Below are 72,089 nucleotides of genomic sequence, written 5' to 3'. Positions count from 1 at the left end.
TATCACACAAATGTGCTGGCAAAATTTTAAATAATGACATAAATGTCTCATCTTCAGGGTTTGAAATTCTTCTAAATGGCTCGTCATCAAAGAGTTGATTTTTAAATGAACTCAAACGCTCTGTGGTTTAATAAATTCATGGTACATTTTTGCACATAGTTCAACTTAGGTAAAAGGATATTTACTTTGAAAGTAATGCTTTTCAAACCACTATTCGCAATATTTTCCACCTGTTAGAAATATGTTGGTTTCAGCAGTTGCCAGAGAGCGCAGATAACAGGCGACACCGCGCTTAGGTAGCTATCATGACGTATGAATCCCGTATGTACGTACGTGTAAAATATTAAAAGATCATACATTATGGCATAAAAGACAAGACATCTGAGGATACTGCAAGAGCATCGGAATTTCGTGAACCATATTAAAATGTGCACATTTAAAGTGCGTACCTAAAGGACACATTCGTATGTCCAGATTCCCAATGAAGTAGACCTCGACCTGATAGTAAGCTTTTCAGTGTTGTTTTCTGGATGTAAATTTTTTTGGAGCACCAGTACTGTATTATATCATGTTTGGTTCTTTATTATTGCATAAAGGTTGAAATAAAATAAAATCTGAAACTAATGACATATTTCAGCCTTCCATAATTATGTGAATGTGTTTTAATTCACTTGATAGCTCCCGGCCACAGATATCCATTTTGTTTTCATTTGACGTGCGAGTAAGCGAAGGGGAAATAGCAAAATCACTAAATGTAAACACAGTATTACTCAGACTGCTCTGTGCATCAGCCCCGGATCTACAACATTTGCGAAGCGGGTCAATACTAAAAAAAATCGAATTTTCAAAATATGCTCATCTTGTTGCGCACATCTTTCTGAAAAGTCTGAAACATAAAACATATGTATTCGAGGAAATGTAAGACATATTATTTGGTCTTAAGTATGCCAAAGTGCTGTGCTACGCCTCTTCATAAAGCATTTTTCTACCACACGTCCAAACTATATTCAGAAGAGTGCAAATTGAAATGTCCTGTGGTGCCTCTCCTGCTCCCAGTCGGCCGGTTTGACAGCCTGCCTCTCTTTAAGAAAATCTCGCAATTAATAGCGGATGGGATTACCTGTAATCGAGAGAACAACAACTCTTCAGAAAATCTGAACCCTTTATTGCCTATTAGTTAATAACTTGCTATTACACATTTCTTCAAACCTTAGCTCCTAGCATTTTTACTCTCTAATCTTGCTACAGCTTTACACGGTGTGCTTTCCTTTCTGCGAAAGAATCTATTACCTCATCAAAGTTCGTCAAACGATTTGCTACATGAAAAATCGAAATATTGTTACCTAATACTGAAAAAGCTGTTAATACAAATAATACCCACGACTGGTGTGGTTTCTCGATCTGATTACGTTTATTTTTTCACTGTCTGCCAGATAAAACAAAATAGGCCTTTCTAATATGGCAGCAATTTTGTATAACACCAAATAAACGAGACTGTTTTGGCACAAATGGCCAGTTTTATAACACAACAGAATATAATTCACAAAGTACCAATATCAAATGCCTATTAGGCCTACTACAAGCAAAAAGTTTTATGTTAGGAAATAGTTTCACATTTCATTCACACGCACCAGCTTCTCAAGCATGAGATCGAAAGGAGTATTGCGAAATTTTTATATAAATTTGGAATCGTCTTATTCTTCCATAATTTTTGTGATGCCCCGTTTCTTCTCCTTCCTCGTTCTAACAAACAATCTTGTCATCACCAATTCTGTAGCCATTGGTGCCGCTGTCAAAATTTGTTCACCGATCAACTTCACTAACACTGCCAGAATCACGGGTTTCGTTATCCCGCAATTATTTTCTGGTTAGGCGTTATTACGTGTTCGAACAACGTTTTCCGCGTTACTTCCAGAATAGAACTTATCGGCTGCTAGCCGGGGACTGTACTACTGGTCCTTACTAGTGTAGCGATCTGGCCAAAAATTTTCTGGCAAAATTTCGTTTTCTTGGATACACCGAGAAGATAATAAGTAATCTTTCTCACCTGTTATTCCTGTCAGTCGTTTATTTCCATTCTGGTAGTCTGAATCTATGGATTTTGGTAGTAATTATAACAATGCTGATCATTCCTAAACTCAATCAACCACATAATAAGACAGCGATTGCCATTCATCCGTTCGGCTTTACTCCTTCAGCTCGTATAGCCCCATCCCCTTTTGTCTGCGAAAGTTTATTTCTAGATGCGACGAGGATTCTTCTGACAGAGACATCACATACACAATGCTTGCATTCAGAAGTCGACTTATGATTCATTCAGAAATCAACTTAAAATGTATTCAAAAATGTTCAAAAACCAACAGGGAAGCGTTTCAAAATCATATGAATAATCGATAGACAAATGTGCGCTGGATGCTAGGCGCTTTGTGAAACAAGATTTTTTCCTCAAGAATATGAATCTGGCGTCCCCTTTCCCCGGTAGCATCTAGCTGCTTGCTGCAACTTCTTGCACAACAAACAGCAACATTCTTGTAGCCAGAAGTGCGAGAATCTGCTACTCAAACATGACTCAACTGCGCATGCGCACGAGCCCGCTCGTAACTCTAAAACGAATCCAATGTTAACAGTTGGGACTTCACGCTCATTGGAGGCACTTTGTTGTTATGAAGCAGTGAATAGTCTTCCTAAAGCCTTTGACACATTTTCAATTGGCAGACGCGTGCATGAACACTAGCACTGTGTGTAGTTATTGGATATGGCGCATTTCCTATGCAATTTAAGTTATTTTCGTTTTTTTTTCTCTCGTTTATGTTTTATTGTTGAAGTATTATTCTGCAGTAGCGGGATACAGTAATATCCTTTGTTAGAGATTCGGTTCTTACGAGTCAAAATTACAAAAATTTAACTGTAAACTAAAACAATGAAAGTCCTGGTTTTCTCCCGGATGAAAAAATTCCCGGGTTTTTCCCGGTTGTCCCAGGTCGTATACACCCTGATTATGTATGGGTGGCGATCGATGTAAGTCTAACCTCAAAATCCTTCAGACAGTCCTGCCAGAAATTCCAAGCTCAACACGCTGTCTACGCGCTGACCTCTGGGGGCTTCTTCCCACAGCAATTCTTACACGTTCCACATTCTTGGGAGTACACACTGTCTTCACTCTGCCGCCTCTTTTCCTTGTTGTTTCACAGACGTTTTCAAGCAAGTTTTTATTGAATTAACTGAAGACACCAGACTATTACGATTAATTTAAAAATTCGCCCAGAAATGACGCTGAACAGCTACATAGCTACTGCTTTGGTAGAATGCTTTCACTGCAAACGACCACTGTTGCTTAGTCCACTGCTCTGTGGCTACTGAAATGTTTTGTGTTGCGGAACAGAGTGGCGACCGTGGTTACTCGCCCCCCACTACTTCCAACACTTCTGCACACTAATAATAAATGCAGGTTTGACTGCCGCACCCTATAACTCCCTGAGCATCACCTGATTTACTTCGACTACATTCCATTATCCTCATTTTGCTTTTCTTGATGTTCGTCTTATATCCTCCTTACAAGACACTGTCAATTCTGTTCAGCTGCTGTCTCTGACAGAATTACAATATCATCAGGAAACATCAAAGTTTTTATTTCTTCTCCGTGGATTTTAATTCCTATTCCAAAATTTTCTTTTGTTTCCTTTTCTGCTTGCTCAATATACAGATTGAATAAGATAGAGGATAGGCTACAACCCTGTCTCACTCCATTGTCAACCACTGCTTCCCTTTCATGCACCTCGACTCTTATGACCACCATCTTGTTTCTGTACAAATTGTAAATAGCCTTTCGCTCCCTGTATTTTACACCTGCCATCTTTGGAATTTGAAAAGGAGTATTCCAGTTGACATTGTCAAAAGCTTTTACTTAGTCTACAAATTCCAGATGCGTAGTATTGCCTTTCCCAATCCTATCTTCTAAGACAAATCGTAGGGTCAGTATTGCCTCGCATGTTACAACATTTCTATGGAATCCAAGCTGATGTTCCACAAGGTCAGCTTCTATCAGTTTTTCCTTTTATTTGTAAAGAATCGTGTTAGTATTTTGCAACCATGACTTATTAAACTGACAGTTTGGTAATTTTCGCACCTGTCAACACCTGCATTCTTTGAGATTATTATATTCTTCTTCAAGTCTGAATGTATGTCACCTGTCTCATACATCTTGCTCACCAGATGGGAGAGTTTTGTAATGGCTGGCTCTCCCAAAGCTATCAGTAACTCTAATGGAATGTTGTCTACTCCCAGGGCCTTGTTTCGACTTGGGTCTTTCAGTGCTCTGTCAAATTCTTCACACAGTATCACATTTCCCATTTCATCTTCATCCACGTCCTCTTTCATTTCCATAACTTTGGCCTCACGTAAATCGCCCTTGTATAGACCCTCCATGTACTCCTGCCACCTTTCCTTCTTTGCTTATGACTGGTTTCCCATCTGAGCATTTGATATTCATACAGGTGGTTCTCTTTTCTCCAAAGGTCTCTTTAATTTTCCTGTAGGCGGCATTATCTTACTCCTAGTGATATATGCTTCTACATCCTTACATTTCTCCACTAGCCATCCCTGCTTAGCCATTTTGCACTTCCTGTCGATCTCATTTTTGAGATGTTTGTATTCCTTTTCACCAGCTTCATTTACTACATTTTTTATATTTTCTCCTTTCATCAATTAAATTCCATATCTCTCCTGTTACCCAAGGATTTCTACTGCCTTCATCTTTTTACCGACTTGATCCTATGCTGCCTTCACTATTTCATCCCTCAAAGCTTCCCATTCTTCTTCTACTGTATTTCTTTCCCCCATTCCTGTCAATTGTTCCCTTATGCTCTCCCTGAAACCCTGTACAACCTCTGGTTCTTTCAGTTTATCCAGGTCCCATCTCCTTAAATTCCTACCTTTTTGCAGTTTCTTCAGTTTTAGTCTACAGTTCATAACTAACAAATTGCGATTAGAATCCACATCTGCCCCTGGAAATGTCTTACAATTTGAATCCTGGTTCCTAAATCTCTGTCTTACCAATATATAATCTATCTAGAACCTTTCAGTGTCTCCAGGCCACTTCCATGTATAGAACCTCTGTCATGATTCTTACACCAGGTGTTAGCTATGATTAAGTTATGCTCTGTGCAAAATACTACCAGGTGGTTTCCTCTATCCATACCCCTGCCCATATTGACCTACTACTTTTCCCTCCCTTCCTTTTCCTACTATCAAATTCCAGCCCTCCATGACTATTAAATTTTCCTCTTCCTTAACTACGTGAATAATTTCTTTTATCAGCGTCATACATTTCTTATTTTCTTCATCATCTACACAGCTAGTGGTCATATAAACTTGTACTGCCGTGGTAGATGTGGGCTTCATGTCTATGTTGGCTAGAATAATCCATTCACTATGCTGTTCATCGTAGCTTATCCATGTACCTATTTTTTATCATTGTTAAACTTAGTCCTGCATTACCCCTATTTGATTTTGTATTTATAACCCTGTATTCACATGACCAGAAATCTTGATCCTCCTGCCACCGAACTTCACTAATACCCACATATCTCACTTTAACCTATCCATTTCCCTTTTTAAATTTTTTAACCAACCTGCCTGATTACAGGATCTGACATTACACGCAGCAATCCGTAGATCACCAGTTTTATTTTGCTGATGACATCCTCCTGAGCAGTTCCCTCCTGGACATTCGAATGGGAGACTATCTTACCTTAGGAATATTTTACCCAAGAGGACGCCATCATCATTTAACTAACTACAGCTAAAAAATCCATCAGGAAGGCTAGGAGAGTATTTTTGCTAGAACAAGCAGATAAGCAGTTGTCTGCATCAGTTAGCAAAATGAGTCCTGGACATCATTTAGTTCCAGTATGATACCAATTTGGTTTTACAAAGAGTACTCTATAGACAGCCCCTCACTTGCATTTATTGCAAATCTCTTGTCCAGCACAAAGTCTCACACTGCTGGAAGAAAGCACAGGTGATTCCTGTATATAACAAGGCTAAAAGAACGGACCCACAAAATTACAGACCAATATTCTTAAGATTGGTTTGCTGCAGAATTCTTGAACATATTCTCAGTTCTAATATAACAAATTTCCTTGAGATGGAAAAACTGCTGTTCACGAACCAGCAAAGTTTTAGAAAGCGTCATTCAGAAGAAAAATGTTCAAATGCATGTAAAGTCTATGGGACTTAACTCTGCTGAGGTCATCAGTCCCTAGTCTTACACACTATTAACCTAAGTTTCACTTCCGCTAAGGACAACACACACACACACAAACACACAAACACACAAACACACAAACGCGCGCGCGCACTGAGGAGGGACGGAGGGAGGGAGGGAGGGAGGGAGAGGCCGCGCAACCCTCGACATCATTGCGCCTTAGACTGCGCGGCCATTCCGCGTGGCTGTGAAGAAAAGAGGCAGACCCATGATTCGGGATACAAACACATCACAAAAGACAAGGGGCCAAGGAATTACCTTTAAAGGGCTACTGTGACATCTGTTGTGCAATGCGTGCGAATACATTCACCCAGTTTACATGCGTTTCCAAAACCGGATTTCGTAAGCCGATGTCCCAGTTCCGCTTTTGGTTCGTCAGGTAAACACTTTTATAAAGCCGTTTTCCAGTTGCACAATCGATTTTTGTGCCAATGTAAACAGCTCGGAGAGTCTAGTTATTTTTACGTCTTTGCGTGTCCACTGAATGGCAGCTGTCAGTCCATATCCGGCTGCTAGCAGGCCATGTTGCAACAGTGTACTGTTAGTTGGTAACTGGCAACTGGCAGGCGGCGTGGCAATAGTTTAGCCACAGCTGACAACTTCAACTACTACTTGGTCACTATATCGTGGCAGTCAGCCTCGACTGTAAACAAATTAGGAAAACACACAAATGGACACACTTATTTCTATATAAGACGACAAAGCATTTCACAGAACATAAGACTTTTTTCATCAAAGGAAACAATTCTGGCAGAGGTGGTTTACCTTTTACAAGGTGGCACGTGAAAAGTCCTCATTTGTTTACACTCGCTGCCAGTTGCCACAATATATTGTCAGAGTAATAGCAAGTAATTGTAATTGAAGTATAGGCAGGCCATATTAACTGAAAGGACGGAATATATTATAAAGAAAAGAAATTAGCTTTAGAGATCATTTTAATTTTCGCGACAAAAATATCAATGCCAACAGAATTCAGTTAATAATTATTTTGTAAATGATAGAAACAAAATTCCTACAGAGTTAGAGTTCAGGTATGTTCACTGAACATCTACGAAGAAAAACGCTTTCTTCTTTACTATAGATGAGCCTGTAGGAATAATAATGGAGTCCTAATGTGATGGTTGAGGGTGCTTTTGCTGAAAATTTTGAAAAGTTGGGTTCAATTCTTGACAACTGGAGACGGATGTCTGTTTCTGCATCTAGACAGCTTCAGTACTTAGTTCTTTGGGCAGCATAGATCGATAATCCAGTTTCACACATGTATGTTGTGGCAAACGGAAGAAGTACCCGTTTTGCCTTTTCAACAAGCGGGTAGTATTTCTTGTTATCCAAACGGATCCAAAAGTGTGAGTAACCGTCAGCGTCAAAACTTGATTTCAAGGTAGGGTCTGTGGCAATTTCTATCAACAACTCATATTCATTTGATGATAGAATGTTTGGCTTTTTGGATACAGTGAATGGGTTGACCACCCATTCGTATTTCTGCAGTTTCTCATCTTCAGCTTTTGGGAAATAATGCTCCAACGATGACATCAAGCTTCGGAGATATTCCAAGATTTGATGAAGCAAACTCTTCCCCAGCGCCAATGTTTCGTTTTTCAAAAACTCCTCGAGAAAAGGAAAACACTCGACCTCCCCATCCTCAAAAATCTCTGCCCAAAAATTGATTTTCCTCTTGAATGCTCGAACTTTGTCGATAGCAGTGACCTTTGTTTCACTTTGCCCTTGGAGTTAAATATTAATTTTGTTCATTTTGGAGAAAATACCTGACAAATAGGCAAGTTTACACTGCCAATTTTCGTCATTAATAAGGTCTAATTTGGTGTTATGCTCCAAAAAGAAAGCTAAGACGTCCAATCTTAATTCGTACAACCAAGAGAGTGCATTCCTATGTAAGAGCCACCTCACTTCTGAGTGGAGAAGCAGGGAATGATGAAGGCTTCCCATATCTTCACACACTACTGTTAAAAGTCTTGACTTCTACAGCCTTGATGTAGTTAATGATTTGAATGGATCCGTCTAAAACTTTCTTGAACAAAACAGGCATTTGTTTCGTAGCTAAAGCGTATCTGTGGAGAGATTGCTCCGACTGTAGTACCCGTCATAGCTTTTGCACCATCTGTGCACACATCTATGCAATTAGACCATGAAACTTCGTTAGTCCTTAAAAAATCAACCAATTGACGGAATATTTCAGCACCTGTTGTGTTGGCAGGTAGTGGTCTGCACAATAAGAGGTCCTCCTCAAAACATCCAGAATATTCATAACGGAAAAAAGCCAATAAAATAGCTAATCCTGCAACATCAGTGGAGTCATCTGCAGAGAAAATGAATTGTGTTGGATGCGAGAAACTAGAGTGTCTTTCACATCATTTGAAATGTCAACAATGCATCTCATTTGTTTGATAATCGCACCGAAGATACAAACTTTACTGCCTTTTCATCTAGCATGCAATAAGCAATATCATTAACAAACGGCTTTATGAGATTTTCTGCAATGGTATGAGCTTTGCCTGTTTTTGCCACTCGATAACTAACCAAGAAAGAAGCTTTTAATGAATTTTCATTGATTATTTTTGCACGAGTTTTCATGTAGTGCTGAGAAGCAGCTAGTTCAGCACACTTCCTTTTGAAAAAAAATCGATGTCTTTAGCCTGGAAATCTGGGTGAGTACCTTCAAAATGATGGCGCAATTAAACTGGAACCATTGAACTGTTTGGAAGGACTCGCGCACAAATTACACACTGAGCTTTACCCTCCTTTGTCTCCATAAAGCCCATTTCTAAATAGCTTTTGTTATACTTACGCTTCTTGGTTATTCCACTTCCACAGGATATTGCAGCGTTTTCACATAATAAATCTGGCTGTGGAGCTTCTTGTATTTGTTCTCCCTCATCATTCAACTGGAAACTTCCCTTGTTGTGAAGGCGATGGAGAAACTGCACTCTTCTTAAATGATCCTAACTCCAGCCACCGATCCATGTTAGTAGTAATAAACAGGTCAAAAATCGACTTATGAAATACGTAGTGCACTGACAAAGCAAGTTTAACGTTTAATGATGCCTGGGGCCGCATACATGCCAGCAAGCGCTGTGATTGGTCGACAAAGCTCGCTCCGCGCATGCGTAAAAGGTTTCAGCGCATCTAGCGCCATGAGCCGGCGCACAAACAACCCCCGTATTCTTGCGAAACAGTCAGAGAAGCTGCATTCTCCGGCACTAAACTGTATGGATTCTCAATTAGCACCGCAAAGGCTGCTTGGAAATACGACCTGAAATAAAAGTATTCACATTTTTCACATGAAAAAATATTAGTGATGAATTTGATTTTCACATTTTTATTCAAGAATTTTACTCATTATTTTACACGATTTGGTAAAAGGTGGCCGCAGTCCCCCTAGAAAAAGCCGGTGGACCCCACGTTGGGAAGCCCTGCTCCAAATCATCAGATCATCTGCGAACACCATAGCTTTCATCTTCCTTTCACCAGTTACTTGTGCTACTGTACTCATTATAACATCCATCACTACAATGAAAACTAATGGTGAAAGTGCACTTCCCTGCCTCAAGCCATTACTCTGTTCAATCCAAGCTGATCTCTCTCCTCCCACTTTCACACAGCTCACACTTCCATGGTACATTTCCCTTATCCTCCAAATAATGTTTTGCTACTCCTCTGTTCTCCGGGACTTTCCACACTTTGCTTCTACTCACACTACCATATGCTTTTTCAATGTCCAGGAAAGTCATCAGTAGATCTATTCCATATTCATAGTGCTGTTCCTGCAGTTGTCTTATAGCAAAAATTAGATCCACCATGGACCTTCCTGTTCTGAAGCCATGTTGCTCTTCTCTCATGCTTCCTTCTAATTTTGCCCCCCAAATTCTTGCTTCCAAAATTTTCTCAAAAATCTTTGCACAATGACCCATCCATGTTATACCTCGATAGTTCTTGCACTCTTTTCTATTTGCCTTCTTAAAGATCAGGACAATTATTCCCTTCTTCCACGTCTTCTGGGATCATCATCTGTCTCCACACAAGTTTCATTACTCGATATAGCCATTATACCCCCACCTCTCCTGCTGCTCTCACCATCTCTAAACTTAGCTCATCGAGACCTGGTGACTTCCATCCCTTTATCTTGCCTGATGCCTCTTCCACTTCTCCCCATGTAAGGTCTTTTTTTATTTGTTGTTTCTCCTCTTTTTTCTCTCCTTGGCCTGTTCCTCATCATCCAGGTCTCCATTCAGGTTCAGGTGTTCTTCAGAATACTCCTTCCACATATTCTTGAGTTCCTCCTTATTCTGTATATCTTGTCCACTTTTGTTCACCATTCGAGCATAATCTGTCATACCGTTCTTCCTCTTACTTTTAATCATTCCATATAACACCTTTTTTTGGAATCTTCACTATCCTCCTCCATCATTCTGGTCCACTGTTCCATCCACTCTCTTCTTTCCTCGGCCACCACTCTTTTTGCTTCTTTCTTGCTTGCCTGATACTCTTCTCTTGTCTCTACTGTTCTCTTCTGGAACCATACCCTAAAGGCTCTATCCTTCTTCTGTACTATATCCTTTGTTTTATCATTCTACCAAGGTGTTTCTTTCCATATCTTTTTGTTGCCTGTCCTCCTACATATTGCTTCCGCCGCACCTTACGAATGTTCCCTTGAATCTACCCCATTCCTCTTCTACTATTTTTGGTTCATCCTTTGGGATGCTTTCCTTTACTTCTTGTAGGTACTGTAGCCTGCTTTCTTCCTCCTTCAACTTTCATACCCTTATATGTCTTTCCTGGTTTTCTGTCCATTTATTATGCTTAGTCCCTCTCAGGATCATTCACCAGAAAACAGTGGTCACTATCCAAGGCCTCTGAGGGTATTACCTTAATGTCAATGACGTTCCTATTCATCTCACTATTGTACAGGAAGTAGTAAACTATCAAGTTTCTCTTTAAGTCTTGACTGTGCCAGGTAATCTAATGGCTCTCTCTTTTCCTAAACCAAGAGTTCCCAACCAGCAAGCCATTCCTTTGACAGAACTCCAATAGTCTTCAACCTTCCTCATTTCGGCAGTCCCAACCCACTGGTCCAAGCACACTTTCGCAGCCTTGTCTTTCTCTTCCAACATGTGCGTTAAAATCTCCAGGTCCAAGCACACTTTCGCAGCCTTGTCTTTCTCTTCCAACATGTGTGTTAAAATCTCCAATTACTATGATATTCTTCCTTCCCATCTGCTTCTTCATTTCCTCTTCAAACTCTTGCTTCTCCTCAGAAGCGTAACCCACCTGCGGTGCATACATTTGTATTACCTCTATGGTCATCCCCTTAAGTGATAGTTTGGTCTTCATCATCCTATCACTTATTCTCTTAACTTCCTCTTTTAATCCATCTCTTACTACTATTCCGACTCCATTTCTCCTTCCCTCGTCATTTCCACTCCAGTAGTCGGTAGCCTTTCCTCAGTTCTCTCCTTCCTTCTCCTTTCCATCTAGTTTCAGTTAACCCCAATAGATCTAACTTACTTACTTCCATCGTGTCTACCATCTCCTCCACCTCTCCAGTCAATGTTTGTATATTTAATGTTCCAAATCTTAGTCCTTGTTTATAGCCAGTTCGCTGTTGATTAAATCTGTCCTTTCCAAGGCTCATTCTATTTTATGAAGCAGAAATCATAATCCACTACTGGCTTGCCGTCACTTTTCAGGGTTCCTGTAGGCCCTTCACAGCTACTGCAGCGGTCCTGGGGCATACATAGTCCCCACTGTACCTCGCTCCTACAGGCAATCCCCTACTTCGTGCCATTGCCCATCTCCCACAACTTGGACGCGCCACAGCTCGTATTATCTACTAATGATGTCCTGTACATGTTACTTGAAGTAAACACTTTTTCGTAACTTCCTTTTCTGTGTAATTCCCTGAAACTGTCTAAGCAGGTTGAAAAAGCCTGAAAATCAGTGTCGTTCATCTCAATTGCAATTCAGATCACCAAGTCTCGTAAATCTCCTTCTGTAATGGTGCACCAACTTCTGAGCACTTCTAAATCTTCAAATAGTTTTTCTTTCCCACTTTTGCAGGTTTCATTTTGACACATATCTTTTAATTTGTGTAAATCTTTCTTCCATTTAGACAATTCATGATCAGATTTTATGAAATGATCCAGCTTTGCACACTGCTAAGGCATAAGCATTTTCTCTCTCCTTTGTTTAACTAAAAAACTGATGGCCTTTTCTTTCCCATTGAAGGCTATTACTGTACATCTTTTTTGGGGTTGGAAGGTACTTGTTTTTTCTGGATTTTAATTATCGCAACAGTCATCATTCAAACCACATTTCAGGGAATTTTCTGAGTTGTTTCCAGATCGTTCATAATGTTTCCACGATTTCTAACTAAATGTCGACATAATTCAAATGAATGCCCAAGAAATTAACTAATAAATAACACGTATGCAGGACTTCAGGAGAAGTATGTGATTTTGACTGTACACCACATTCTTCAAATTTCGTCTGTGAAAGATAGGACACATTAACTGGATTTCACATTACTGTGAAACTCTGGAAACTGCACAAAGACAGATGCTATTAGAAGCACATACAAAGAATTCATAATGAAAATAATTCAGTTTTATCTCCACCGTTATCACTTAATACCACAACGGCAACTGCTAATTATTATGAATATTAAATGAGTCCCCCACATGAACTGTGGGCCATGCCATTGGTGGAGAGGCTTCTGTGCCTCAGCGACACAGATAGCCGTGCCGTAGGTGCAACCACAATGGAGGTGGCTGAGAGGCCATACAACGTTTGGTTCCTGAAGAAGGGCAGCAGCCTTTTCAGTAGTTGCAGGGGCAACAATCTGGATGATTGACTGACCTGGCCTTGTAAGAGCAACCAAAATGGCCTCGGTGTGCTGGTACTATGAATGGCTGAAAGCAAGGGGAAACTACAGCCACAATTTTTCCCAAGAGCATGCAGCTTTATTGTATGGTTAAATGATGATGGCATTCTCTTGGGTAAAATATTCTGGAAGTAAAATTGTCCCCAATTCAGATCACCGGGCGGGGACTATTCAGGAAGAAATCGCAGAAACACAACTGGCGTTCTAGGGATTGGAGCATGGATTGTCAGATCTCTTAATTGGGAAGGTAGGTAGGTTAGAAAATTTAAAAACGGAAATGGATAGGTTAAAGTTAGATATAGTGTGAATTAGTGAAGTTCGGAGGTAGGAGGCATGAGACTTCTGGTCAGGTGAATACAGGGTTATAAACACAAAATCAAGTAACAGGATAATGCAGGAATAAGCTTTATAGTGAATAAAATAAAACAGAAACACGGATAAGCTGCTATCAACAGCATAGTGAATGTATTATTGCAGCCAAGATAGACATGAAGCCCACGCCTACCACAGTAGTACAAGTTTATATACCAACTAGCTGCGCAGATGAAGAAGAAATTGAAGAAATGTATGACGTGATAAAAGAAATTATTGGGATAGTTAAGGGAGACGAAAATTTAAGAGTCATGGGGGACTGGAATTCAATTGTGGGATTTCCCACAAAGCACAACTTAATCATAGCTAACACTTGGTGTAGGAATCACGACAGAGGGTTCTATACGTGGAAGAGGCCTGGAGACACTGAAAGGTTTCAGATCGATTATATACTGGTAACACAGAGATTTAGGAACCAGATTTCAAATTGTAAGACATCTCCAGGGGCAGATTTGAACTCTGATCGCATTTGTTGGTTATGAACTGTAGACTAAAACTGAAGAAACTGCAAAAAGGTAGGAATTTAAGGAGATGGGACCTGGATAAACTGAAAGAACAAGAGTTTCACAGAGCACCAGGGAACTGCTGACAAGAACAGGGGAAAGAAATCAGTAGAAGAAGAATGGGTAGCTTTGAGAGATGAAATAGTGAAGGCAGCAGAGGATCAAGTCGGTAAAACGATGAAGGCCGTAGAAATCCTTGGGTAACAGGAGAGATATTGAATTTAATTGATGGAAGAAGAAAATATAAAAATGCAGTAAATGAAGCTGGTGAAAATGAATACAAACTTCTCAAAAATGAGATCGACAGGAAGTGCAAAATGGCTAAGCAGGGATGGCTAGAGGACAAATGTAAGGATGTAGAGGCTTGTCTCACTAGGGGTAAGATAGATACTGCCTACAGGAAAATTAAAGAGACCTTTGGAGAGAAGAGAACCACTTGTATGAATATCAAGAGCTCAGATGGCAACCCAGTTCTAAGCAAAGAAGGGAAGGCAGAAAGGTGGAAGGAGTATATAGAGAGTTTATACAAGGGCGATGTACTTGAGGACAATATTATGGAAATGGAAGAGGACGTGGATGAAGATGAAATGGGAAATGTGATACTGTGTGAAGAATTTGACAGAGCACTGAAAGACCCAAGTCGAAACAAGGCCCTGGGAGTAGACAACATTCCATTAGAGTTACTGATAGCTTTGGGAGAGCCAGCCATTACAAAACTCTTCCCTCTAGTGAGCAAGATGTATGAGACAGGTGAAATACATTCAGACTTGAAGAAGAATATAATAATCTCAAAGAATGCAGGTGTTGACAGGTGTGAAAATTACCAAACTGTCAGTTTAATAAGTCATGGTTGCAAAATACTAACACGATTCTTTACAAATAAAAGGAAAAACTGATAGAAGCTGACCTCGTGGAACATCAGCTTGGATTCCGTAGAAATGTTGGAACATGCGAGGCAATACTGACCTTATGATTTGTCTTAGAAGATAGGATAGAGAAAGGCAATCCTACGCATCTGGAATTTGTAGACTTGGAGAAAACTTTTGACAATGTCAACTGGTATACTCTCTTTCAAATTCCGAAGGTGGCAGGTGTACAATACCGGGAGCAAAAGGCTATTTAAAATTTGTACAGAAACAAGATGGCGGTTATAAGAGTCGAGGAGCGAGACAGGGTTGTAGCCTATCCCCGATCTTATTCAATCTGTATATTGAGCAAGCAGTAAAGGAAACAAAAGAAAATTTTGGAGTGGGAGTTAAAGTCCATGGAAAACAAATAAAAAGCTTGACGTTTCCTGATGACTTTGTAATTCTGTCAGAGACAGCAAAGATCTGGAAGAGAGCTGAATGGAATGGACAGTGTCTTGAAAGGAGGATATACGATGAACATCAACAAAAGCAAAACAAGGATAATGGAATATAGTCTAATTAAATCAGGAGATGCTGAGGGAATTAGATGAGGAAATGAGAGACAAAGTAGCAGATGAGTTTTGCTATTTGGGGAGCTAAATAACTGATGATGATTTAAGTGTCAGGAAGACTCTTCTGAAAGTATTTGTATGGAGTGTAGCCATGTATTGATATGAAACCTGGACGATAACTTGTTTAGACAAGAAGAGAATAGAAGCTTTCGAAATGTGGTGCTACAGAAAAATGCTGAAGATTAGATGGGAAGATCATGTAAGTAAAGATGCAGTACTGAATAAAATTGGAGAGAAGAGGATTCTGTTGCACAACTAGACTAGGAGGGAGGTTTGGTTGGTAGGACACGTTGTGAGGCATCAAGAGACCACCAATTTAGTATTGGAGGGAAGCGTGGAGGGTAAAAATCGTAGAGGCAGACCAAGAGATGAATACACTCAGCAGATTCAGAAGGATGTAGACTGCAGTAGTTCTTCAGAGATGAAGATGCTTGCATAGTATAGAGTAGCATGGAGAGCTGCATCAAACCAGTTTCTGGACTGAAGACCACAACAACATTATTAAATTAGTAGCAAATTCCAGTAATAGCACATCTGGAGAATTGCGTCAGAGAAACTATCAATGGAAACTGAAATTTGCTCTACAAATTAAGATAGCATTGTGCCTCGGTATCTGTTTCCTGATGTACTGTCAACCAAGGATTTGTGCCCACCATGTTGCACATGCACTGTCAGCTACAGCAGGAGTGTGCTTTCTCCAGCTCCCTGATGGGCTGCAAATTTCTACCCTTTCTTTTAAAAAATACTTGCAGTGTGTCTTAGCAGCTAGAATTCTGATATTGTATTGCTTTAGATTTATTCTTCCTGTACAAAAATTTTAAGGGCAGGTTTTGACATGCTGGATTCGATAGCTCCCTTGTTACTTTTTCTGAATTTGGTAGGTAGCTAAGCGTATGGCTGGTACCTCTTTACAGCAATGGGCAACAGTTACGTTTTCGGGAGCGCCTCATCCAGGGCATGGTGTGGGCTTCTTCCCATAGTGTCCTTTCAGTCTTCTGCAGTGACACATTTCAATAAAATCTTCTCGGTTTACGAGCCACATCACTTTGAAACACATACGAGGTGTGATTGGAAAGTTTGAAGAATGGATCCGCTACTACTTACTGGTTCGGCGGGCAGGTATACAGGTGGTGGGTAGTGAGTCAATGCCTTGTCCTTGAACGACCTTTGACAGGGAACTGTGTTTACTTTATTCAGTTCGTTGTGGCTGCTGGTTGAGTGCGTGCCTTTTAGGGCTTGTTGCTGGATTCTGTCTGCGTGAAAATTGACGTTAAGAACGGAGCAAGAAGTTTGTGTGAAATTTTGTTTTAAAACCGGGAAATCAGCTTCTGAGACTCATGAACTATTAAAAACAGCTTTTGAAGATAATTGTATGAGCCAGTCAAATGTTTTTGTCTGGTTCAACAGATTTAAAAACGGCCGCGAATCATTTGAAGATGAACCATAGTCCGGCCGTCCTTCCACGTCAAAAACGAATGAAAATATTGTGAAAGTTCGTATCTTAGTGTGTTCTTATCATAGACTTAACAATCAGGGAGATGGCTGATGAACTAAATTTAAGCTTCTATGAAGTTCAGTCAATTTTAAATGAAGATCTGAACATGCGCCGAGTGTCTGCAAAATTCATTCCAGAAGTGTTGTCAAGTGACCAGAGACAATACTGACTTGAAGTGTGCCAAGAACTGATTAATCAGACTAAAAATGACCCAGGTTTGTTAAATAGGGTAATTAGAGGTGACAAATCATGAGTATATGGATACGATCCTGAAACCAAAGTGCAATCTTCGCAACGGAAGACTCCAGGATCACCATGACTGAAAAAAGCACGGCAAAGTCGGTCGAAGGAGAAGACAATGTTGGTGATTTTTTTCAATTCTACCGTTATTGTACATCATGAATTTACCCCTGGGGGACAAACAATTAACCAGGAATACTACAAATGTGTCCTTGAGCGTTTGTGCGAAAGGGTGTGGAAGAAAAGGCCTGGATTGCGGAAAGACAGGAGTTGGGTGCTACACCATGAAAGTGCTCCAGCTCATTGTGCCTTCTCCATTGTTGAATTTTTGACCAAATTCAAAATTCCTGTGCTTCTACAACTGCCATATTCCCCACATTTGGCCCCTGCGGACTTCTACCTGTTTCCCAAACAGAAATTTTCACTGAAAGGGAAACGATTTGACTCAATTGAAGGCATCCAGGCAAATACGGAAAGTGTCCTTAACACACTTCAGGAAAAAAATTGCCAGGAATGTTTCCAAAAGTGAAAACACCATTGGAGTCAGTGTGTTCAGATGGAAGGGGACTATTTTGAAGGAGATGCTTCACAGTAGCATGTAAGTTCCACCACTGTACAATTACAAGCCCATTCTTAAAACTTTCCAATCACACCTCATATAAAGCCTGGGAGGCCTGACAGCATGTGGCAAAGAAATAAGTGCCACATGACACCCAACCTCCCAGGCTTTATGGATTGCCAATGATACATAAGGAAAATGTTCCTCTGAGGCCTACAGTTACTGCAATTAGTTCATCCACCTACTAATTGGCAAAACATCTGGCAGGGTTATTAGTACACTGGGACACAATAAACATAACATTGTTAACTCAGTCATTTGTTGAGACCCCAAGGAAAACAAAAGATAGGCTAATGTAACAGAATCATTAGTCTGTATGTCGTATCACTTTTTACGACAACGCCAATACAAGAGAAGCTGCGTCTTTGGGCTCCATAGTTTCCAGTCAAGATCGTCAAGTTGTTCTGCCATGCTGTAACAACATTCTCTCTGTATGCAACAAATATTATGAGATGATATATGGCACAAACATGGGGTGCCCACGGTCTCTAGCTTTCATCAGCTTTTTCATGGACCACTTTCAGGAGAAAGCTCTGAACTCTGCGAGGACATCCATTTTGTTTCCTACAGTATGCTCACGACACCTTTTTGTTATTGTCTCATGGTGAATATGCACTACATCAGTTCGTCAACCACATTAAGTGTCCATCCCTAAATTAATTTAACCAGGAAATTGGAGAGGAATGGCAACCTTCCATTCTTGGGTGTTTTAGCTAAATGAAGGCAGGATGCTGGCTTGGTCATTCGTCATACAGGAGATCTACACACACTGACCGGTGCTTGAACACCGACTATTTTCCCCACCCCGTACAAAGAAAGTGGTCCTTGTAACGGCAATCCGAAAAGTCGCGGGGTTGAAGTGACGGAAAACGTGGCGGGACCCACAGAGCGGCCCGCGAACAAGAAAACCTAACTAGACAATCACGTCCACTCGTAAACAAAACACGAAAAGTAAATACGCTGTCTAAGGCGAGGCAATATGTCCCAAAGACGTACGCAAGGTTAGACTGGCAGGCTGAGCGAGAGGCAGGCGCTTAAGTACGCTATCGGGGACGCCGCTATTGGCCACTGCAACCATGTGTTCCACTGTGGCGCACTCACTCTAAATGCGGGCCAGGAGGCGCGCGCCGCCACAGCTTACGGCACTATGGTGCAGAGACCTCTAGGAGTCTTCCATGTCCATGACGTCTGACAGGGATTCAGAGTCCTGAACATGGTACAAAGGGCAAAGACCGTTTCTGACAATGACCATCTGGAGTCTGGTTTTCAGCATTTGAAGCACATACAAAGAAAATGGTAACAATAAGGGATAAATTGTGAAAGCTTTCAAGTGCCACCAATGAAAGATGCCGAGTCAGCTGCATTCCTTCCATACTGTGAAGCACCTGCTTGCAAGATAGGACACATGCTGAAGAGACATGAACTGAGACCAGTGTTTTTGCCCACCTCCAAGGAAAGAGGTATTTTATGCCCTGTTAAAAGACACACAGGTCTTAGAGTTCCTGGTGTGTCCGGTGTCCCCTGTGAATGTAGGAGCATTTACATTGGTCAGACTATTTGCATTGTTGCTAAGCATTGTGCAGAGCGTTCATGACATATCAAACAAAGAAAACTTGAGAAGTTGGCTGAAGCTAAATACTGCCTAGAAACTGGTCGTAAAATAAAATTAGAAAAAAAAAAAAAAGAAAAAAAAGAAAAAAACCAAAGAAAAAGAAACCAAAGAAAAAAACAGAGTTTTGGCTCAAACATTGTTTCACTGGGATCCTGTTATCAAAGAAATGGCTGAAATTTGAGTAAAACCAGAAATTTTAAGAGAGACCAGGGGTACACATTAGAGCTTGGAGGCAGGCTTTCGACATTGAGTGAAAGCAAAGGTGGAGGCTTCATGATTGTAGGGAAGCAGGAGCAGCATTTGCAAACATGATGCAGGTTTGAGAGGCTGCCATAATATCTATATTAGCAGAACACTGTACCAGCCCTGGCAATCGTCGATTTTAACTCATGATGATGATGATGATGATGATGATGATGATGATGATAGCTGCACCTGCTATCAAAAGCTTGAGTGTTTCATGTGAAGTGATGTGGCTTGTTATTGTTCATCCCAAACGTTGACTATAATGGTCTGCAGTTGATCAGCATGAATAGGACAGTTGTGACGGTTGGTATTCTGTAGTACAGTAGCCATCAAAAATTCACCTTCTTTCTCTGCAGTAATGTGCAGTGTCCAGGGCGTTCACAGAGCAAATGTATAAAAACGTGTTGCTTTGAAAATGAGAGGGTGTGCTCTTCTTGAAATATTAGTGGTTGTTGACAATCCATCTGGATGCATTCCTGTAAGTTATTTGAATATATCAGCATATTGTCCACTATCGTCCCAATGTCTCTTCTTCTGTGGGACATTTTAGTCGGCGGAGGAGTTTGTTTACCGCCGATGGTCCAATGCTGGGTTGGCAGTTGACAGCTGTGACAAGTCCAAGTTGGCAAACTCCCTTCTCCCTGGTACAATCGAGTAGTGGCAAAGATTGGTGTTAAAGATCAATGTACCTCTTCTTCAACATTCTCCATTTCCTTCCAATGTATGGGGAGACATTCATTCATGGCTATTACTTCTTGCTTACCTGATCCGACAATCCTTGCTGCCACAAACTGCTGTATTTCTTCCCTTACCACTTGGCGTATGGGACAGAGAAGGTCGAGACTGTTTTCCACAACAACCATTGGGACCATATCTCGGAGTCTGCCATACTTTTTTTGTCTGAGTCTTTACTGTTACATTTTCTCAACATGCAGGCATACAACCGATACCTAGACTGGGTGATAGAGATGGAAATCTTAGCAATGACAGTGCCACTAAAGTGGAGATGCTAAATACTGTTTTCAAAAATTCTTCCACCAACAAAGATGAACTAAATATTCCAGAATTCAAATCAAGAACTGCTGCCAACATGAGTAACTTAGAAGCAGATATTCTCTGGGTAAAGATGCAACTTAAATCACTTAGTAAATGAAGTCTTCCAGATCATATTGTATACCAATCAGATTCCTTTCAAAGTAAATCATATACAACAGCATACTCAATGAAAAATCGACATGTAAAGACTGGAAAACTGCACAGGTTACACCAATACTCAAGAAAGGAAACAGGAGTAATCCACTGCATTACAGACTCCTATCACTAAAGCTTATTTGCTGCAGGATTTTGGAACATCTACTTTGTTCGAACATTATGAATTACCTTGGAGAAAATTATCTATTGACAAATAGTCAGCATGGATTCGGGGGAGGGGGGGGGGGGGGGAGATTCTTGTAAAACAAAACTATCTTTCCTTTTTGTTTACATGCAGTGACACGTGCTATCGACAGGGTGTCCCAAGTTGATTCCATATTTCTAGATATCCAGAAGGCTTTTTATGCTGTTTTTCACAAGCTGCTTCTAATCAAATTGCTCACCTATGGAGTCTCATCTCAGTTATGCAACTTGATTCGTAATTTCTAGTCTGCAAGGTTTATAGTAACTGACATGAAGTCAGCAAACAGAAATGATATCTCTGTTTCAAAAGAAGTGTTACAGGCCCTCTACTGTTTATAATCTACACAAATTATGCAGGAGACAATATGAGTAGCCCTCTTAAACTGTTTGCAGATGATGCTGTCATTTACCATCTAGTAAAGTTATCATATCAAACCCAAATGCATAATTATTTAGACAAAGTACATGTATTATACCAAAGTGGCAATTGGTCTTAAGGAATGGGAAGTGTGAGGTCATCCATATGACAAGCACCAAAAGGAATCCCTTAAATTTCAGTTACATGACAAATTAGCAATCTAAAGTCTGTCAATTCAACTAAGTACCTAGGGATAAAATTTATGAGCAATCTAAACTGCAACCATGACATAGATAATGTTGTGGGAAAGGTGAACTCAAGACTGCATTTTGGTTGCAGAACACTTATAAAATGCAACAAATCCATTAAAGAGACAGCCAACACTATGCTCGACCTTGCTCTGCTAGAGTATTGCAGTGATGTATGGGATCTTTGCCAGATAGGCTTGATGGAGGTTACTGAAAAAGTTCAAAGAAGGCCAGCCCATTTTGTATCATCTCTAAATAGGGATCAGAAGGCTTCATTTCCGTATTGCCGCTCCCAATGTATCACAGAATCGCTGTCACCATGTGCAAGGATTCCACTTTGTTGAGGCACGCTTTTACCTTCAGCTAGCAGAAGTTCCCACTTCTTCCAAAAGTTATTTCTGAAAATTGCTTTCTACAACAAAGAGACAGGTGCTTAGGAACTCCCAAATTAATTGTTGCTCATTTCAAGATAAGAAGTTGGGCTTTGTTTTAAAACCAAATGTATCGAGCTCCCTCACTTTACGGTATTCACTCATGTGAAGATTTTTCTGTGAGTCATCATCTACAGTTTTTACAAATTATTCTATTTTACTCCTATTTTTTCCTATTTCGTAAATGATACCTTGCTGATAACAAAAGCTTTAGAGATGGAAGTTGAAGGTTCAACATGGTCATAGCTTTTAATAAGTTCCTATTTATCAGTAAGAGTTAAAGTTTTATGCTTATGTTTAGCATTTCCACTTGTGCTTGTAATCACACAACTCTTTTCAACGCAAAAATTAAAACAGGACAATTAAGCCACATAGCAGAATTTAAACACACTAACAACATGAAAGGACCACTCTCAATAGCACATTTGCATTGGTGTGAGGCATGGGGCAGATGGGAGGAGGTGACTGTCGTGATAAATGTGTGCCTGTCTGTGTATGGAGCAAGCGCAGTGCCCAGCTCCAACGTGTAGCATTGGACTACCGAGCACATCAGACTGTCAAATGTCAGATTATTGCAAGCCTACTGTATTTTGTTTTGTCCTGACTTAAAATATCAGTCATTATGTAATTTATAATCAATATATATGATGATAATATTAATATTAATAATAATAATAATAATAATGCAGCTGGTAGGTACTTCATTGTTTTGCACCATGTGAAAGTTTTATTTATCAAATGAAAATGTGTCAAGTGATATAAAACAGAGTTAAAATGATTGCATGTAATAAATAATTATTACTTTCTACTTGAAAGCATTTTGTAAACTAAGATAAGAAAGAAATAACAAAGACAAACAGTATGTATATAATATGAAAATGATTGCACATTAGTTTTGCAAATAAATTTTGTAAAATAATTATAAGTCAGTGAATTTAATAAACATAATTGAATCTCTAGTCTTATATAATGATTGTAAAATTAAAATTTACAACAGCATAAAATTCATTGTCATTAAACTCATATTTAAAGATTATAAATAGGATGGCTGCTGTAACCACACAGCTTATTACCTCTGTCTCAGTTTTGACTCAGTCATGATATATTACTATCGCAGGGGGTTCGGTGGTTGTATAGCATAATATATAATATTCAGTTTTCAGTATTTTTATGTGACTTTCTAATAAACCCAAGAATTCACGTGAAGCAGGAATGTTTTTATTTGCATCTTTACTGATGTACAAAAAGCCCTACACAAGTGCTCAAGCTTAATGTGAAAATGTAATTAGGGCAGAGAATCATTGTATATCTTTTGACTGAGCCAAGTGTAGGATCATAGGTGTGTGTGTGTGTGTGTGTGTGTGTGTGTGTGTGTGTGTGTGTGTGTGTGTGCCCGGGCACGCGCGTGCGCATATACATATGTATATATTTCTGTAAGATGTAATAAAAAATATATTTTAATAGTCAGGTTACCTACAATGGTTTAACTAGAAAATTGCTTCACTAGCATTTGGCGTTTTTCTTAATGTTTCCTATCTCTGTGACGTTTGAATTGATTTCGGACACACACCAAGAATCCTTTTATATCATTTGACTGAGCCAAATGTTCTTGTAATTTCTTTTCTATTGGCAGATGTGTGTTCATATAAACCACTGTGGACAAAAAAATACATAACATTTAAGAATCGCAAACTGATGTGTATATATTTACGTAAAGTATAATATAAATTTTATGTATTGCACGAACATATTTTAATAGCATTTAACTATTTAAGTTTCCTGTGTGTTACCTATAATGGTTTAACCACAAAATAAGTTTCACACAACATTTTCCATTTTTTCATGTCAAAAGTTAATACAAAGTAGTGAAACTCTGCACCATTAAATTCTGTTGTACGTAAATAATAGTTGTATTACAGGACAACAATCTTTCAAGTATAATCTCCCTCTGTTTTAGTATGACAGTATGATCTTGAGATGGAGTCCATGTTCCAAACCTGAAAGGGTGAGTGCTCATAGGAGCAATTATCCATTTTGGATTTTAACTGGGGCAATAATTACATGTTTATCTGAGTCTGATCTGATTAACATAGCTATCAGAGAATCAAAAGATAACATCTGTCAGAGTTACCAGGAGGAATGTTTTTGGGCCCTATAAATTACCTGCTCAATTTTACTGGAAACCAAGAAATGATAGGTTGGATTTCCATAATCCCACAAGCTTTCGAGCTTTATAGCGTCAAGCTTTATAGCATCTAATATGAGCACTGATGATGTACTAGGGTTGCCCAGACAGTAATGCACCACATTTTTTTTCCTTCAACAATTCTTTATTGAACATAACGGGAATTACGCACATCAAAGAATGGTGTTTTATCTACACACCCTATTGTTTCACATAATCTCAATCCCATTCTACGGCCTTCCTCCAGTGCGAAAAAGGGGCATGTATGCCCTGTCGGTACCAATCCTTGTCTTGGTGGTGGAGCCAGTGCTTCACTGTGTGAATCGCCTCCTCAACGTCCTCAAAATGTTTTCCATGAATTGCATCCTTTAATGGCCCACACATGTGGAAGTCCAAGGGGGCTGGGTCAGGTGTGACAGCTGTGGACAGTCTCCCTGACCGCTGCAAATCGGGCAGCTCCACTGAACCGCCTTCTGATGACCTCATCCTAGATGCCCAGCAACTAACTGTACTTCTGTCAACGGCAGATGCTCCAATAGACTTTGCACAAGGGTTTGTGGAGAGAGAGAGAGAGAGAGAGAGAGAGAGAGAGAGAGAGAGAGACTGTGTGTGTGCGTGTGTGTGTGTGTCCAATGGCGAGGTAATCAGTACCCTTACACTTATGAAAAACAAATGTGGAGATGAACTAAAAGATTTGTACATGCATGCACTCGAAATGACCACACAGTCACTCTGTATCACATGCACTAAACCCAATTAGGAGGGAAGAGAGCTAATCAAGAAATTAAAACACAGAGAAAACAAAACACAGAAGAACTAAAAGAAAAGCACAGGGATATGCGACTGGCTGACCACTTACAAAAAACGAGGGTGAGCCAGCCACCCTTTGACACATTAAGAACATCTCCCTAAAATCTTGTTTAACATGTTGGACATTTCACAAAACTTTAAAATTCTAACCACATTCGTTTAATAATTACGTAAAATAGACAGCAGATCCACGTGTCATAGGGCTGTAGCCTATGCAAAGACAAGTAAGAAGGACCTTGTCTCACCAGCGTGGCTGGAAGGAAGTACTCCACGGCCGAGTTGAGGGCTTGATGACACGGAGCTTGTTATCTATCACTGTCAGCCACTTGTCTTTCCATCGACACACGACTTTGTTCCTCAACAGCAAGGTGATAGCATGCAGGGGGATAGCACACCGAAATACCATAGGACGCGACATGCCTCCTTGGCTGCTCGACCCGCCCTTTCATTCCCCGCAATTCCAATGTGCCCAGGTACCCAGCAGAAAGACACCTCCTTCCCCAGTCGTCGTAGCTGTAGGAGGACATGCTGTATATTAGGGATTACTGTATCTGCTGGGTACAAACGTTGGAGAGAGTACAGTGCGCTCAGAGAATCTGAGCAGACGAGAAATCTAAAACTGGGAGAACGTCTCATCTGCTCCAGTGCTCACGAGATCGCATATAATTCTGCGTCGAAGACGGTAAATTCTGAAGGCAGTCTGACCTTGAGGACATGATCCGGGAAAACAACAGAGCAACCACTAGGGTCCCCCTGCTTAGACCTACCCGTAAAAACAGCTACATGGTCGTGGTACTCAGATAAAACATCATCAGAGAATATCACATTAAAAACAGAAGCAGGAATGCTATCTCTCCTACACAATACCAAATCTAAAACCACTCTGCATCTCTCCAGCAACCAGGACAGCAGACAGTTAAAACCCTGGATTTGGGGTTGTACTGGCTCCACAACGAGTGACTTCAGCACACACACACACACACACTACACAGATCCAAAATGGCATCGTGGCTCATGGACAGTTGGTAAAAAGGCATTCCAGAGGTGGACGAGCAACAGTACCAGGTGTACTAGTATGAAATGGGCATGCTTTTTTTTTGTGGAAATGAAACACTAATTTTGAACTGAAAAGTAAAAACATTTTATTCAAAGTATGACCATGGCTTTCTATACATTTTGACCACCTTCCTGGCAATTTGTGGACACCACGCCAATAGAAATGTTCATCTTTTGAAGCAAACCAATCAGACAGCCAATTTTCGACTTCTTCGTAGGAATCAAAGTGTTCCTCAGCCAATACATGTCCCATTGATGAAAACAAATGGTAGTCTGAAGGGGCCTAGTCTGGTGAATACAGCGGGTGGGGTAGCAGCTTTATTGATGAGACAGACAATCTAACATCTCTGCTCATTCTTGTATATTCGAACAATTTGTATGGTGATCTCTGTAGTTGATGATACAAATATGAAATTCTCCATGAAGATACCTCCCCTCATGAACGTCATGCACAGCATTCCTATACCATCTCATTTTCGTAAGTAAAGCTAATTTTGTTGCCTTACTCTTGGGCTACAGCATTCTGCAGTTTAAGGACACTGTTTTATAGTAACAGCTGGTCAGCTCTAGTGGCCACATTGTAGCTGGAGATTGTCGCTTGCACACAGGGCTCCCAAGCATTCACTGTCAGTTGGTTTTGATGCTTCTGTAGAATGCGGCCTTAAAAAATAAAAGACTCCGATTCCCTCGAACATGTACTACAAACCACAATTTTAATTCACGAGCTGTTCATACAATACATCTTAAATACTGTGAATTGGAGAACACTTTCCAAAATATCACCACAGATGATGAAGATTTGGATGTACAGTAATTCATCAGTGCTTCTGGCTTGCTTAGCATTCTCAATAAAACTCAATTCCTTTTCCTGCTTTGCCTTTACAAAGAAATCTTTACCTATATTGACCATCTCTGTGCACTGCTTCAATACAAAACTGCAAATGTGACATGCGGCAAAGTCTTACACACCCCAGTGTAATGCATGCAGCAACTGGAGTTTCCAAGGATGCAACACTGGATAGATGACCACTCAACAACTTTGCTCGTCTGTGGCAAGCACGAGGACCTCCTGGACAACTAGGAACCAATCCCCTAGCAGAAAAACATGTACACCACACAGAATCTGCTACCGAAGGAGTGCACTCAGGCCAACGTGTCTGGACAGTGGAAATGGTTTTCTGCAGCAGTGGCAGCTACAACCTCCAGCACAATCAAAGGAAAAACCAAGCAATGTTTGCTGAAAGGTACCATCCAAACCAAGAACTAGAGCCTTCTGTCAATTTAACTCCGAATGGGGCCAACCCACAACAGTAATTGCTGAGAAAGAGAATTGCAACTTACCTCTGCGACCAGTGGGCAGTCCAATCCAGTAACCCACAGCAGTAGCTGAATAAGGAAACTAGGGTATTGTCGTCGTTGATGAATAACAACTACGCTCCATGCTAGCACCTCCTTTTCCATTTGTGAGTAGTTATGTTGCACCGCAAAAAGTATCTTAAATGCTTGAGTGATGGGCTGCTTGGTGCCACCTGACTTCCGAAGGGACAGAACCACATCAACACCAGACTGTGATTCATCAACAGTTTACCTGGCATAAAAGAAGCCAAACAGAAAGCAGAATACAAACAGCTTGAGAGACTGAAATTCCTGTTGCCAATCCAGACCACATGAACTTTGTGGAAGGGCATCAAGCACATGATCCAAACAACGCACCAGCTTGCAACAAAGGCCATTTTCCAGAAGGTATTGGAAAACTGCCTGAAGATTTCAGAAATGCTCCTCTCGTGTATAGACTGATGCTCAGATGATGTGGTAGTTTACACAACAGGGAATGTCCTGAATCAACTCCTCGAAGTATTGTTGATAAATTCCCAGCACAGATGAGATTCCAAAAGACAAGAATTTGAGTGGTAAAGCTCAAAGCAAGTGTTGTGCACAAAGAAATTCCAAGAAGATGCTTCAAACAGCAGCCACAGATATGCATCGCCCAAGTTGATGTGTGAACAATACTGACCTCCTTACAATTTTGCTAGCAACTCCTCTGGCCACAGAACTTGATATGAATCTGCAACACAATGTGAGCTGGCTGGCTGACTGTTTAAAATCATCTAAAAATTGCACGATGCTGTCTGGTTTCTGGATCACCATTAAATGGGTGGCCCACCAACTCAACAAAATAGGAGAAGCCCACTGACACGATAAAATAGGAGAAACAACACTGAGGTCCTGCCAATGCTGCGACTCAGTCTTGACTGTCACAAACGGCAAAGGGTATAGGGCAGGGACAACAAAAGTTAGGTATCAACAATTACTTAAGTGAGATGTCTGTCTCGAAATTTTCTGCCCAAGCCACGGCATTCACAAACAGCAGGTCTTAAGACAATACCATGGAATCCAAATCTGAAAAGGGGACCACTGAGACTTTTATCAACTACCCTGAAGCCAAAATGGAAAAGGGTCTAACTGAAAAAAATTTTGCCCAAACTGTGAATTTACTGCTAACAATATAAGTTGCCATTCCACATTTTTATAACAAGCAAAGTTGCAGAACCGCTACCTCAAAGGAATTCACTGTTCACTGTAAGACACAACTTGATGTAGTGGCTGCCGCAGCACAGGGCAGCCCAAGAGTGTGTACGTATCTATGTTAATAAGGCTGACCTTTGCTGCTGTGTTAACCTGCCAAACAGTCGACTATCCACTACCAATGACAGCACAATATGCTGTAGCAATGCTTAGGGGGATCTGAGACGGCCTCCGAGTCCAGGGGAAACACTGGAGACTTTGACATCTGTCCCACAGCTTGCTGTCACAAAACTGTTGCAAAATGACATATTTTGCAGCAGACCTCACAAAAAGTCGGCATTCCTGTAGAAAATGCGCTAAATGACAATCAGGACACAAACACCGGTGTGCCCATTGAGTGGGAATAGGTACAAAAGGAAAGTGACAAAGAACCTGACAAAGGTTCTGAGTGCGGATTACGACATTTTGATTAACAGGTACTCACCAAGCTTGGCGTGGGCAACGACAGGCAGTGCTGTGAAACCTCTGCACTCTAATCGTCAATGGCATCAACACACAGCATTCAAGTGGAAGGTAAGGACACTGAGCTCACCAAATGGTGCACTATTAGATCACTACAAAGCACATCTAACTTTGCCATCTGCCAACTGCAAAAAGTATGTCCCACACCACTCCCATAAGTTCATGTGAGTCAGCACTCTTAGTGACTTTGGCTTTAGAAGGATCGAAAAAGGCAATCTCAGGGGGAGGAGAGGGACTGGTCTGAGATAGCTGAAATCAGCATAAGAACTGCCGGGAAAGACTTATCACCGCCAACAACTAAACACCCAAGTGTCTCTCCCCATGCCATGCTTCACGTGCTCCCTCTGTAACAGCATTCTGTACTGTTCCGTTTTGATAACTAAGCCTGCTCATCTGCACGCATCTCTACATCCGCTGACAGGCATACTAAAAGAAGCTCAAACGCTACCCTGTGAGGAATTCGTTTGGAAAGTATAAGAACTTTTTGAAGTTCAGATTCAAGCAGCTGCTGTATGTTCCAAACTTTTTGAAACACATCATCATAGTAAACAGTCTTACAAAGAAATGGATCGCTGAACCCCCAGGGCATGACTAGAAACAGTACATTCAACTGCACTTGTGGAGCTTCTTTTCAAGATGAAATGCTTCATGATGCCGTTATTCAGAATCTTGTGGACCACAGAATACGTGTTGAGATTCTTAAGTGTCACAATCCTTGTCTCAATTATGTAACCAAAGGTAGGAAGTATAATAGGCTGCAGAATTTGTGCCTGTTGGCAAAACACTCACCGCAACTAGTTCTACACAGTCACCCCCCGCATAGCTCATGCTGACGACAGCTGCAAGCCAATTAACCAAGTCTCCGCGCATGCACAAAAAGTGAAAGGCTCTGTCTCTCACACAATAGATTCTTCTGAAAGTCATGAATGACAGCCATATTCACAGAACAAACCATATACTATTCATATCTTTACAGATCTGCAATCAAACTGTACCATTTCAGTTATATAGTGGTGCTTCAATCACATTGATTAATCACACTGCTTAAGGGGAGCCGGAGGTGCCTATGCTGCCCATGTTAAAATCACTAAGTTTGAGGAACATTTATGAATAAACTACCAAATAGAAGAATTTGAATTTTTTTTTACATATAGAGTGGTTTAGTATTGCAGTTATGACAGATGAATTTTGGAGTATCTTTTCTAGTTTCATTCCAATTATTTTTTTTATTAATGACCCAATTTTTTTACAAATAATTGCTTTATAATTAAGCTGAAATGAAACTACTGAACATATTGCCAAATGGCTGTGTTACAATGTAAGTTTGACCACTAGGAGTGCTGTATAAAAATTTCATCTCTCTAGCTTGAGTGGATTTTGAGAAAATGTTCCTTATATTCGAAAAATTCTAATTTACGGGAAATGGCTATCAAAGTTTCTCAATACATTCCTGGACTATAGGATGGATTATCAGGGTCTTCTTCATCCTCCAAAAGTTTCCTCTTCTGTCTTCTTTTCTGGCCTGTTGTTCCATCATACTTCATATGCCTTTCTCTTCTTTCTGCTCCTCTTTTCCTTTCTCTGTCAATATTTCTTAGTGCTCGTACAGTGCTCACCCCAGCTGTAAATCCTTATGCCTTCAGAACTTCACACTTCACACTGTTCCCTTGGTTGTAGGTCGCTATTGCATCATAAATGCCAAAGTGCAGTGTTTTTATGCTTACAAACACCCTTTTAGGAATCACTTTCCAAATCAAATTGTTTACGCTCTCATTATGATTCTGCGTCTTTCCATGTAGACATTTGTGTAACAATTCTGGCTGTGCTAAGTCATGAAAAATTGGTTTTATTGCTTTTATCACAGCTGCTGGCAAACCATGTTTGTGATCATAGTCCTTTTTTTCATTATATTTGCACCAAGAATCTTTTTGGCACAGGCTGTGTTGAGGCTATTCATTTTAAGAGGCAGTATGAAGGAACAATGCCCACACTGCTTTTCGCATGTCACTAACATTACTAGTATTTTGCCTTATAGCATACCCATAGTATGCTCGTACAGTGCTCACCCCAGCTGTAAATCCTTATGCCTTCAGAACTTCACACTTCACACTGTTCCCTTGGTTGTAGGTCGCTATTGCATCATAAATGCCAAAGTGCAGTGTTTTTATGCTTACAAACACCCTTTTAGGAATCACTTTCCAAATCAAATTGTTTACGCTCTCATTAGGATTCTGCGTCTTTCCATGTAGACATTTGTGTAACAATTCTGGCTGTGCTAAGTCATGAAAAATTGGTTTTATTGCTTTTATCACAGCTGCTGGCAAACCATGTTTGTGATCATAGTCCTTTTTTTCATTATATTTGCACCAAGAATCTTTTTGGCACAGGCTGTGTTGAGGCTATTCATTTTAAGAGGCAGTATGAAGGAACAATGCCCACACTGCTTTTCGCATGTCACTAACATTACTAGTATTTTGCCTTATAGCATACCCATAGTATCTCTGTAGACGTTCAATCACCTCATCAGTAAGCCTGCCTCTCCCTCCTATTGTCTTTCCATCACTGAGCTTACTTGAACCCAAAGTTTGTTTGAGCCTTCGAAGCCGTGCATCCATACGCTTTTGCACATGCCCAATGCATTCCAACTTTTCAACTACAAATTCATTTCCATATGGTTTCAGTTCCTCTATAGTCTTGAAACCTTTGGAGTCACCATCCCCAAGGTAGTATTTGTACCTAATGTTGTATCTGGGAACTGAACGTTCAAAAATTTGTTTCACTCCATCCACTTCCATTGCTCCACTTGATCCACTAAAATTTGCCTCACAGGTTCCACTGTGCTCTCCTTTGATTTTATTTTTGCACCTACAATGTTTTGATAATATTGCAACATCTACCACTTTTGCATTATCACCACACATAGCAGTTACAACCCCATTCAGCGATTTATGATCCCTCTTTTGCCAGGAACCATCTAATGCCACTACCAAATCCCTAGAACCATCGTTCATTTCTACAGACTCCTCCACTGCTTCCTTCATGGTTTTCAAAGCCACATCTTCAACAGAGGATCCTACCAGTTCACAGTAGTACCCAAATTTGCTTGGAGGCGATGGCAAGTTCATAATACCACAAAACAGTTTACCAGCAGTAGACCCTTTTCCAATGGATCGAAGACCATACACAAGTCGAACATTCACATCAAAATCTCTAGATCGTCCATTTTCACCAAAGAGACTGGCATGTGAATTGTAGAAAGTCACTTGATACTTGCAACATGCACAGATTATCTTCATCTCACAAGCTAAACCAAAGTGCTTTGTTATCTCTAGTCCCACTCCTACACTTGAACACATTTTGCACAGAACACTTTCTTTCAGCACAGAAGATAATAATCCAATATTCAGTACTTCGTTGATATCATCACTGTCACTAACATATTCAAAAAATCTGTCCCTTCCACCAGTCAGCTTCTTGCTAGAAGATGTCACAGGGCTATGGCCAGCCATGTGTTGCTTAGCAAAAGAACGCACTGTTTCAGTAATTGTAGTATCGCAACTTGGTATTAGTGTTAATTTTCTTTTCCCTACGTTCTTCCTCTTCTTATATACACGGTTACTAAAACGTGGCATCGTAACCATAACAACGCTTTACACAATAAGTATAATACTACCAACAACAGGCGCAACACTGAACTAATTCGAAACGGTAAACAGCAAAGAGACGATGTTCCGCGCTCTTAGCGCTTCATTTGTCACAGAAAACAATGTAGCCAACCCTCGCACACTCGCTGTATGTGTAACATAAGGCGCTGTATGCGTAACAGGCCGAGAAAATCCCAAGCAGTTCGCCAGGAAGTCACGAGAGGGTGTTAGATGCATTCAGCGGCCGCCCATTTCCACTGCAGGCGTGGGGGAAAATGGTAATAACTCCACTTCTAGGACGAGTAGAACAATAATTCAAAGTTTACAGTAAAGAGGAATGTTCCAATTAATTTTCGGTAGGAAAAAAAAAAAATTGTAATTTTTTGGATTTGACCACCTCTGGCTCCCCTTAAAGGCAACTGGAACACACTCAGCTCATGTGTGCACCTCACAACCCACAACAGACACAGTCATTTTTCTAAGAACATGCATTTTGCAAGGAAAACAATGAAATAATACAACTACATCAGTGCCATTCACAGTAGTTCAATCATGATCGAGTCGCAATATTTCTGGCATGGATGCAGTTGATTTGTTTGAATTAGATATTCAGTACTACGTGCACACTATTGATGTACATGTTTCCCATGCCAGCATTCATCAATGTGGACATTTGTTCATCAGCACATTGTGCCTTGCAAAGAATAATTTTCAAGCAGACATTAAACTCAAGTTATACCAGCACATCTGGTGCCTCCCGCCATTTGCAATCAAGCTGCTTCCGAACTCAAAAGGTTGGAACAAATTTGTGTGTTTAAACATATTCCTGCTCATCAATGGGCACCTCATCTGGTTATCACCAAAACACCTATGGTGTAAAAATCCCCCTTTCTAATCGGCAGGAGAATGCAAACAATCATTTCATAAGTTGAAAAATGCATTGCCTAGTCACCCATGCATTATTCGTTTCAACCTGCAACAACCAGCAGTGCTTGCAGTTGATGCAATAGGGGTGGTTTTATCTCAAAAGGTTGGAAACAGTGAATGATCCACAAAATTTGCATCTATGATGTTGACCATCGCCCAAGTCAACTACAGTCAGCTGGAAAAGGAAGTCTTAGCACGGCGCGGACGTCTGGTGGAGACATGGGGCTGTTTCACATCACCTCCATGTTAACAAATTAAGCAAATCGCATAGAGGTGGTGTGGCAGGAATGTACCTCTTTGTGGTCCATGCCATGTCTGTTTGTCACCACATGTAGTATACCAAAGGGACATGTGGCGGAGATGTCCAAGTGGTGCACTGCTGTTCTCATTAACTCTATCATGCACGAATTATCAACCCAACATTGAAAATAATTTCTAATACATTATTTGGTTCCTTAAGACCTATCTTACACAGACTTCATCATAATTTATCTAAATAATAATAATAATAATAATATAAATAATAATAATAATAATAATTTCATAGAACAACAGCAAGGCATCCTCATATGAGGACAAAGAGCACAAAAACTACAACTTTTACACAGAACATTTATTAGTAATATCAAAGAATACATGAAGAGTGTGCACTATTAGAACACTTATCAGTAATATCAAACAATACACGAATAGTGTGCACTATTTTGTCGACAATGAAATTGTTTGATGCTCTCAGGGCACACAGCAACTTTACACTTTTCACAAATGTAACGGGTTTTACGACGGCAGTCCCAATCATGACACCTGTTGACATTGGAACCACCTGACTTCGCTGGCCAGTGTGATCCACCATCGAAGCATAATTCATTGGGTACCGCATGACAGGCTCTCTTTTTTGATTGTACAGACAGTAATGGGCTTTCATCTGAAGGCCAGCCTCTACTCTTTCCTGTAATCTCTGCTTTCACTTTGTATATTAGCCCAGAAGCGACTCTACTTTTGAATGCTAACAAATCCATATTTTCTTTTTCACTCATCCTCCAGAGTATCCATGCATTTACTACAGTCAGATTTAGCATGTGGTAGAAAATCCTCAGCACCACCTAAGATTTCTGGTGTCATTTCTATAGAGGGCCACCAGAGAATCCATTAGGTCAACTCCTCCAATGCAGTAGGGTCTTTTGATCTCTATAAACTTCCTTTCCTTTCGAGAAAATCAGGTAGCAACACCTTCAGGTTCTCTTCCAGCATATGACGATACAACGGTTACAGGTGAATTGTCAATCCATCTCATGACAGTAACGCCTTCTGTTGATGTCACTACTGAGGAACTGCCACGTCTCTTCTTCTGTAATTCTTTCGCCAACTTCAGTCTGTTATTGCGAATGGTACCAACATACCATATGTTTAGCTCTTTCAGTTTTAGCACCAAGGGAATGCTACTGAAGAGACTGTCAACATAGACTTTGTGGTTCTTTCCATGAACGTCATGACACATGGAGCACAAAATCTCCTGCTGCCCCACATTCAGAGATATTACTGTGTCCTCCTCCACTGCACTGAAACAGTTCGAAGCAATAAACATAACCATACACACCTGCACGCACCCACATTTTGTAGCCCCATTTCTTGGGCTTTTTGGGAAAGTACTGCTTCAATGATGATGTCCCTTTGAATGAAATCACCATCTCAACACCACTGTGAAATTCTTCAGGTTTGAGAGCCTTGTGATAGTTATCAAGCAGGGCTTCCAAAATTGATTGTAATCAGATAGCTTTGTCAGGATTGTCGGGAGGAATTTTAGAAACATCTTTGAAATGTAGGAAACGGCACAGTTCTTCATATCTCCTGTGCGACATAGCACCAGCAATCAAGTTCATGCGTGCCAGTTTCCTCAGACCAATACTGTCGTATTCTTGGATATCTCAAGTAAGTCATTATGAATGTTCAAATGGCTCTGATCACTATGGGACTTAACATCTTAGGTCATCAGTCCCCTAGAACTTAGAACTACGTAACCCTAACTAACCTAAGGACATCACACACATCCATGCCCGAGGCAGGATTCGAACCTGCGACCGTAGCAGCCCCGCGGTTCCGGACTGCAGCACCTAGAACCGCACGGCCACCGCGGTCGGCATTACGAGTGTTATTCCAAAATATATCTTCAGTTGAGAAACAGAAGTAGAGAAATATTTTTTTCCTTTCTGATGCACATATAAGTTGGTCTGCACAACTACTGCAGCTATGAGTTTCTTTGGAAATAGCACCATAAAGAAATCAAGGGGACTTTCTCCAGTAATGCACAGTTTTGCTTTTCCAGTAAATGGAGGCACAACAACTGACTTTTCCAATTCACTGAACCAAGTCACATGTCTTTTAGGACATTTTGTTGATATTCCTGGTTCAGAAGGATCTCTTCAAATTTAACTTTCAACCTCAGTATGATTTGTTGCACTTGTTTCATTGTTGGGAAAATTTTCATTGTCAGTGTCACTTGTTTCTGAAGATATATTACAAGTAACAGTGATGAGGTCCACTTCAAATGATGGGTCACTGTCAGAGTCATCACTCCAACCCAAATCATCTTCTGAGTCAGCTCCCAAAACTTGTAGAATTTCCGCATCACTTATAATCTGGCGAAAGTTCTTACTTAGTTCTTTATTTGAACAAATTCTATCGACCTCTAATATCTCGGCTGATGAATGCAGCCTGTCTGTCATCGTAAAGGAATAATATAGATTTACTCACTTTTTGGAAAATAACTATAATATCATGTACACATATCGAACTAATTTTCTGATTTTTGCCTACAGCCACTATCTATGTTAGTATATATCAAAACTGACTACGTGACCGAATGCTACATACAGTAAAATAAGGTACTATAAAACAGAGGAGAAAAACGACAATATTCTGTATATACTGAAGACAGTAGTGTAAAGTCATCTTGGCAGATAAAGTCCTCAAATGATGACACAAGTAATTTTTATGAAAAACATTTATACGATTTAGATGTCTGCAAAAAGTGTCAAATAATTTGTAATATTTATAATAACACATAGCTCTCCAGAGACAGCAGTACTTTTCTCACAGAACAATGTCAAACTTTCACAACACAGCTCCGTGATTATACCAAAAATGGAGTGACAAATCTAAGGTTCCCACGTGCCAACCACCAACACTGCCATCTAGGAGACATTTTTGCAACTATTATAAGTCCTCATATGAGGTGCCTGTGCTTTTACGATCACCTCAGATGTGAATGATGACAAAAATGACCCGAAATTTAAGTGTGCTCATTTGAGGACATGACGCACAAGATGGTTAATTTGGAGTCATCCTATGTGCCTCAAAAATAAATAAATAAGAAACTATGTACATGAAGCAAAGCTACGTCGACTTGTGTACATTGTTTCTAAGTAAAATTTTTATCACATAAAAATTTAAAAACCACTGTTTTGGGATTTGTTCATGTTCTCTACAATGCAGTCTTTCTCATTCAATTTTGAAGAAACTATCCAAAAAGTTTTTTTGACATCATAGAGTCTGACATCACAACTTGATAATGCACTGGATTTATTTCCATTATTGTCAGTCATTATTTTGTAACTTCCCAAATATGTAAACTATTGGGCATATTTGGGAAAGTTTGCAGTGAAGAATAGTGGCTGGCCAGTTTATGTTTGGTGGGTTTTAGAACATAGCAATAGAGGTAGACAATCATAAATCCAGCAGCAGAGCTGGCTATATACTGTATACGTAACTTTTTCTTGCCTAGCTACCAGTTTCATTCACGAAACATTCAATAACTATTTTTGCTCACATACTGTTGAACAAAAGGCATGTGTTTCAGCAATCAATGAATGAAAAATGGCTTTTACTACTGATATATCTTATTGACGTATCTAAAGTATTCTGTGTTCTACTATTTCATGCATACCTAATTGGGCTTTCTTAATGCAGGCAGTGCACATGAGGTAAAATGCCATTTTACGGATTTTTGTAACAGTTTAAAAAAAAAGGCACTACATTTTATTTTCCCAAACAAATGACGCCGAATCTGTGCAGTTACAATATTGTGCTGCTCAAACACTCGAGTTTTTCTGTGTTACTTATTGCAGATATAGAAACCTTATTTCGAGAAAGTACAACACTGGTCAAAATACATAACATTTATTTGAATACATATCTGCACAAACGGCAACAGAAGATAAGGAAAAATTTAAGACTATTCCTGTTGCAGCTGCACTAAATACGTACAGTCAGCATTACTTTTTCTGTCCTCAATCACTGGGTTCCGACAGATGTGCAAATCTACTATTCACTTTTTACTTGCTCATTGAAAATTCATTTTATCAACTGGGATATGCTGGCACTTCTCAAGTATGGCTTTCTTCTCACAACTTTTTACTGGCAGAATAGGGTATTTTGACTGTTTTCTGGAAATTGTCTTAAATGATTAATTACATCATTTTATGCTCCTACCACACTTTTCCCCCCTCTCAAATTTGAATGTTCTTTTATAAAAATGGAAATGAAATTCAAATAATTTTAAAGCCCACTAAAACGCTCCAATCGACTCATGTGTCTGTGATGTCACTGGCTAGCTCACTGCTCCTACTGCCATAATGCTAATTCAGTGATGTCTTGTTTTGTGATTTACACTTCAGAAAATGTGTTACAAATGGTGTGTGGTACCATACTGCACAAATACATGTTTGAAAACTTCTAAAAAGTTGTTTTTGAGTGTTCCAGAGAATAAGATGCGTAAAATGTGGTTGCACTTTACCGGCAAATTGCCACCACGATGACACACAAGTCCAGTTAGTGAACTAAAAATATGTTGCACAGTGAAGTTAACATTAACTTGCCTCCGATATATGCTCTCCCACTGTTACAATGAAAGATTGCGTGATTCAACGAAATTAAACACTTAGTGAAAATTGTCATTTTACCCAACTACTTTTAATAACTTTACTTATGTCTTGACCACACTTTTATTTTTCATCACAAGTTTGCACTTAGTCTCATCCTCGAGAATGTATCTACTGTTTTATGACTCTCATAGTAATGCCTTTAAAAATGACAGAAAATCAAAACGTGTAAGATTGATGAAAAACAAAAGTGTGTTCAAGACATGAGTAAAGTTATTAAAAGTGTATCCAGATGGCCACGTCATCTCATAGAATTTTCACGCAGATTGCAGCTGTTATCCAACGACACCTCAGTTGTTCAGTAGTTAGAGCGGTAGACCATCAAATTTTGTAGGACAATGTCCATAGATCGCAGGTTCAAATCTATCCTGAAAGAATATTCTTAACTTATTTGTAAAACGACTCGACAGTCCTCTGATGTGAAAACCAAATCACACTTACAAAACTTCATCACACTGATCAGAAACAGAACATTGTTGTGTTTTCTTTGCTGTTTACATGCCCTTACATTTGCAATTGCCGTTAACACACATCACTTTCAAAAAGATATTTTCTAGCTAATGTGACCACATACTTTATACTTTATTAGAAACAATGTTTTTATCTTCGAACTGTCCAGTTAGAATCCTTATTGTTTAAACTTTTGCAGTTTCATCATCTTACATAACGATGAAGTAAGTCTGCTTCAGATGTTAACATCAGTTTACACTCACTAACATCACACCCCTTATGTTTGTATCATCTGCATGTTGTATACACTTTATATCTCTGATGTTGTAAACACTTTATATTGCTCCGTATAACCTCATCGTTCTACATCTCTTTGTACTATGGGAGTGTGGTTATATCTTCAGTATTGGCAATGCTTTCCAAAAACATCAACTGTCTGTTCGCAAAATAAACGCATTTATCTTCTGTTGTCCATTTCTGAGACTAAGACTAATGTCAAATTATATATAAAAACATCCCACAATCAAAACAACTTCTACATCTGCTTTTGCTAATGCTATTTTCATATTTCACGTAAAACTTTTAAAAATGTATAATGCTTCCAGGATTTGATCATATGACCTCTTTATTTGCAGTCTGATGCGCTATTCATTACGCCACCAAACACCTGCTATAGGCTGTCTCCCTGCTGAGTTTCTACAACATAGGAAATCAGCAATACGTTTTGCCAAGAATAATTTTATTGTGCTTTGGGTCACAGCTCATGACTGACAGTTGACAATCTAGTTACAATATACCCATTTGCCAAAGTTCTACAATTCTTTTGTTATGAGCAAGTTTAATGCTGCAGGGAGCAGAGAACATAATGTCTGTCACTGCACATTTCACCGCTCAAAATGGGTGGGGCATAAATACACAAAGTTTCGCTAGGCTTCCATTATCAGCGTTCATAGAATTCCTTTCCATTGTTACTTAAAAATTATAATTGCACTTTCCGTCACTAAACAGTTAAACTGTTTGCAAAAACATTACGTAAAACCCTAGCAACTTCGGCTAACACTCCTTAACAAACATATAGCTTCGTCTTACTCATAGCCTGTGATGCCACCAGAACATCGGGTAATAACAGAGATTTTCGATCATGTAGCCAGATCTTGATATTTAATGATTTTTGAGCTTTAATTACGTAACAATAACAAGATATTTTGTGAGAATATTAGCTATAAATGTTATTTATATGTTATAATCAATCAGAATAACAACAATCAGAACCATATTTTTGACACAGGAAAATATGCCTTTTTATCACACAAGATATAGAAAACTTAACATTATCTTTTCTGGACATTATGACTTTCCTTTCTCCTTAGTGTAGCAGATCTATCATATGACAAGTGTAGCCAGACATACTGTTACTTTGAATGAGGTTGTGTGCCACCCTTGGTCTAGTGCATTAAGATACCTGAAATCCTCTGGTTCTATCTTACACGGAAGGGATTTGTTGTCCTTGACACTGGCAATGACTGGAATCAAGTTGTCTGGCAGAGGGGACATTTTGTTACTCACTATCAGGGCTAAATCTCTATAATGTGGTACAAAACTACACCCTGTAACAAAGATTTCTGGTCTACTACTGTGAGATATTTATGAGTGATCAGATTTTGGGAAAGAGTCCTAATACTCTGAACATCTCACAAAATATTCAAGTGAAGATTCAAATGAAAATCACACAAAAAAACATTCTAGTTTCATTACTCTTCTCTGTATGCTGTGCTTCACTTTTTTCAATACAATACACTTTTGGTACATTCTGTAAAAGTGCTGGAAATGTTCGGATTACACGTTCAGTTTTTTCATTATGTTGAATGCGCCATACTTCTTTTCCTTTCTTGAACCATTATCAATACACCGAAGATGATCTTCGTTGCTCAACATTTACGAGTTACGGAAGATCTGGTGCATCAATAGCTTTGTGTTATGAAGACTGCATATTCTGATCTACTCTTAGCACAATGGTCCCTTCTGTCTGACAGTGTGTCTTCAATGTTGAGTGCTCACGTCCCGTCTGTGTCACATCCCTGATTTACCGCTACCAAGCCTCTGTGCCCCACCATTTCTGTGTGAATTGAGGCTTAGCCATCAACTGCAGCGTCAAGAAACTTCGTCAGTATCTGCATGGTAGAAAATTTTTTTCTCGTGATGGGTCACAAGCCGCTGGCTGCTCTTTTTCATATGACAAAAGATGTGCCTGACTGTACAGTACAGAAGCTGCAAAGCTGATCACTACATCATATAAATTACCAGTATAAAATTCTGTATCACTCTATGGCACAGCATTCAAATGCAGACAACCTGCCATGCAACAGGCACTGCCGCACCAGGAATTTTTTAATTGGTCTCAACCTAACAGTCCTTGGCAATGCATCCACACCGATTTTGCTTGTCCCTTCTGGAACGCATTGTGGCCGATTATCACTGATGCGTGCTGTAGGTATCCATTCATAATTCACTGAATTCGACAACTAGGACTAGCACTATAAAAGCTCTTTCATTTAGAATGTCTTTTGTTTAGAATGTTTGGCACGAACAAGAGTTTCGGGCACTGGTCATCAGTTTTCTTTATAGAAATTTTAACATTTTTGCCAACAAAAAGGGATGGAAAACACTTTGTTGTTGCTGTTTCTCAGCATCTATTGCACTCTGCCATTTCACAATGCTTCACCGGCAGAATTATCACGTGTTTTCCTTATCTCTGCTGCATCTATTTTGCCCTCAACAGCATGCTTCAGATGCCAACTTCGCAACAAAGTTCCACACAAAGGACTAAGTTTCCTATCATGTCATTATCAAGCTTCAAAACTGGGAATCCGTTATAGTCACTTCATTATACCACTCGTCGCTAAACAGGCACCCACTGATGGCATCAAAATCAACTATGTTTTTGTGATTACTGTGATCCAGTTGTAGATTTTCATTTTCAAACACGCTCTCTGCAACCCAGCCTGCTGTGCCCAAGCAGCTCTCGCCGGTTCTGACATTCGGGTGCACAGGCCATCAGACGATACTGCCATGAAAGTTTATCACTCCCTGCCTACACAGCCACTGCTGCAGTATTGGCAATCACAGTTCACAGCAACGACATCAGTGATGAATATTGAGTCTGTATCAGCAATACAAACTTTGGTGTCCACAACAGTAACCCTACTGCACCCACCTGCACCACTGGTTGGACATCCTACCTTCAGCTTCTTGACAGACATTCTCGGTGGTTCAGGAAGGTTGAAATATGGGTTGGTTGGCACCATCTGCCATCACACCACAACCAACTCCATCAATAGCACCATGGCACAGCCCTCCTCCACACCTTCACCCATACCCACACTATGGAACAATGGTACACTATTCTGGGAGGGAACTGGGGTAGGGGGTGGGTGAGTGGTAATAATATTTACGATGTCTTTGTCGACTGAAATATGTCTTGACGAGTCTTGACAAACTACACCCCTTTTTGAAGTTTTTTGAGTTATTCAGACTTTGTCTCACTTCCTAGTCATCAAGACTTTTGATATTATCTTCCCAAGGAAATAATGAACAATTGTAAAACATAACAAACTCTGTCAGATTTGAGTACCAGCATAATATGGGCCCCATTTTCAATGCACATCCATCTTGCCATTCTTCTTTTAGGGCCCTATGGCTCACATTGAAAAACCAAAAATAGTTTTTAGGTGGTTTGGAACATGGTTTTTCTAATGTAAACAGTTTAAAAGAATTTGCAGAAGACTTGTAAAAGTCGGTGAAATAGCCATTTCTGGTGTTTTTATAATAATCGTTAACTTTTCCCTCAATCACTGGAAAGTAATAAGGAAATGAAATTTTATACTGTGAGACCTTGTATTGCTAACTTATTAAGTGCAACGTTTCTGGTGTATCCCACAATTACTTCTGGAGATATACAAAGCAAAACTTCACACTCTTTTCGAGCATCTATGTTTCTGACGGACTTTGCTTCAAATTATTCACATGCAAATCACTCAGGAATTTTTTTTTATTATTCTTTCACTTAACAGAGTGCAAAATGTTGTACAATATGACACAGTTTTATTTCTTTCAAGAAAATATTACTGGAGATATTACGTCTCGAAACTTCTGTAAACTCAAGGGTGCACTGTTGATAGCTGCGCTACGGGGTCAAACAAATGACTATATATCAGGAAGTATTAAATTAATGATCATGAAAGTATACCAATGTTCTTTGAAAACATGTGCAATTGTTCATACAAAATTACATCAAAATCCATGATGCCCATGGGGGAACTTCAACAACCTTGTTGTGATGTAATATGTCACCAGCCAATAAGAAGTCACCAGACATAAATGGCCGACATTTCCTTGATTCTGACCGAACATTTTCTTTGAGACTCAGTGTCTGAAATTAAAATGTTGACAGTTGATATTGTTGCTGAAGTAAATCACAAATATATGCAAAAAGATGAGACTGAGTTACAAGTGGGACATGGAAAGGTGGCTTAGTCCAGAACACTTCGCACTGACTGTCCTCTTTTTCCATTGCTGCCACAACCCAGCTGCAGCTGTATAAAAACTTTGCAGTGAAGCTAAATCTTGCAAGTTTTGTTGGCATCACCGGTCATGGATTACGTCAGCATTTCTCTCAAGTCTCCCCTCTCTCCCTTAATTCTGCCACCACTCTTGATGCAAAGTGTCTGTCTTTTGTGCCACTTACAATTTGTTCAGACACATCAAATGTCAATAAGAAGAAAACGGGCCGAAGTCAGGCGAGATTTTGAGTAAAAATGTAGAATCGAGGTAAACGTTAGTAGCAAGAAACAAAAAACTGGGAAATTTTTAGCATTGATTGTACGGGTATCTCACAAGGGGGATATGAATTTACAGTGTAGAATCACAAAAAGCATAAAATCAAAGTACCTCTGCAGCGATATAGGCTTCAGAGGAGTATCTGTCCGAACTCACTTTTCAAAGGGATCACCACTAAGAGTATCAGTGGATTTTAAATGCGGTATTGATGGGTAACTGTCACTAAGGACAAGCCACTGTATCATAGGTGTGAGAGTAGAACTGCAGAGCATTGAGTTGATTGCAGAAAAGATGGCACGAGTAGCACTAAAAGGCAACAGAAATTCATGTATTCCTCAGGTGCTGAAATCTGGGAGAAGTCATTCGAGTCATTGACCTATAGAATTTGTAATCTTGCTGTCCAATAGATAATTGCGAGTGCTGAAAACACTCGGCAATGTAAACGGGAGGGGCGATAAATGAAATAGTTCTCCCATCTCCTGATAAAATATGCCTCTACTGGAGGAAGGTATAAGCTGCAAATCATTACACAGGCATACTGCTGGATTCTAAAGGCAGCTTCCTTGAGTGCGGTATCGGGTATTACAAGCTCACTAAAAGTGGACAACTGTACTAACATCTACATCTATATCCATACTCCACAAGCCACCCAACAGTGCATGGCGGAGGGTACCTTGAGTACCTCAATCGGTTCTCCCTTCTATTCCAGTCTCGTATTCTTTGTGGAAAGAAAGATTGTCAGTAGGCCTCTGTGTGGGCTCTAATCTCTCTGATTTTATCCTCATGGTCTCTTCGTGAGATATACGTAGGAGGGAGCAATATACTGCTTGACTCCTCGGTGAAGCTATTTTCTCAAAACTTCAACAAAAGCCCGTACCGAGCTACTGAACATCTCTCTTGCAGCGTCTTTCAGTGGAGTTTATCTATCATCTCCGTAACGCTTTCGCAATAACTAAATGATCCTCTAATGAAGTGCGCTGCTCTCCGTTGGATCTTCTATCAACCCTATCTGGTACGGATCCCACACCGGTGAGCAGTATTCAAACAGTGGATGAACAAGTGTACTGTAACCTACTTCCTTTGTTTCCGGACTGCATTTCCTTAGGATTCTTCCAATGAATCTTACTCTGGCATCTACTTTACCGATGATTAATTTTATATGGTCATTCCATTTTAAATCACTCCTAATGCCTACTCCCAGATAATTTATGGAATTAACTGCTTCCAGTTGCTGACCTGCTATATTGTAGCTAAATGATAAAGGATCTTTCTTTCTATGTATTCGCAGCATATTACACTTGTCTACATTGAGATTCAATTGCCATTCCCTGCAGCATGCGTCAATTCGTTGCAGATCCTCCTGCATTTCAGTACAATTTTCCATTGTTACAACCTCTCGATATACTACAGCATCATCCGCAAAAAGCCTCAGTGAACTTCTGATGTTATCCACAAGGTCATTTATATATATATTGTGAATAGCAATGGTCCTACGACACTCCCCTGCGGCACACCTGAAATCACTCTTACTTCGGAAGACTTCTCTCCACTGAGAATGACATGCTGCATTCTGTTATCTAGGAACTCTTCAATCCAATCACACAATTGGTCCTATAGTCCATATGTTCTTACTTTGTTCATTAAATGACTGTTGAGAACTGTATCAAACGCCTTGCAGAAGTCGAGAAACACGGAATCTACCTGGGAGCAGGTGTCTACGGCCCTCTGAGTCTCATGGACAAATAGCGTGAGCTGGGTTTCACACGATCGTCTTTTTCGAAATCAATGCTGATTCCTACAGAGTAGATTTCTAGTCTCCAGAGAAGTCATTATACTTGAACAACTGATCAACGTTAGAGATATAGGTCCATAGTTCTGCACATCTGTTCAACGTCCCTTCTTGAAAACGGGGATGACCTGGATTGGTATGCTCTTCTAGAGACCTATGGTACACTGCTGCAAGAAGGGGGTGGGGCGGGGGGGCAGGGGGGGGGGACGTTCCTTCACGTACTCTGTGTAAAATCGAACTGGTATCCCATCAGGTCCAGTGACCTTTCCTCTTTTGAGTGATTTTAATTGTTTTTCTATCCCTCTGTCATCTATTTCAATATCTCCCATTTTGTCACCTGTGCGACAATCTAGAGAAGGAACTACAGTGCAGTTTTCCTCTGTGAAACAGCTTTCGAAAAAGATATTTAGCATTTCGGCCTTTAGTCTGTCATCCTCTGTTTCAGTACCATTTTGGTCACCGAGTGTCTGGACATTTTGTTTTGATCCACCTACTGCTTTGACACAAGACCAAAATTTCTTAGGATTTTCTGCCAAGTCAGTATATAGAACTTTACTTTTCGAATTCATTGAATGCCTCTTGCATAGCCCTCCTCACACTACATTTCGCTTCACGTAGTTTTTGTTTGTCTGCAAGGATTTGGCTATGTTTATGTTTGCTGTAAAGTTCCCTTTGCTTCCGTAGCAGTTTTCTAACTCAGTTGTACCACGGTGACTCTTTTCCTTCTATTACAATCTTGCTTGGCACATACTCATCCAATGCATATTGTACCCTGGTTTTGAACTTGGTCCACTGATCCTCAACACTATCTGTAATCGACATAAAACTTTTGTGTTGAGCCATCAAGTACTCTGAAATCTGCTTTTTGTCACTTTTGCTAAACAGAAAAATCTTCCTACCTTTTTTAATATTTCTATTTATGGCTGGAATCATTGATGCTGTAACTGCTTTATGATCACAGATACCCTGTTCTGTGTTAACTGTTTCAAATAGTTCGGGTCTGTTTGTCACCAGAAGATCTAATATTTTACCGCCACGAATCGGTTCTCTGTTCAACTGTTCAAGATAGTTTTCGGATAATGCACTTTAAAAAATGGTGTTCTGCCACAACAGGTGCTGAGCCAGGGGGCCTATAGAGACATCCAATTACTATGTTTGAACCTGCTTTAACCATGACCTTCACCCAAATTATTTCAAATTTTGGATCTCAGTTAATTTCCTTTGATACTATTGCACTTTTTATCGCTATAAACACATGTCCCCCTTCACTGTACAGCCTGTCTCTGAGGTACGCATTCCAATCTGAGTTTAGAATTTCATTACTGTTTACATCTGGTTTCAGCCAACTTTCTGTCCCTAGTACTATGTGGGCATTGTCACGGTTTATTAATGACAGCAGTTCTGGGACCTATCTATAGACGCTCCTGCAGTTTACTATTACCACATTAATTTGTCATTCCCTGTTGCGTTTTGCCTACTGCTACCTTGTCGTGTCTCAGGAGGCATCTTGTCGGACCTAGGGAGGGAATTCTCTAACCTAAAAAACCCACATGTGCACTCCACACATACTCTGCCACCCTTGTAGCCGCTTCCTGCGTGTAGTGCATACCTGACCTATGCAGGGGGACCCTACGTTTCTCCACCCGATAGCGGAGGTTGAGAAATTTGCACCCCAGATATCCACAGAATCGTCTGAGCCCCTGGTTTAAGCCTTCCAGTAGGCTCCAAACCAGAGGACCGCAATTGGTTCTGGGAACAATACTACAAATAGTTAGCTCAGATTCCACCCCGCGAGCAAGGCTTTCTGCCTTCACCAACTCCGCCAACTGCCTGTATGAACTGAGGATGATCTCTGAACCCAGACGGCAGGAGTCATTGGTGCCGACATGAGCAACAATTTGCAGTCGGGTGCACCCAGTGCTACTGACGCCGGCGGGGCTTCCTCCACATCTCGGATGAGACCCCCAGCAAACAGACAGAGTGAACACTGGCCTTCTGCCCCGACTTTCCACTACTTCCCCAAGGGGCTCCATCACCCGCCTAACATTGGAGCTCCCAATCACTAAAAATTTGTCTTCGTGTAAACTTATTACAGACATGCAAAAGTCAACATTGGGATCACGGATTTACTTCAAATGCTGTACACCTTTAGTAAGCCATTAAAGCAACATAATGTACAAGTAGTAAGGAACAGTAACCTGGCAATTCCGAGAAAATCACAAGAGAAGTTTTCCATGTCTATTATGTAACTGAGTTATCTGTACGAAGGTACTGGCCATGAGAAGTCATTGTGGTCCAGTGGTTAGCATTTGCATGTTGCAAGACGGTCGTAGCCGAGGCGACGGTTCGAGTCCTGCTAACATTTATTTTTAATCAATTTTTTTTTCATCACTGGTTACATTATTTAATTTATATGACATTTAAGATGTAATATAGTGAAAAAAAACCACATGCATTTTCATGAAGTAGTTGTGAATTTCATATGTTGTTTGGCTATGTACCTCTTTGTAATTAATTTTCAAGGACAAGGGACAGGCTTGGGAAGCCCAAGTCAAATCTTGATAAACAATTATGCAATTGATGTTATTCACAATCAGTAAGTCACAATGTGAAAGATCACAAGAGTAATGTACAATTACTCATCACATGTGCTTGCGATATCACATGTAGTAGGATGGTATTTGTCATGCAGACATGGGAAACATAAATTGAAACTCCATGCAAATACACATGGTCTTTTTTCATTGCATTACCTCTCAAACGTTATATAAATTAAATATGACAAGTGATGAAAAAATAGATTAATAATCAAGTCTGAGCAGGAGTTGAAGCGTCACCTCATACAGGTTTGCCTTATAAAGCTCGAACGCTAATTACCTGATCACAATGAGCTCTAAAATATGGCACCTACACACATACATAAGCCACGTAACAGACGCGTCCAACTTCTCTTGCAGTTTTCTCGGAACTGCCTTAGTGCACCTTACTACTTGCACATTATGTTGTTTTAATGGTCTACTAAGATGTACAAAGTAAATCTGTGATCCCAACATCGTGGCCTCCCCTTGTGAGTAAATTGTTTGGATTCTCATTGCCTAGCCTGTTCATCGTCCAAATGGTGGGTGGCTATGGAAGGTCCAAAGTCGGAGGGGATTATGGGTTTCTCCACCACTGTTATTGCTGAAAGTTTAATTCTTTTCATTTGCACGGTGCCTAGTCCGTATGAGAGCTGTCCCCATGGATGCCACAAGGGCAAAGTCGTGTCCATCTGGCTTGACGGTCACTGCTCAGAATTCTGATGCTCCAAAGGGGCATGCGTTTACTCTCTGGCGTATGTGGTAAGGTAGCAGCTCATGAATCAACCATGCAAGCTGTAGGCTGTAAATGGGCAACACTTGAGAGGGTAGGTGGTGATGACCCCTATCACTTTGACTTTTTGGCAGTAGTACTAATTTACATAGTGAGAATGTGTAGATGACCATCGACTGCCATCATTTGCATGTGATCTAAGGAGTCTTTTCTTATATGCTCCAGACAAGTTAAAATTTCAGAAAAAAGGATAAAAAAGACAAGTCACATTTGAAAAGAGGGTCGATAGTTTATTTTGCCAAAAGGGTGAAAGAAGAAAGCAAGCGGAGTAGTCAGAGTCAGAACCAAAGGAACAGCCACACTGACATTGAGGCAACAGTGTCCAAGGAGAATCTGAGAATGGTGGAATTTCAGCATAGGATGGGGAAAGAAATACGCTGCAATGGTATATAGCCTCATGCCAACCATGCACATACCCACAAAAAAGCCATGGACCCTACTAACAGTAGGGAAGGAGGGGCCTTGGAGTGTAACAATACAAAAATCTTATCATTTTGCCTGTTCTTTCAGACATACATGTTTACTGATATGAACTTAATGAGAGATGTGTAAACATAGCTGGAATAGCAACAACATTTCGCAAGAATTTACATCACAGTTGCAGTGGAAATGAAACATGGTTAATAAGTATTTTAACTACACGAGGTCTGTGGAATATTCTGCAGTAAGAGCACATTTATTCAAAGAGTCTTATGAAGGAGTATTTGGGCTGTCTGAAGATCAGTTGTATACAGTTGACATTTCTACATTCCAGCAGCAACATGTTAACTTGTCTGCTACTGACAAATGTTTTACAATTACTATATTCTGGAGTAAGTAAGGATACATAATTTATTGCTTTTCAAAAGTGATTAAGTTGAGACACCTTTGACAAGTCAGGGCTTTTTACTACATAGCTCTAAACATCTCTTCTGCCAGAGATAAGTGACTATGCTGGTAGTGTCCAATTACCATAAATAGTCATATCTAAGAAATACAACTAAATACTAACAGAGAATTACTGAAACAAAATATCTAATAACAGAACATAAACTGAGCAGATTCAGGTTTGAACCACTACAGCAACAGAAATCTTATATTTAATTGAACAGCACTAAATTATGTAGGTTTTAGCTGGATAAGAATCAAAAATTGGCAACTACACCAACTAAAGAAGATGCTTTGTTTGGCTTGGTTTTGATATGCATTGATTTCTTTTTAATATTTTTGCTTCCCTTTTTCGGCAATGCAGATACAGTAAAAGTAGTATGGTCTCGCCCAAGCAAGCACTACAAATACTGGGTTAAGTAGTCAACTGAACAACCTGCAGAGGTCCTTTCAGACATCTTAAATTTTTTACATTTATCTAAGAATACATTTACTCCTAAATAGTATTTGATTGGTAAAAAAAAAAGTTTAGCTGAATTGTGATTCACACAATTTGAGTACATTATAGGAAAATAATATCTGCACAGAATTTCCGAAATACAATAACATAAACCTCTTAAAACCTATTGCTTTTATTGTATTTTGCATAGGAACAATGTACATTTTACATGAGGGCAACAGACTGCACAGTTTTAGGGTCCAAATATAGGCTAGTAGAGTTGGAAATGGAGATGAATGCAACAGTCTGGTTGTCAAAACTCTGGCAAAAAATGAAGACTAAATAGAACTGAAGTCACTATGTTTTTTCATAGAGGAAGAGAGCAAGGATATAGTGCAGGTGTGTACTCCATAGGAAAAAAGATTGTGAGTATTGAAGACATCTCAGACAAAACAGTAAGATATGTTTGAAAACTAAACAACACAATATTTCATGGATCCATTCAAGGCGAAGAGTCTGATAAATAACAGCATTACAGAGAAATTTTACAGCTAAAGCAGAACAAAAATCCATCAACAATCCTTCAATAGGAAACTTTGTGTACGATGGGAAATAACAAAAAAATGTTCAAATGTGTGTCAAATCTTATGGGACTTAACTGCTAAGGTCATCAGTCCCGAAGCTTACACACTACTTAACCTAAATTATCCTAAGGACAAACACACACACACACACACACACACACACACACACACACACACACACACACGAGGGAGGACTCAAACCTCCGCCGGGATCAGTCGCACAGTCCATGACTGCAGCACCTTAGACCGCTCGATTAATCCCACGCGGCTGAGAAATAACAGATCACATATTAGAAGAACTGGCTAAAAGCCAACATGTTCGTGCCAACCATTTTCTAATGGAAAAGAATAGAACAAAATTGATAGAAAGCAAAATCACTTGGCAAGGACCCTTCATCAAAAATAAAATGAACTGTACACGGTATGACAGCCCTAAATCATTATACTCATGAAGAGCAAAAATATGTTCAAAGCTGGAAAGAAACAAGACTTATTTGGCATGATGTCTGATATACAGATAGAGAATTTATGTAAGAGAAGGAAGGTACATCAGATTACGTACGACAACAAATTCAGAGACTTAGAAACAATATTGAGACTACACTACAACATGAAACAAGGCACTAGCTGTCAAGGCTGGGGATGTGAGATAAGTGGAATAGATGTGGTTTTACAAATACTAAACATTTCTATTTCAGTAAGATTTCTTCTGAATTATGCTTTGCTTATCTTTATTCTCTCCTTATCGGTACAGAAGATGTATATACTTACTTTCCCAAAGATCTTCTTTTCGTTGTAACTTAACACTGTACTCACTGCCAGATTCTTTGTCAGTTTTAAAAAAGTATACCGTAAAAATTTTGCTGTCCTCATCATTGATGTCAATATATATGTTCAGATTTTTCTTGTAGCGGTGCATAGCCTGGCAATGTGCTTCCCATACTTTTTTCATCTCACTCACTTTTTTGTCCCTTTCTACAAAAAAGAATTAAATATGTCAGTGTGGGTGTAAATAGATGTATGCAACAAGAGTTTCAAATGTTATATTGATTCCATTATATCAGTCAAGAAAGGTTCTTATTCCAGTAAATCATATATGCCATTCAATTCTTGAAGCTCCTGTACTGGGAATTCACGTATAGGAACTATTTTCTCTCTCTCTCTCTCTCTCTCTCTCTCTCTCTCTCTCTCTTTCTTTTTAAAAAATGTTATAAAGATACTTATGACATTTGAAAATGGGACCAGAATTCTCAAGCCTACTAAATGGTATAATGGTGCTGGGATAAAATTTATTCTATTTTGCAAATCAATAAGAGGCTGGATGTATTTACAAAGTAGTTTATGGAAGAAATAATAAAATTATTAACTTCATTAACATATAACAAAGTTTCATTTACTCCTCTCATTGCTACAAGAAACCTGTATATTCGTACAAACCAGCAGATAATAGAATGTCAGTACCTTCTGAATATGTATCTGGTTATTCCATGTGAACTGCCCAATTTTAGAAATCACCCTCACTTCTTATTATGTTCATACATGGTATCAAAATGCCTATATATGTTATAATCAATTCCACAAATTCTTAGCTCTATATTTGTAGTACTCTGCCTTCAGGAGCTGCCGAAGTCAAGGCTGCTGAAACTTCATGAGGAGGATGTAAAAGTTTTAAAATGATCTCTTTCATTGCAGAGTTAAGCTACACCGATCAGCTGGAACGATATGTCCACCGACATACTATCAATATAAACCTGTCCAGACGATAGTAGCCTCACATGGCACATGCACGGTGCATGTAGTATCAGTGAGAATGGGAGAATGGGGAAGGTTTGCGACCTGAGTTTCACCAAGGGCAGATTGTGATGGCCCAGAGTCTCAGCACGAGCATTTCGGAAACTGCACAACTTGTCAGGCATTCGGCGAGAGTTGTGGTGAGTGTCTTTAACACATGGCGAAACCAAAGTTAAACTATGTCCAGATGTCGTGAGGTTGGGTGGCCACCCCTCATTACAGATGCCACAAGGCCAGGAATGTGATGAAGGGGTTCAAGGGACACAGAGGCGAGTTCTAATCATAGGTTAGGCAAACTGGTATAACAGGACAGGCGGCGAACTACGGCAGAATTAACATCAGATTAACACTGGACAGAGTTCACACATGAACACACAGTGTGCCAAACACTCTTAACGAAGGGCCCACAGCCAACGACCCACGTGTGTGTCAATGCCAACACCCTGACATCAGCAACTACGAATGAAATGGGCACATGACCATCAGCGCTGGACATTGGTGCAGAGGCAGAGCACTGCATAGTCTGAGGAATCCCAATACCTTCTTTATCAAGTTGATGGAAGGGCGCGAATCCATCGTCTTCTAGGGGAGCAGCTCTTTTACACCTGTTCTGTGGGACGGGGACAAGCTGGCAGCGGCTCAAATTATGCTCTGGGTAACATTTACATGGGCATCCACGGGTCCAGAGAAGCTCGTGCAAGGCATCATAATGGCCAAGGAGCATCAAACACTGGTTGCAGACCATGTACACCCCTTCATGACAATCATGTTTTTTGACAGCTGTGACATTTTTCAACAAGATAATGCCATGCCACAAGGCCAGGAATGTGATGAAGGGGTTCAAGGGACACAGAGGCGAGTTCTAATTGATGTGCTGCCCCCCCCCCCCCCAACTCTCTCGATCTGAACCAAATCGAACACATCTGGGATTTGATTGAATGCGGTGTCAGAGCTCATTGCCCCCCCCCCCTTCCCCTGAATTTACAGGAATTAGGTGACTTGCATGTGCAGATATCCAACTCCCTCTAGCAACCTAACAAGGCCTCATTGCTACCATGCCACAATGTGTCGCCAGTATTATCCGTGCCAAAGGTGGACATATCGGCTATAAGGCAGGTGGTCATACTGTTCTGATTGATCAGTGTACATACTGTGAATTGGCACACTAGTTCAATAGTTTGGATAGTATTAGATAAACTTCAGGGAGAAGAAATAAAAACTTTGAGGTTTGTTGCTGACTCAGATGGTAGAGCACTTGCCCGCGAAAGGCAAAGGTCCCGAGTTCGAGTCTCGGTCGGGCACACAGTTTTAATCTGCCAGGAAGTTTCATATCAGCGCACACTCCGCTGCAGAGTGAAAATCTCATTCTGGAAGAAATTATACGTTAGACAAAAAAGCAAAGCAGTGACAATAAAGTTGATCAAATCATTTGATACTTAATTTATTTGATTAGGAAATGAGGTACTGAAAGTAGTACATGAGTTTTGCTATTTGGCCAGCAAAGTAACGGATGATGGCCGAAGTAGCGAGGATATAAAAAGCAGAGTGGCTATGGTACGAAAAGCATTTCTGAGAAACAGGATTTTTTTTAACATTTAACACACATTTAGGTTTTAGAATGTGTTTCCTGAAGATATTTGCAGTGTAGCATTGTACTGAAGCAAAACATGGGCAATAATCAGTACAGACCAAAAGAGAATAGAAGCTTTCAAAATGTGATGTTACAGAAGAATGCTGAAGATTAGGTGTATAATTTTCATACCTAATGAGGCGGAACTGCCTTTAATCAGGGAAACTAGAAATTTATGGCACAATTTGAGTAAAAGTGGAGATCAGTTGATAAGATACATCCTGAACCATGAAGGACCCATTAATTTGGTAATGGAGGGAAAATTGGAAGGTAAAAATTGAACAGAGAGTTTGAAAGTCAAATACAGTAAGCAGGATCAAATGGATGTGGTTGTAGCAGTTATTCATAGACAAACAGGCACTTGCAGTACACAGTAGTGTAAATAACTGCAATAAATCAGTTGTCAGACTGAAGACAACATCAATAAGGTAGACAAGTTTTAAGAGCTTTGACATAGTATTCATCACACCAGGGGCTCTCAAAATTGTAAATAAATATCATAGCAATTAAAAATGTTCAATGTCTAGCATAATTATTTCATGAAAAAGAGAAACCTGTCATAGAAAGTTCTGCTTTTGGGTGTTTGTTCTTGTGAGCCACTTCATGGGATCTGTAAAATTTAGCTTATATAAGTTGATGGTTATTGGGGTAAATAGGTAGCAAAATTTAATCATAATCAATTCTTCCTTGGTATTTAGGCATTTTTAACTCCATCTCGGAAACAGCACCTCCAATGTAATTTGATCAGTATTCATGTGAAACAGCAAATTTTTTTTCCTCTACAAAACACCTTATTTTAATTTTGATATTTTTTAGATATGTCCAAAACTATCCTATTATAGCCTGATGAGCAAAAGTTGCAAAGCACTCTTTCACATACCTTATCTTAAAAACTTATAAGCTCATTTTGAATTAACATGTAAATTAATGAAAGCCAAATTGTAAGCAAGGGTTAGTTGCTTATCCTAGAGATCCTTATCACCCAGAAATCACACCTGATATTCAGGCAACTGTAGTCAAAGGTAATGTACTTTCTCGAGATTCCCAAGCCTGTAAGCGGATTAATTAGAAGTTGTCAAGACTCACAGTAGGGTGTTTAGGTAATATTCTCTAACTTGAGGTGGTTGCCTAACAAATTCCAAAGTGGAATCCTGTCAACAAACTCACCTACACACATGCTCAAAGTCACCTATATGGTGATGTAAGTTAAGGTCCCAGGTATCACACCCTGCAACCATTCACCCTGCTTGACCCTCCTTTCCGAGTAATGGGGAAAAAATAAAATAAAATAAAATAAATACATAAATTTCAGAATTTCGCATGATGCTCTACAGCAATGGTCTCCACACCACAGCCCGTGGACCGACACTGGCCTGCGAACACCAGCAATCCGGACCACAGTAACGGGTCAGACATGCATGGTGTCTTGCCCGCCATAATTTCTTTTTATTACAGTCGAACCTTGCTCATCAATCACCTCCCATAACGAGTGATTCGCACAACCAGTAGGTGAAAATGCAATCATGTCTCGCTAAACGAACGATGTTTTGCATAAAGAGTGTAGTCACTGTTATGTTTTCAGTCTTTAATAAACCATTCAAAAACCACCTCCTGGTGTGGATCAGTCTGTTTGACCACTAAAGCACGCATTCTCCTATCAATTACAAGTAGGAGCTCCGACAATGCTCTTTTCAGTCAGCTGTACTGATCGCAATGCACCTTGTGCTAAAATTATTGTCACCCGTACCACTGCTCGGGCTCCTGCAACAATGTTGCTGATTCTCTGTAACAATGGTGCAAGATCTTTCCCGGTCCCCGATCTTTTTATAGAGCGTGTGACAAGATTTGGATTCACAACCTTCTGCATCTGAGGACAGTATAGCTGGTTTCAAGAATTCAATGCCACTGCCAGAGACTTCTCCCTGTTCCTGTGGAACACATGTTAGGGTTTCTTTCTGTTCCACTGGCTTTTGGAGCACAGGAAGAATGACTGCTTAAGTATCTCTGTGCTGTACTTAATGTAATCTTATCTTTGTGGTCAAGATGGGACCAATAAGTACAGAGCTGAAGTATCTCTAGATTCTTAATACTGATTCTTGAAACTTTAAAAGTATGTTTTCACTGGATAGTTTGCATCTGCCTTCAAGTGTGTGCCAATTTAGGACTTCAACATTTTGCCAACACTCTCTCATGAGCCAAACAGACCTGCAGCCATTCATTTCAACCTTCTTTGTATACAGCCAAATCCCCCATCAGTCCTATTTGATAGGGGTCCCACACACTTAAGCAAATTCTAAGCTAGAACAACCAAGTGATTTGTATGCATTTTCCTTTGTAGGTGTTGCATTTTGCTCAGCATCCTGTCAATGAACCGAAGTTCGCCATCTGTCTTATCCACAACCTTGTGTATGTAATACTTCCACTTCGTATTCCAATCAGTTGCTACAATCAGATATCTGAACAAGAGGACCTTTTCCAATGGTGACTCATTGATGATCTAATCATAGGATAACACTTGCACTCAATTTGTGAAGTCCAATTTTATATTTCTGAACACTTCCAACAAGTTACCAATCTTTGCACCAATTTGGAAGCTAATCGAGGTCTAACCGGCTGTTTGTGCAACTTTATTCAGCTATTATTGCAAATGTTAAAAACGGAAAAACTTCCTAATGTTCTGCAAAATTATATTTATTTGGTCACGAATTGGCTTTCGGCTTCTCGGGCCATCTTCAGGTGACAACTGAATGTTGCAAACGGAGATAAATATGGTGTGTGATTTGCACAGATATTATTTTTATACAAGACACAAAAATAATCAAGTGTTTAAACAGCAAAATATTACAATGATTACATTAACTAATCAAGATGTAAACAAAATTTTTATTTGGACATACATATAGCAAATGATGAGGAATAAAATGAATTTATGGTTTGGATCTAGTATTCGTAATGAAAACTTTAGTTAGCAAGGGGGAAAATGAAAACAGTCTGATCATTTAACGCCAATCTGGCATTCTGTACCATGTGTTTGTTGATATCCATTATTTGCAGTAGAAAACCATCCATATGATGTAGAATGTGAAGTTTTACATTTGGTCAAAAAAAAAACAGAAAGATACCACTACTGGAAGTAGCGGAAATCAAGAAACAAACAGCACAGAATGCCAGCCAATGAGACTCAATTGCCATTTCCCCCCTTCCTAAATTTCTCATTACAAATACTAGATTCAAACTGTAAATTCATTTTGTTTCTCATCTTTTTCTGTATCTATCCCCACATAAAAACTCTGTTTACCCCTTTATTAGTTAATGTAATTGTAATATTTTCCTGTGTAAACACTGTCATTTTTGTATCTTTTGTACAAATATTATCTGTGTAAGTTACACATCTCGCTTATCTCTGTTTGAAACATTCAGTTGTCACCTGAAGACGGCCTGAAATGCCGAAAGCCTGTTCATGACCAAATAAATACTATTTTTCATAATACTAGGAAGTGTTTTCCTTTTTAATATTATTATCATGTTCTGCCAAGCATCAACGGGAAATTCAGTTAATGTTTAGGCTATTATTTCATTACAGATAACTGCACCTTCTACACAAAGTCTGGTTATTATTGTCAATGCATTACCATACAATCAATAGGTGACCCAACACGCTTCCCTGGGGCATGCCTGAAATTACTTTTACTTCACCTGACAAATCTCCATCCACGACAAAATACTGTGATCTACCTAGCAATAAATTCTAAATTTAATCACAAATTTCACTTGATATTCCAAGGAATTGTACTTCTGTTAATAGTTGTTGGTGTCTTACTAAGTCAAATGCTTTTTGGGAGTCAAGAAACATTGCATCTATTTGAGTGCCTTGATCCATGGCTTTCAGGAAGTCACGTAACGAAAATGCAATTGGGTTTCACAGGACCGAGGTTTTTTGGACTTCGTATTGGTTGACATGGCAAAGGCCTTGGTTCGAGACACCTCATAATGTGTGAGCTGGGAAAATGTTTTAGAATTCCACAACAGATAGAGTCAGTGAGATCAGGTGGTAGTCTGGCTGATCACTTCTGTTACTGGTTTGATGCAGCTCTCCATGCTACTCTATCCTGTGCAAGTTTCTTCATCTCCCAGTACCTACTGCAACCTACATCCTCGTGAATCTGCTTAGTGTATTCATCTCTTGGTCTCCCTCTATGATTTTTACCCTCCACACTGCCCTCCAATACTAAATTGGTGATCCCTCGATGTCTCAGAACATGTCCTACCACGCGATCCCTTCTTCTAGTCAAGTTGTGCCACAAGCTCCTCTTCTCCCCAATTCTATTCAATACCTCCTCATTAGTTACGTGATCAACCCATCTAATCTTCAGCATTCTTCTGTAGCACCACATTTCAAAAGCTTCTATTCTCTTCTTGTCTAAGCTATTTACCGTCCACGTTTCAGTTCCATACATGGCTACACTCCATACAAATACTTTCAGAAAGAGATGAGTGGACCCACGCTTTTTCCTGTCAACAGACATAGTTCTTTGTTCATGGAATCTACGGTTATTATGTTTAAAGATCTAACTCACTTGAAAATTCTCTGTATAGTCCGACAAATTCCTGTGTGTCTTTGAGCCTTGTTTAATTTTACTGATTTTAACTATTTCTCAGTCACAGAAACTCATTACTATATACAAAACTAGGTCTAACTTGAGTTCTTGGGATCTATTCCAGAATGCCAAGTCTTGTAGGCAATGATATTTCGATCGGCGAAGGATTCAAGTCCAGGAAGGGAAGCATTTTCACAGTGGACTACAGCAAGTGTAAACCACCCACTGCCAGCTGCTCCCGTGGTGACGTCCAGTGAGAAATTTATTCAACAACCATGAAAGAACATTGGTCCATTCAGAATAACAGACTGTGCAGTGCCATTGGGGCCAAGTTTATTTTCTAGACTAATTATGTGTTTGTAGACAGGCATGCGGTGGCGGCATTGATGATACACACATCGACGAGGCGTAGTGCTTCAATGCTGTTGCAGATAGAGCTCGCAGCGGAATGGTTCCACTGGTGTGCACTGCCCACTTATAAAGCGAATGCATGACCGTGGTTATGTAACTTAGACTCTGCATGCACCAGCGAGAGATCGTTATAGCGTACGTGCGCTGTAGTCTCACTGACAGTGCGAGACTGCTGGTGCGCAGGCCTGGCGCCGAGCCAGGCGGGTTGCATCACCGGCTCAGTGCTCAGTGCGGCACTATGTTTTAGATTTTTTCAAACTGTTGCATCCTTGAGCCCCCGATTACCAGATGTACATCTAACATTACTCGGCTAACGCCCCCAGTTTCTCAGTCCCACTTTACAGCATTAACTTGTGAAGTGGTGCGAGACGTAAAAGGCTAGTACTTTTCTACCTTCCTTAGTAAAGGAACAGTTGCTAATGAAGTTCAGCATTTGCGTTTTGCTTTGCTACTCTATATTTCAGCATGTGTGTCATCCAGGAGTGTTTAGAAACTAACCTTTATGCCAGTGACAAGCTTTACAGATGATCACAATTTCTTTGGGTTTTGTGAGAGGTAATTTGGTAAGAGTCTGCTGTGGTAGTCGCTGAAGGCTTCACGCAATGCTCTCTTGATAGCCAAACACATTTCATCCAGCACCTGTTTATCAGCAGTCTTAGGCTTTCTTTCCTATCTATTATGTAGTAGTCTGTTTCTTCAGAAGTACCTTTACATTGACTATATACCACACAGCATAATTTCCCTTCATGAACTGTCCTACTAGATATGTACATCCAGTGAACAAGTTCACGGTCACTGACACCAATTTATCAAATCAAATCAAATTTTTATTGTCGTTAAACAACTTATTGTTGTAATAGACAGTGTCAAAAAATACAAGGAAAGGTATCAAAACACAATACAATACATACACACAGTTTTTTGTAAGGTACCAATTAGTTTTTAAAAAATATACAGAAAAGAAAAGTATTTACAGTTATACATCTCCTTGGATCAAATTTGTCACAGAATATGATACCGCCTATATTTTCACTACATGCTATAACCATCATTCATTCTGGAGGCGTCTCAAGTTTTCTTCGAATTCCAGAACGTTGTAGGTTGTATTCAGAATCAGCCATTTTTTTAGTTTCTTCCCTAGTTGCTGTACTGGCATTTCCCTCAGTGTTATAGCAGTTTGTTGAATAGCTTAATCCCCATGTAGTTATGGCAGGTTTGGGTTTTCTTTGGCCTTTGGTCTTACCTGGGGCATGTCAGTGTAATGTTTATTACTTGTGTTGTGTGAATGTACCTCCCGCTTACTGTGAAGTTACTCCGGTTTTCTTTGATGTGTATCAGACAGTGGTATATGAATATTGCAGAGAGAGTCATTATTTTCAGCTCCCTGAATACTGGTCTGCATGATTCATTGTCGGGTAAGCCCTTTATATCCTAACTGCCCTCTTCTGCCACTTAAAAACTTCCTGAGCCCCTGAAGAGTTCCCCCAACGTATATGACACAGACCAGGTACGAGTGGAAAAGTTATGACTCTAACATTTGGCTCTTGCTGACAAGTCCTAAGTTTGATCAATAAAAAAACTACTCTGGACAGTTTCTTGCGTAGTTTTTGCGTATGTTCGCCTCAGTTCAAATTTGGGTCTAAATAAATTCCTAGCAGTTTGACAGATGTGTTTACCGTCCCTTCTGGTTTCAACTTACTCAAATGAAAATATATTGTCTCTGTTTTATTGCCATTTAAGACCAATTTATTGCTTTGAAACCATGTGGTGGAGTTTTCTACCATGTCTGTATTTTTGTCCTGTAAAGTTTCCAGATTTCTGTCTGATGTTATTAAGGTGATGTCGTCAGCATATAGAATTGATTTGTCTGGCAAGTTATGTGGGAGGTCATTGATATACACTAGAAAGAGAAATTGGCCAATTACTGATCCTTTAATAACTCCGGTTTCGATTTTGAGTATGTCTGATGGTTGGTTCTCAATTATGACCATTTGTTGTCTGTTATCAAGGTATGATTCTATTAGCGATAACTGTGAGCCCTTTATTCTGTATAGTTTTAACTTAGAAAATAAGACCACATGGGAAATAGTGTCGAAAGCCTTACTGAGGTCCAAGAGTGTAATACAAGTAATTAAATGTAGCTCGAAATTGGTAACAATCTCGTTGATGTTATTGTCTACAGCTTTAATGGTTGATTTACCTGTCCTAAATGCAAATTGAGCATTGTTAAATAAATTGTTCATTTCAAAGTACTTCAATAGTTGTGATTTCATGCAGTATTCAATGACTTTTGATAAAATAGGGACAATCGAAACTGGTCTGTAGTTATTTGGAGAGTCTCTGTCCCCTTTCTTGTGGATAGGAACTGTGATAGTCATTTTTTAACAATCTGGAAAGATTCCCTCCTCAAGGATGCAATTTATGAGATAAGTTAACGTTAAAAATATTGTGTCTAAAATTTGTTTCAATATTGCATTAGAGAAACAGTAATAATCCTCGGTTTTGGAGTCACTCAATTTTGCAATTATTTTAGACACGTCCCTAGGGGTGACTTGTTTCCAATAAAAATTTAATCCCCTAGTTCTATCTGCAGTATAGTTGCTCACTCTATGTTTATATGTTAATTCGAGATTGTCAGTGGGAGTAATATTTTTAACACTGTTTACAAAGAACTCATTAAGTATGTTAGGTACAATAGGCACAGATTCCTTTCTTGCTTTTCTTCCTAATTCTTTATTTATAACTGCCCAGGCAGCTTTACACTTATTTGTAGAATTATTGATAAAATTTTCATTGACTCTTTATCTTGGCTGCTTTTATTTCCCTTCTATAGACTTGTTTTGCCTTGGTATACCTATCTTTATCTGCCTGGATTCCTTGTTTGGCTTTTTTATGAAGGATGATTGTAACCTTTCTAAGGGCTGCAAGTTCTGGAGTGAATCACTTGCAGCTCTGTTTCCTTTTCAAGTTATTTTGGTTATTTAGTACCTTTGTTATCTTTGGACAGTATTTATTAATATTAAAGCTAAGTGTTGACAAAAAGTTTGTAAAGGCCTCATTTACATTCTTACAGTTTAAAACTTTATTCTCCCAGTCCATCTCCCTTAAAATGAATCTCAGTTTTTCTATGTTCCTTTCCCCTAACATTCTGAACGTTTTCTGTTCCCTTTTATAATGCTCGGTCCTTGTCATTAGAAATTTAATCCAGATCCCACTGTGGTCAGAGATGAGTGGATCTTCATCTCCGTATGAAAACGAATTTCTATCCATGTTGGTGAGAATATTAGCTAGGTAAGACTTCTTTCCTGTTGGTTGGTCATTAATCAGATAGAAGTTGTACGATCTTAAAATATTACATAATTGGGTTCTAGCATTTGACTGGGTTAAGACATCAATATTAATGTCCCCTAGATAAATTCTATTTAAATACTTGTATTTCTGTAAATGCTGTGTCAGTTGTTCCCAGTGGGTTATAAATATATTTATGTATGCGTCTGGGGTTCGGTAGAGTGAGATCAGAATCAGCTTAATTCCTGAAAAAAGGACACCTGCTACTTCAAATGATTGTTCTAAGCAGAAAGTTCCTAGATTCAATAGCTGATGATCTAGATGATTATTACTTCTTAGAAAACTTGACACACCTCGATGACCAAGTCTCTGTCTATAAAAACCTGTTTTTAATTCAAATCCCGATGGAACATAGAATATCACATGGAAAATCTACCAGAAAATTCTCTAGCTCATGTATTTTGTTTCTCAGACACTGTACATTGATATGAAAAACACTTAAAATAACCTTCTCAATAGAAAAGTTCCCTAATTTCTGTTTGTATTCCTGAGTATTATGTGCCAGGGGCCTTTTTTTGCAATTACTTTGTAAGGCATTCTCAGTGCAGTTGTTATGGGTACATATTTCTAATCTAGAAAAGTACTACTTTCCTGACTGGCTGAGCTTGAATAATATTCTAATGGCTACATATTACTAATACAATAAATTTTACAAATTTCATCACTCAATAATCTTTTTCCTGGCTGATTTAAATGAAGTCCATGTCTGGTGTGCATTCCCATTTCAAGATTAGAAACATCTACAACTTGAACATTTTTGAAATGCTTAGTGACCTTTAATATATTAGAGTTTGTTGTTTTCACTGCTGAAATTACACAAGAATTTTCCATCAAGTCGTGGCGATGTGATATATTTACGACAATTACATTAGTGTGAGTGAGTGATGACAATGAATCTTTCAATGAGTTTTTCACTTTTTCCCCTTCGTTTTTATAAATGTCATTTGTACCACCAATAATCACAAAATCGTTTGATGATAGTTGTGCACACTTACATTTCAAGTCCTTTGTAACTTCAGCTATATGGGCACCTGGCTTGAACACCGATGAAACTTCTATTTCCGAGTGCCTGCTGTGAATCTCCGCCGCTACCCCTTGTCCATGACTGTCTGCATAAATAAGTGCCTTCCCTAGCTTGATCTTCTTTCTCCTTTTTTCACTAACTGCCTTCTGTTGCACGGGTGTGTAGTCGTCTGTAGTTTCTACGTTTTCCTCAGGAACTTTGAAGGAATTTAAGAGTGGAATTTCCGCTGTTACATTTCTCACTGCTACTTTAAGCCCAGTATTTCGCGTACTGGCACCTTTCACAACACTTGCCCGAGATATTTCTTCTCCTAAATATCAGCATCAAAGAAGTCAGGTCTATTAGCTGCCATTAAGTCATATTTGTACTATAGTCGACGTAACCATCACTGAACAGAAATTTAAGATAATTCTCATTTATTGTTCCATCTCATTTGCACATTTTTAATTAGATTAAATGTTTTGATCACTCTAGATCATCTTCACATCTAAAACAAAGTAAAACTAAATATCTACCAGCTAATGTTCTGCAATAAGTAGAAAAGAAATGAGTTATACATTAAGTGGCATTTTACCTAAGTAGTTTTGTCAATAGCTTGTCTTGTCTACTCAGAACTGCATACCAGAATACTTTGTTTTGCAACTGCGGTCAATATTTTAAATCTAGCAGAGATGCTGATTCACATGTAGGTGCAACAAAAATACTGTCAGAAAATGATATTTCAGCCAACCAGGCCTTCATTGGAGATACCATATATACACACACACACACACACACACACACACACACACACACACACACACGAAACTTACATACATGACTGCAGTTTCTGACTGCCTATCCCACACTGCAACAGCTGCACATGATGAGAGACGCAACCAGGTGGCAGGGATAAGGACAAGGCTGGGGCAGCGAGGGGAAGGGATAGCAGGGTATGGGTGGGCGACAGTAAAATGCTGCTTGCAGGAGCATACAGGGATGAGGCTGAGAGAGGGTAGGGCAGCTAAGTGTAGTCGGGAGGATAGACAGAGTCTGAGGGAGGGGAGGGATTGGCAGAAAAGGAGAGGTAAAAAGATTATGGGTCAGTTGGTGGAATGAACTGTGTAGCACTGGAATGAAAACAGGGAAGGGACTAGAAGGTAAGGACAAAACTAATGAAGGTTGAGGCCAGGAGGATTATGGAAACATAGGATATACTGCTGCGAGAGTTCCCACCTGCGCATTTCCGAAAAGCTGGAGTTGGCGGGAAGGATCCAGATGGAACAGGCTGTGAAGCGGTCACTGAAATGACTGGTCCTACTCAACCCAACAAGTCACATCCCTTGATGTTGACCTCCATCTCAAAGATGGCTAAATCACTACGCCTGTCCATATCAGACCCACCAAATAACAGCAATACTCCACTACTCAACCCAACACATCACATCCCTCGATGTTGACCTCCATCTCAAAGATGGCTAAATCACTACCCCTGTCCATATCAAACCCACCAAATAACAGCAATACTCCACTTCCCATTCCATACCAAGAAGTCACTTCCATACAACCTAGCCACCTGTGGCCATCGCATCGCATGACAAACAGTTCCTCTCAAAATACACCGAGGGTCTCACTGAGACCTTCACAGAGTATAATTACCCTCCAAACCTTGTACAAAAACATATATGCTAGGTCTTATCTCCCCACCCACAACCTCCCGAAGTCCCACCGTACAGCTACAGAGGAGCACTCCCCTCGTGACTCAGTAGCACCAAGGACTGGAACAACTGAATCACATTCTCTGACAGGGTTTTGACTAGCTTTAGCTGTCCTGAAATGAGGAATTTCCTACCCATTATCCTTCCCACCCCTCCCACAGTGTCTGCAGCCCATCAAACCTACACAGTATCCTTGTCCATCCTTACACAACTCCTGTTCCCAACCCCTTGCCTCATACCCTGACGCAAGACCTGTCCCATACATCCCACCACCACCACCACCACCACCACCACCACCACTCAAGGCAGGCCCACCTATGAAACCTGTGATGTGATTTACAATCTTAGCTGCAGCCACGGTGCTGTATTCTACATGGGCATGACAACCAACATGCTGTCTGTCCGCATGAATGGCCACTGACAAACTATGGCCAAAAAACAACTGGACCACCCTGATGCTGAGCACACCACCCAACATGACATTCTTCATTTCAAAGACTGCTTCACAGCCTGTGCCATATGGAACCTTCGCACTAACACCAGCTTTTCTTAATTGTGCAGGTGTGAACACTCCCTACAGTATCCTAAGTCCCTGTAATGTTCCTGGCCTCAACCTTCATTAGTCATTGTCCTTACCCAGCTAGCCCTTTCTCTGTTCCCATTCCAGTACTAAACAGCCCTCTATTCCACCAAATCACACAGAGTCTTTCTACCTCTCTCCTTTCCTGCTACCTACTCCCCCGCCCCACCTCCGCCTAACCTCCCGATTGCACCTAGCTGCCCTACCCTCTCTCCACCTCATTCCCGTATGCTCCTGCAAGCAGCACTTTACCGTCCCCACACCTACCCTGCTACCCCTCCCCCTCCCTGCCCCAGCCTTCTTACCCACATCACCCAGTTGCACCTCCCATCACGTGCGGCTCTCGCAGTGTAGCTTCAGCAGCCAGCGACTGCAGTCATGCGCATAGGAGTTTCATTTGCGCATGTGTGTTCAATCTCCAATGAAGGCCTGGTTGGCCAAAAGCTCATTTCTTTTTGTTGTGCCCATCTACGACTCAGCATCTACGCTATAAGTTCAGTAGCAACTATCCTTTTCATAATACTGTTACATTCCATCCTATATTTCCCATTGTTCACTATTTTAAATAAGTGTACACTGTAGGTATGGTGGCAGCGGTGGTGGTGGTGGTGGTGGTTGTGGGATGGGTGAAGGGAAGGGGAGATAGAGTGAGGCTGGTTTAGCTATTGTAAATAATTGGATGATACATACTTAGTTTTATTTTGTTTCAGACTTTAAGATGATCCAGAGTGATCTAAACATGTAATCTAATTTAAAATTTGCAACAGAGACGAAACAATAAATGAGAATTATCTCTAATATATATATGTATCATAAGTTGCCTTCTGAACACACTGATTTAGGTAGTTCTCACAGAAGGCATTTAGTAATGTTTGGCAGGATGTTTTGTCATGCCCACCACTTTCAAAACTAATGTTTTCAATTGGTTGTAGGATGATTAAGTCTCCTCCAAAGATGACAAATTGATAGGGGATCATTCATACTAACAAATTATGTTCTCCTCTAAGGTTACATCAGGGACATGTCTGGTGGTCAACAGAAAGGTTAAGTTTCAAGTTTACAACTACCTCTGACATTGAGTTATGCCCAAACAATTTCACATGCGGCTTCAATTTCCATCTCAATGGGGCTGACTTGCGCCGGCGATGAATACACCACCTCTATTTTCCATTAATCTATGATTTCAATATTAACTCTGATAATTTCCTTGGTCTCAATTTCAGGTTTTGGCTAGCTTTCTTCAAACTCTGGAATCTTGTCGCAAATGCTTTGACAATTTATCACTGGGATGTCGACCATTTCGTATGGGGATGTAAACTAGAGCTAAGTATTTCACATGCACTTCTTCATCAGAAGATGCTAAATCTTAGTCACATGCCAAATTATTAATCAGTTCAATTTGACATGACCTGTATACTTTTTGAGCAGGTAAAAAAAGCACCTCTCATTTTACTTCTTACAAGTTGCACTGTCAGGTGCAAACTTTTCCAATCATCATGATCATTTCTTAAAAAAAGAAAAGTAGTTTTCCAGCTATTGGCTCCAAAACTCATACCCACAGACATTTACAACAGATCCTTCCCCTACACATTTTCACCTATTTTGTGATCAAGCACATAAACTTACAGCAACATACCATAGCTGTCGATTGGACAAATTTCTTATATCTCTAAATAAACAGGATAGTACTACAGGATTTCCTTACAATAATCCATACATAACAACAGAAAGCTTAATTTCGGTGGGTAAAAAAAATTAGTAACATACAACAAATTTACATCAGTATGCCCGTTAGGACAAAGTTAATTCTAAATTCATTTACACGTACCTCTAATCGAGGAGTATTTAGGTACCAGGAGAGCTTTCCACACAGATAGCTAAAGCTGTACTGACTAAATAGCTAATTAAACATAAAAGTAGATTGTAAGAGTTGTATAGCAATTCATGAAAATTTGCATGAACATATCTTTGAAAATTTTGGGCGTATCTGATAACATACCAAAACAAATACAAGGTAACTTGTATAAGACTAAACAAATTTCATTTGGAAGGCTTCCCGAGACCCAATAATGCCCAAATATCAGTAAAGAATTTTCTGGATCAAATTTTGCTAACAGTTACCTCAAGAACCATCCAGTGCTGAAAATTAAATTTTACAGATCCCACAGAGCAGCTAAGGGGAACAAACTTCCACCAGCAGAACTTTCTTTGATAACTACTTTTTGGGATAATTATACCACAACATTGAACATTTTTCATGATAATGAAATTTCCTTGACAACATCAAATAAACATGTTGCAGTGAATGGGCCTATTAAACAAAATTTGTACACACACTACCCACACTATGTGACACTGACAATTACAATTACTAATCTTACAAGCTGTACTCCAAAAGTTGGGGCAGTTACATCTAAACCTCAACCTGTATGTGTTTCCATGGAAATGCATGCTCTTACTACAATCACTATTACCACATTGTATTTAATAAGCTTTCTTGTGTATGCAATGATATCAGCTGTAAAATAATTGAATGCTGGTCACCACACGGCCCTGTAGTATGTTGAACACGCAAATAAAAGAAAAAACTCTCTTCATGACAGCAGTTTGACAATACTGTAGCCAAGCAATAAGTAACACCATGCCCCACTTAAGCCTTCGCTGAGTTAACGAAACTGGCCTGTAGCACAGTGCGAGGTCTACGTCTAAGAGAAAGAGTAAACTGCAGTTTAGAACCTGTTATCGAGGCGAGATATATTACGAGACGATCTCACTCCGACGAAATAATAAAAATTTCTTACCTTCTTGCCACAATTGGCACTCTGTTGTTAAATCGGCCACTTCACTTTCAAGTTTTTCGACGGCTTCTGCGAGTACAGATATTGTTTTGGTAAAAGCGGCTTTCTGCTTTTGAACAAGATTATTTTTCTTAGATTTTATCTCAAGTAGTGCACTTTCTGCGTCTCTTGCACCACTATCAAACAGCAGCTCCAGAGCACGTATCTTGTCTAAAATAATAACACACCTTTGCACAAAAATAGTCATGCATATAAAAGACTACTATTTACACACAATAAACTTGTACCTTGAAGTTTCGTCACTCCATTTTCCCATTTATTAAAAACTGAGCATATGTCGTATAAAGCTAAATTCTTGGCATTATGTAGTTCATCGAAGATACCCCGAGAAGGGGTAATCGATCTCATAATTGAAAGTTTCTCTTCCCGTTAATGTACACAGGGAATCTGCTGTCATTATAAACAGTTGAAAATTAAAATTGGCGGGAAGATTTTTCAGAGACATTACGTTCATTCGTTCGCATCATGTGGAGTTGTCATGACGTCACAAACTTGAAGCCGACCCAAGCCAAGATCCGCCATGTTAGCTACCCCAAAACTTTCTCTTCTGGTAGTTTGATTTCGTGTAGTCGTGAAGTGTTTTGATAAAAAATGCCGGCTTGCGTCGCTTACTGGTGTACTAATCGTTCTGATTGTAGTCTAAAGTTTAAACAAATCACATTTCGTCCGTGAGTGGACTTATTTAATCGCTATTTTCTTATATATACTTGAAATTCTGATGCACTGTAAAGTAATACAGTATGCTTTTATTTCTGCGAAGAACTCTCTGGAGGTGAGCAATACACTTGGTTTTCATAGTTTGGTTATTCCCAAGTAACTGAAAAGTCCTGGCAAGAAATATCCTGGAAATGTAGACTAATGTTTTAAAATGCGGTAATTTAATATAAAAGTAGTGTAACTTCATGTCCTATTGTCCGGTGTTGCTAGCGTGTACGTCGTTCTGAACATGGGTTCTAACGGAGATGAGAGAACTTTCGAGCAGATCCATGAAGGTAGTCCGAAAGATTTCACTATCTTAGTTGATTTACAACACGAAGGCAAAATTAAATGGAACTAGATGGTTTAATGTTTCTAGCAACATTCGGAATTATCTTCAGAATCACTTCAATTTCTCAGTTTAACGTTTCTGCCCACTTGAATTATGTACGATTCATTGGATTTTATAAAAATACGAAACACTTTAATTTCTTCCTATTTCGCGTTTTTATCCACATGATTTATTCAATATTAATCGGATTGAAAACATGACTAGACATTTTTTAACTTTCGTTATGGTTATGATTCCTTCATTCAGATATTCGATACGTTCACGAAACACACAATAACATCCCACATTCTTTGGATTGCTGCTTAATAATTAGTTACTTCACTTTTCTGTCCACACGATTTATTCACGATTCATCGGATTTAAAAAGAATGACATGCGAGTTTTTTTTATTTCGTTATGGGTCCTTCGCTCAGACATTAATTATGTTCATGAAATACACAATAACATCGCAAATTGTTGAGATTACATTTAACAATTCATTCAGCTGGGATGAGCATATTACACAACTCCGGCCACTTCGTTTGGCCACATGTATTTACATTTAGTTTTGACGTTATCGGTACAACTGCAAAGATCGATATACGTACTTATTTAGTCGATTTAGGTTATATACGTCACGATGACGTAGCGTTACGTCATAATGACGTAGTGTTCTCCTCACCTGGCGTGAGATGAATGCTACCTGACATATCACTCATGAAGGTATGAGATCACTGCACTGTAGTATAGTGTAGGAAGATCTGTGGAGTGAGCATTAGGATGCGCAGGACATGATCATGTGTTGCCGTAGATTTGCCCTACAAGCGCCTTGGACGTTTAGAATGTCATTACATCACTAGGACCAACAGATTATCTTCATAGGTACCGTGGATTAGATATAGACACTTCATAAATATCATAACAATTTGCACTGAATATCTGAAATAAACTGGACTCTATGTCTTTCAAAAGGAAAATAAAGAGACATTGCTTGTTTGAGAGAAGTTAAGAGCCCAGATGCAACTTATTTCTTGATATCCCGGATACCAACCACTATATTTGGGCTATATATGGAACTTATCGTATTGCCGAATCTGTTGTAAATTTTTGCTATGATAGCATTCCAAACAGCTTAACAGCAAACCAGTGTCCTTGAAAGTGTCGCCGCGCGGAGTGGTCGCGAGGTTTAAGGCGCCATGTCAAAGACTGCGCGGCCCCTGCCTCCCTTGAGCATGGTCGTGTGTGTTGTTCTTAGCATAAGTTAGTTTAAATTAGTTTAAGTAGTGTGTAAGTCTAGGGACCGAGGACCTCAGCAGTTTGGTCTATTAGGAATTCACACACATTTGAACACGTGAAAGTGTCACAAAAAGTACTGAATTTGCCGCACATTAGCGATTATATTGCCTGCTTCTTCGTTGTTTTTCTCCAGTTTTTGTGTATTTATTTTCTTCTACAACACAATTTTGCATAGTGATGCATTGCATTTGATGCATTCATTTAGCGCATTTAATGTACATTCTCGCAATACATTACAAATTAGAACTAAAAAAACCGATCGCTGATTAAGTGTACTACGAAGCCAAATGTATCCCAAATAGTAAAAATATATATATGGCACAGTTCACTCTACTCTCGCTGCCCCCCACCATCGCCACCACCACCTCGATAACACACTGAAGAGGTGTATACCATGTAACACTATGAAGGAAAGATGTATAAAAAGGAAAAAAGCCTAACTTTTACCAGTCTTTTTTGAGACTCAACACTGTCGAAAGAAAATACCATTTCTTAAGCTGGGGTTTCTTACCATTTGTGTGTGCGAATACTAAGAAACGACTGCTGCAGATGACTGAAGACTTTGTTCAACAATCCTATACATGTTGCACATACAATAATAAATTGAAGACATTTATTCGAAATGCAACCAAAAAGCACACTAAGGTATCGATAAGTCAAAGTATTCATACAACAAGTTTTTCTTCTTTCACGTATTTTTCTTTGTAACTGTAGCAAGTACATTAA

At 39.7% G+C, this 72,089-nt stretch overlaps 1 protein-coding gene across 2 annotated transcripts; it reads right to left on the bottom strand.

The window, feature by feature from the left end:
- Positions 1–22,909: 22,909 nt before the first annotated feature.
- On the bottom strand, positions 22,910–69,570 carry LOC126262444 (uncharacterized). 2 transcript variants are annotated; one of them, XM_049959096.1, is made up of 4 exons: positions 69,268–69,570; positions 68,984–69,207; positions 51,875–52,078; positions 22,910–23,815 (listed from the first exon to the last, which is right to left on the bottom strand). In XM_049959096.1, exons 1-4 carry the CDS (start codon positions 69,294–69,296, stop codon positions 23,685–23,687), a joined length of 588 nt encoding a protein of 195 aa, XP_049815053.1. In that variant the 5' UTR covers positions 69,297–69,570; the 3' UTR covers positions 22,910–23,684. The 2 variants fall into 2 exon arrangements, with proteins under 2 accessions (XP_049815053.1, XP_049815052.1); XM_049959095.1 differs by having other exon boundaries at positions 22,913–23,815; positions 68,984–69,190; positions 69,268–69,564.
- Between the last annotated feature and the right edge of the window lie 2,519 nt (positions 69,571–72,089).

This window comes from Schistocerca nitens, chromosome 6, assembly GCF_023898315.1.
Source record: "Schistocerca nitens isolate TAMUIC-IGC-003100 chromosome 6, iqSchNite1.1, whole genome shotgun sequence".
Taxonomy (NCBI): Eukaryota; Metazoa; Arthropoda; class Insecta; order Orthoptera; family Acrididae; genus Schistocerca; species Schistocerca nitens.
The sequence above is the reverse complement of the archived record's forward strand: the minus strand, read 5'-3'. Positions and strand labels throughout refer to the sequence as shown.

Coding starts and splice junctions, on each gene's coding strand:
- LOC126262444 (XM_049959095.1), bottom strand. CDS start 69,388: ATGAGATCGATTACCCCTTCTCGGGGTATCTTCGATGAACTACATAAT. Junction 69,191..69,267: donor TGGAGTGACGAAACTTCAAG/GTACAAGTTTAT, acceptor TTATTATTTTAG/ACAAGATACGTGCTCTGGAG. Junction 52,079..68,983: donor GTGCCAATTGTGGCAAGAAG/GTAAGAAATTTT, acceptor TCTTTTTTGTAG/AAAGGGACAAAAAAGTGAGT.